At 39.3% G+C, this 72,089-nt stretch overlaps 2 protein-coding genes, 1 long non-coding RNA gene and 1 pseudogene across 3 annotated transcripts; all 4 read right to left on the reverse strand.

Moving 5' to 3' along the window:
- Window positions 1-13,812: 13,812 nt before the first annotated feature.
- LOC121238436 (beta-glucosidase 13-like) lies at window positions 13,813-18,257 on the reverse strand. Its single transcript, XM_041135282.1, has 13 exons — window positions 18,099-18,257; window positions 17,874-17,943; window positions 16,885-16,943; window positions 16,581-16,656; window positions 16,305-16,382; window positions 16,065-16,152; window positions 15,599-15,854; window positions 15,320-15,435; window positions 14,726-14,949; window positions 14,548-14,579; window positions 14,335-14,437; window positions 14,110-14,218; window positions 13,813-13,981 (listed from the first exon to the last, which is right to left on the reverse strand). Exons 1-13 carry the CDS (start codon window positions 18,252-18,254, stop codon window positions 13,813-13,815), a joined length of 1,536 nt encoding a protein of 511 aa, XP_040991216.1. The 5' UTR covers window positions 18,255-18,257.
- A 7,499-nt stretch (window positions 18,258-25,756) lies between these two features.
- LOC121238239 lies at window positions 25,757-26,659 on the reverse strand. Its single transcript, XM_041135068.1, has one exon. The coding sequence runs from the start codon at window positions 26,657-26,659 to the stop codon at window positions 25,757-25,759; it is 903 nt and encodes a 300-aa protein (XP_040991002.1).
- Window positions 26,660-63,762: 37,103 nt separating this feature from the next.
- The window catches only part of LOC121238240, an 11,351-nt pseudogene continuing 3,024 nt past the window's right edge, over window positions 63,763-72,089 (reverse strand).
- On the reverse strand, window positions 65,074-66,960 carry LOC121238438. The gene is made up of 3 exons (XR_005935126.1): window positions 66,635-66,960; window positions 66,196-66,257; window positions 65,074-65,321 (listed from the first exon to the last, which is right to left on the reverse strand). It is a non-coding gene; the product is annotated as an uncharacterized LOC121238438 (long non-coding RNA).

A 72,089-nucleotide genomic window follows, 5' to 3' on the forward strand; every position in this document is an offset into this window, starting at 1 on the left:
ACAATATATAAATGTGAAAAAATTCTTCTTATAAACCATTATTCACTACCCCACACCCTATAAAAACACCTTCACACCCTATGAAAAAAAAAAAGCTATAGATGTGAGGTGTGAAAGTGAATAGTAACTAATGTAAAGAATTCCTCTTAAATGTGGCAGCTCTTAGCTTTGTAGAAGTAATAAAATGCTAATAGGAGCCTTTGAAGTTTACCTAAAATATAATATATGCACCAACATTTAAAAGAAGAAAAGCTAAATGACACATTCACATGAACGGCTTGTCCATAATGTGATTCCAGAAAACAATTATATATATATATATATATATATAAACTTTTACTTGCAAGAAGTAAAAGACAACTTCTAACATACTCAAAAGTATAAGATCAAGAAAAAATAACCAATAGAAAGGAGGAGGAGCAAGCCATGTCTGTTCACTTGCCCCATGGCAACCATGCCAGTGTCGCCCATACCACTCCCGCACTCCATATGTATAACTAACTGGATTGGGTGTTTGTGGTTGTGTCTCACTCCAACCACAACCAAACACAGACGTTTTGTGGCGCCCCCAATCCCCCTTATATAAATACACAGGGATCGAGACGCCAGGATGGTGACAACAAGGTCACACATCCCAACGAAGTGCCAGTGTGTATACATGCAACAGTGTACAAATAAAATAATGCAGCGGATAGTCAAATAAGTACCAGAATTTAAATACAAATATTTAACACAATTTATCTTTAAAAAAAATAAATATACAGTCATCCCAAATATAATACAAAAGGTAAATACATAAATTGATAAAAACACATAACTCACTAAACAGGAGCAATCCCAGATCACTCCTCCAACGGAGCCAAGCTAAGGCTCGTCATCATCATCTGCATCAAAATCTGCGATACCATAAAATGGTACCACAGGTAAGTATAAACCAAACAACTCTCGGGATAAAAATACATTAATGCAACCAACAATATAGCAAAATACATTTAGCCATAAAATATCATTTTTTCCCAGAAAAATGATTATTTCCAACACACGCCAAAAATCCCATTTTGGCCCAAAATAACCGTAAAACATTTTCTCATAAAATGATTCACACAAACAATCCATTTATCGGACACTGTAGGCGGGAATCGCAGGCGGGACTCTACCACCGTCCCTGCTTACCACCATCCCTACCTCGTGCACCGTAGGCGGGAATCACAGGCGGGACACAACCACCATCCCTGCTTACCACCATCCCTATCGCGTGCACCGTAGGCGGGAATCACAGGCGGGACTCTACCACCATCCCTGCTTACCACCATCCCTACAGTTCCTTTACACACAATGAATACTTAACAGAGCACTGTAGGCGGGAATCACAGGCGGGACTCTACCACCATCCCTGCTTACCACCATCCCTACAGTTCCTTTTCCTTTTACTCATATGAAAATCCAATTTCCAATAAACACATGAAAATGTATGCAATCATGCGAAAACCCAGTTTTCTTTACAAACATGATCATGCATGCAGTATGCGATGTACGTGAACAAGTCATAAGCAACAACCACAATTCACAATGCAAACAAACACACAACTCCGTCCACAATCCATCCGACCCCCGAAACTCCTCGGACTCAGTCCGGCAATACAAACCAATTCACAGATAATATGTGTTAGTGCAAAAATATATTTAAATCACGAAAGTTCTTTAAGGAAAATACTTACAGTGGATTACAATAATTTTCGGAGGATCTCGAAGTTGCAAGTGGTGATTTCTGAGCAACACCACAGTGTAAAATACACTGTGGCCGTGGGTCACAGATACCCACTTTTCAACGAGGACAAACGAAGTCCCAAAAATGGTAGGGTAGGGCCAAGAGAGGTCGGTGAAGCCAATGGTGGCGGTGGTTTGCCGTGGGTGGCGGCGAAATGGGCGGTAGAAGACCAAAATGCCCAAATCGGAAATGTAGTTGGTGGAGCTTCACCGGTGACGGATCGGAGGTGGGGTTGGGTCCAATGGGTTGCCAAGAGGTCAGGGATGAAGTGGTAGGAAGATGGTGGCCAATGGCGGTGCGACGGCGGCGCAACGGCGGAAAGAGTGCCGCGGCTTCGAAGGGCTACTGGTGGTTAACGGCGGCACGGATGGAGGTGAGGTTGGTGGGGTGAGGTCGCCGGCGGCTGGGGAAGCTAGCGGCTGGGCGGTGAGGGCCACCGCCGGCTCACGGCGGCGCTGGCGTGAAGGTGGCCAGTGGCTTCGTGGGGGCGTGTGGGCTACCGGCGGCGAGGTAGGGGCTGAGATTTGGGAGGTGAGGTCGCCGGAGGGAGGGGGAGCTGGTCGGCTGGGCGGTGTCGACCACCGCCGGCGGACGGCGGCGCTGGGAGGGGACGATGGAAACGGGCGGAGGAGAGGAGAGAGAGAGAGATCGCGCGGGAGAGGAGAGAAAATAAAGAAGAAAAAGAAAAGAAAGAAAAGAAAAAGGAAGGAAAGAAAAATGGAGGGAAAAGAAATGAGGTCCAATCCTCATAACTTGGGTCACAAAAATGATCCAACGGAGATGATTTTAAAACCACAAGTTAAATAAAATAATTTAAACGTAATGGTAAAGTCAACTTGAAATAATTAAATCCCACGGTAATTAATTTAAATATTAAAAGCAATTTAAATGCATAACAATAAATAAATATTTGGAAAGCACATAAAAATAATTTTCACCAAATTAAAATCATAGAAATAAACTTACTAAAAATCCAACCAATTTTAAAATAAGAGGATAAATTTTTGAACAATCAAAAATAATCCTTTAGTAAAAATACACTGAAATACGGGGTGTTACACGTTTGTCTTAAGCGTCACCAGATGTCAAAGTATTTGGTTCTAGGTCAACCCAACTCACAAAATGATTTTTTTTTCCCTTCAACATACTAGCTTTGACTGGAGTTTCTCCATGAACAAGGTAAAGGAGAACACAGACATTGTAACGCCCCAATGGAAGGCCCAAACCACATGGCCTATACTCCAAAAGGACTAGTCAATGATACAATTGGAGCTCCACTAGAACCTTATAAAGAGCAAGAACTTCTCCTTCCCAAGCAATGTGGGATCCCATACACCACCTACCCTTATCCATATCATATGGGATATCACAATCTACCCCCCTTAAATTCCCGACGTCCTCGTCGGGCCTGTCCATTGTAGGTGGCACGGCTCAAGTCCCACATTTCTGGTTGGGATAGGCTCTGATACCATTTGTAACGCCCCAATGGAAGGCCCAAACCACATGGCCTATACTCCAAAAGGACTAGTCAATGATACAATTGGAGCTCCACTAGAACCTTATAAAGAGCAAGAACTTCTCCTTCCCAAGCAATGTGGGATCCCATACACCACCTACCCTTATCCATATCATATGGGATATCACAACTCCTCCGTAGTAATGAGGTGAGGAGCGAACCGTCCAAGCTCCATAAACTTTCTTGCATATTGCTCCACAGTCATGCCACCTTGGACCAAATTATTGAACTCTCGAGCCTTTTGCCTTCTCACTGAAGCAGGAAAGAACCGGTCATCGAACTCTTTCTTGAAACGCTGCCAAGACACAGCAGCCAAGGAACCCAACTCCATTTCTAATAATGTCCGCTTGGTCTCCCACCAATTTGCCGCTTCACCTTGCAGCATATAACTTCCATATAATACCATCTGAGCCTCCGTGCATCCACAAACTTCAAATGTTCTTTCCAAATCTTGAATCCACCTCCTAGCTCGCATTGGGTCCTCCTCCCCAATGAAGGCAGGGGTCCTATGCGTTAGGAAGCGCTCATAGGGACACCCCACTTGGGCTCCTCTACTTGAATCTCCCTGCGGCGGTCGGAAATTCTGTTGAAGAAATTCTGTCATTCTATTTAATGCTCTTGCCATAGCATAATTTCCATCACCTCTAGGTAACTCATCTTCAGGCACCTCAGCTTGCCTTCTTGGCCTCACCATAATCCTGTCATAGAACATTCTCCAACCCCGCTTAAATCCAGATAATTTATACTCAACCAAAAATAAACAATAATTAAAGCGATAAATAAAATAATTTAAATAATAACAATAAACATAAAATGACATAGCAACAACTCATAATATAAAATAATTAACTTAACTTACATAACTTTTAAATTTTTTTTTTTTTTAAATAATAATAAAAATAATTTTCTGGTACTATCCTAAAGGACATGTGGTTTTACCCAGAGCCGAACTGCTCTGATACCACCTGTGGCGCCCCCAATCCCCCTTATAAAAAAATACACAGGGATCGAGACGCTAGGATGGTGACAACACGGTCACACATCCCAACGAAGTGCCAGTGTGTGTACATGCAACAGTGTTCAAATAAAATAACGCAGCGGATAGTCAACTAAGTACCAGAATTTAATTACAATCAAACATCAGTAAAGATTTAAATAGCAGTTATACAGTCTTCCATAAAATAATTTACAATAGTTTTAAAAGCTACAAACGAGTGATCCCAGATCACTCCTCAGGCGGAGCCGTCTCCTCAGGCTCGCCCTCCTCCTCCTCATCAGCATCAAAATCTGCGACACCACAAAATGGTCTCGCAGGTAAGTATAACCCAAACAACAACGTAATACAAAATGCATTAAATGCAACTAACATGCATGCACATGAAAACATGCATTTGTTTTCCACAAAACATCATTTTTCCGAAAATGATAAATTTCCAACACACACCAAAATCTCATTTTAGTCCAAATTATCCGTAAAACATTTTTCCAGAAAATGATTTACCCAAAAATCAACTCGCACTATTTTCCCAGAAAATAGTGCATTAATACCAAATGCACCATGCATTATTTCCATATGCACCATGGTCTCCCCTATGTACCATCCGCAAGTCCTAGCTTCGCAGCGGTGCTCAGTTCCGCGCCCAGCGCGTACATGGCCAAGCACCCACACTACGCAACGAGCGATGCCCAGTTCCGCGCCCAGCGCGTACATGGCCAGACATCCTCTAGTCCCTGCCAGCAGAAGGACCACGGAGTCGGCACGAGACCGTCTCGTCCGAACCCATTGTCGCCCGGCGACAATCCAGGGGACGTTACTCAGTATATTCCGCTCCCGAGTAACCAGAGGAGCTCCACCGAGTTAATGCCCCATCTCGGCTTTGGGTCGTGATACACACGCACCAAAAATATTAACACATAAAATCATAGCTTTCAAATCACATGAACATGAATGCAATACACGAAAACCCAGTTTTCTTTTACAAACATGATCATGCATGAAATAATGAAATGCACATGTACCAACACAATGTCCAAACCAACAATTACCAATCCAATCAAATCCAACCAAACAACTCCAATCACAAATCCATCCGACCCCCGAACTCCTCGGACTCAATCCGGCATGCCAAAAACACAGTGAAATGGGTTAGTGCAAAAATACATTTAAATTACGAAAGTTCTTTGGAGAAATACTTACAGTGCAATATAATAATTTTTCGAGGATCACGAAGTTGAAAAAGGCGACGTTTGAGCAACACCACAGTGTAAAATACACTGTGGCCGTGGGTCACAAATACCAACTTTTCAACGAGGACAAACGAAGACCCAAGATTGATAGGGTAGGGCCTAGGGAGGTCGGTGAAGCTAGTGGTGGTGGTGGTTTGCCGTGGGTGGCGGCGCAAGGGGTGGTTTTAGGCCAAAAAAGTGCAAATCGGAGATGGACTTGGTGGGGCTTCACCGGTGACGGATCGGAGCTGGGGTTGGGTCCAATGGGTTGCCAAGAGGCCGGGGATGAAGTGGTAGGAAGATGGTGGCCAATGGCGGTGCGACGGCGGCACAATGGAGGAAAGTGTGCCGCGGCGTCGTGGGTTTCGTGGGCTTCGTGGAGGCTAACGGCGGCACGAGCGGCGGTGATACTGGTGGGGTAGGAAGGACGGCCGGCGGCTGGGGAACGCAAAGGACCGGGCGGTGTCGACCACCGCCGACGGACGGCGGCGCTGGGAGTGGATGATGGAAACGGGCGGAGGAGAGGAGAGAGAGAGATCGCGCGGGAGAGGATAAATCCGAAGGAAAAATAAGAAGAAAAAGAAAAAAGGAGGAAAAGAAAAGGAGAGGAAAGAAAAAAAGGGAAAAAGAAATGAGGTCCAATCCTCATAACTTGGGTCACAAAAATGATCCAACGGAAACGATTTTGAAACCACAAGTTAAATAAAATAATTTAAACGTAATGGTAAAGTCAAATTGAAATAATTAAATCCCACGGTAATTAATTCAAATATTAAAAGTAATTTTAATGCATAATAATAAATAAATATTAAGAAAGCATATAAAAATAATTTTCACCAAATAAAAATCATAGAAATAAACTCACTAAAAATCCAACCAATTTAAAATAAGAGAAATTATTTTAATTACATAAAAATAATTCCTTCAGTAAAAATACACTAAAATACGGGGTGTTACAGGAGTTGCGGGTCGAGCGCTTCCTGGAGGGTTTGCGCCATGAGGTACGTAAACAAGTGGCCTGCCTTCGGATTAAGGACTTTCAAGAGTTAGTGGATTTAGCCAGCATTGCAGAGCGGGAAAACAGTTTTGGAGCAGGTTCCCCTCCGGGTCAGAAAAGGCGGAGTTACCTTGGTGAAGGGAGTAGTTCTGGGTCGCCTCATAAGTTCGTGCAAAGGACTAGTGCCCGTCCGCAGACGACCACCGGTGTTCGTGCTGGAGGTCGAGCTCCAGTTTGTAACAGGTGCAATAGAGCCCATGAGGGTGAGTGTGGCCAGAGAGGAATTCAGTGTTTTAGATGTGGCCAGCCGGGTCACTTTGCTCGGGAGTGTCCTGGTCAAGTTCAAGGAGGGCAAGAAGCGCGAGGAGCGCGAGGAGGTCGACGAGGTGGAAGGGGCAACCAGAGACAGTTGGTACAAGCTCGGGTTTATGCAGTGACCCCTGGTGATGTGGATTACGGAGCTCCAGAGACCCACGATGCTGGGGTTATTACTGGTATGCATTTAATCATTTTAATTTGATTTATTTGTTATGGTTGGATTATTTGGGATTGTCTGGTGGATGTGTTTGCTTCAGGTAGAGTTCGCCTATATGATTTCTATGCATGTACTTTGTTTGATTCTGGGGCGTCTCGATCTTTTGTGTCTGCCACTTTTGCACGGATGTGTAATCTGATCACGGAGCCTTTATCGCAAACTCTAGTAGTGGCACTTCCAAATGGTGAGATGGTGTGGTGCTCTAAAGTTGCTTTGGGCTGTCCTTTGGATTTTGGAGGGAGGACACTGGATGCAGATTTGATTGTATTCAAGTTGCTGGGATTTGATATAATTTTGGGAATGGACTGGCTATATCGATATTCAGCAAATATTGATTGTAGAAGTCGGGTAATTGGTTTTCAACTCTCGGATGATGATTATGTGGAATTCGCGGGAAGTAAGTTGAAGGCAAAACCAACAATTATATCAGCAATTCAAGCTAGGAGAGATATAGCTCGTGGAGCAGATGCTTTTTTGGTCCAAGTTGAGTCTACGTCATCTGAGAAGAAGTCGTTAGTAGATATTCCAGTTGTGGGCGAGTTTCCTGATGTGTTTGTAGATGATTTGCCCGGATTGCCTCCCGTTCGCGATATGGAATTTGTTATTGATTTGGAACCTGGTGCGGCTCCTGTGCATAAAGCACCTTATCGCATGGCACCGGCTGAATTAAAAGAGTTGAAGACTCAATTGCAAGAACTGGTCGACAAGGGATTTATTCAGCCTAGTACTTCACTGTGGGGAGCGCCCGTGTTGTTTGTCAAGAAGAAAGATGGTACTCTCCGAATGTGTATAGATTATCGGGAGCTTAACAAAGTGACTATTAAGAACAAGTATCCTCTACCAAGAATTGATGATTTGTTTGACCAACTTCAGGGAGCGGCTATCTTTTCGAAGATTGATTTGAGGTCAGGGTACTATCAGTTGAGAATAAGAGATAAGGACGTGCCCAAGACTGCTTTCAGGACGAGGTATGGGCATTATGAATTTAAGGTGATGTCTTTTGGGTTAGCTAATGCCCCTGCTGCTTTTATGGATTTAATGAATAGGGTGTTTCGGCCTTTCTTGGATTCTTTTGTGGTGGTGTTTCTCGACGACATTTTGATTTATTCTCGAGATTTGGAAGAGCATGCTTGTCACCTTCGCCTGGCACTTGGGAAATTAAGAGAACATCAATTGTACGCTAAGTTGAGCAAGTGTGAATTCTGGTTAGAAGAAGTTAAGTTTCTTGGACATGTGATTTCTCAAGAAGGGGTGGCTGTAGATCCTAGTAAAGTAGAAGCTGTTTTGTCGTGGCCTCGCCCTTCGACAGTTCGTGAGATACGAAGTTTCTTGGGACTTGCCGGTTACTATCGAAGATTTGTGGAAGGTTTTTCTCGGCTATCAGGACCTCTCACTGCCTTGACTAGGAAGAATACTGAGTTTGTATGGTCTGACAAATGTGAGAGAAGTTTTCAAGAGTTGAAGAGAAGATTGACAACGGCACCTATTTTGGCACTTCCGGAGCCACACAAGCCATTTGTGATTTTCAGTGATGCATCCAAATTCGGGTTGGGATGCGTTCTTATGCAAGAGGGACGGGTTGTTGCTTATGCATCTCGTCAGCTGAAGATTCATGAAAGGAATTATCCCACGCATGATTTGGAGTTGGCGGCAATAGTTTTTGCGCTTAAGATCTGGCGGCATTATCTGTATGGCGAAGCCTGTGAAGTTTATACTGATCACAAGAGTTTAAAGCATCTGTTTACTCAGAAGAATCTAAACATGAGGCAGAGACGGTGGTTAGAGCTAATTAGCGACTATCAGTGTGAAATCAAGTATCATCCAGGAAAGGCAAATTTAGTCGCTGATGCCTTGAGTAGGAAGTCACAACAAGTGGATGAAGCGGAATCTTCAGATGTGGACTCTCTCCTTTGTGGAATGAGGAGACTTCTTATCGAGAGTTCACAGCAAGAAGAATTATTATCTTCAGTCTTGGATGTCCGAGTAGTGGATTTTGATGAATTAAAGACTCTTCAAAGAAAGGACCCTAATCTGTTGGCTATCAGGAAAAGAGTCAGAAAGTCTAGAGGACCCTTGCATTACAGCTTGGATAAGGATGGCATTCTTAGGTTTCGGAATCGTAGAGTGATTCCTCGAGACTCTGAATTTAAAGAGCGAATTTTAGCAGAAGCTCATGCAGCTCCTTATTCGGTTCATCCAGGAAGCACAAAGATGTATAAGGATTTAAAGAAGAATTTCTGGTGGGAAGGAATGAAGTCGGACATCGCCCAGTTTATTGAGAAATGTGACACATGCCGACAGGTGAAGGCTGAACATCAGAGACCTGCTGGTAGACTCCAACCTCTCCCTATTCCGGAATGGAAGTGGGATGATATTTCTATGGATTTTGTGGTAGGGTTGCCGAGGACTCCTAGTGGGAAGAACTCCATTTGGGTGATTGTGGATCGGTTGACCAAGAGTGCCCATTTCTTGCCTGTTAATAATACTGACTCGTTGGGTAAGTTGACTCGGTTTTATGTCAAGGAGATAGTGCGTTTGCATGGAATACCCAAGAGTATTGTGTCAGATCGGGACCCGCGATTCACGTCCCATTTCTGGAAGAGTTTGCAGGCGGCATTAGGCACTAAATTGAAGTTTAGTTCGGCGTATCACCCCCAAACAGACGGCCAATCAGAGCGTACTATTCAGACTCTGGAGGATATGTTGCGGTCTTGTGTCATGGAATTCCAGGGAAGTTGGGAGAATCACTTACCACTTATTGAGTTCTCTTATAATAACAGTTTTCATTCCTCCATTCAGATGGCCCCGTATGAAGCCTTATATGGACGGAAGTGCAGATCGCCTTTATGTTGGGATGAAGTTGGCGAGAACAAATTGCTTGGGCCTGAGTTAATTCAAGAAATGAAGGATCAAGTTCAGTTTATCAGGAAGAAGATGGCTGAAGCGCAAAGTCGCCAGAAAAGTTACGCAGATACAAGAAGAAGAGACTTATCCTTTGAAGAAGGAGATTGGGTTTATCTTAAAGTCTCTCCTATGAAAGGCGTTAAGCGCTTTGGTAAGAAAGGAAAGCTTAGTCCAAGATACATTGGCCCTTTTCAGATCGTAGAGAAGGTTGGGCTTGTTGCTTATAGAGTTGCCTTGCCAGATTATTTTGGAGATGTTCATGACGTGTTTCATGTGTCCTCATTGAAGAGGAGTTTTGGACAGCAAGAGCCACGTTTTGTGGATCCCGAACGCATTCAACTGCGGCCCAACCTTACTTATGAAGTTGCCCCGACCCAGATCGTAGATTGGAAAGAGCAAGAGTTAAGGTCCAAGGTAATACCTATGGTGAAAGTGGCATGGGGTGATCCGTTGGCTCAAGATTTCTCTTGGGAGAGAGAGGCCGACATGAGGGAGCAATATCCATACTTGTTTGATTGATTTTGACGGTATGTTCTAAGTATTCTCTTGGTTGAATCTTGATCTTGTCTTGGTGCAATATTTGACCTTGCCAATTTCGTGGACGAAATTTTTTTTTTAAGGGGGGAGGATGTAACACCCCGTATTTTAGTGTATTTTTACTGAAGGAATTATTTTTATGTAATTAAAATAATTTCTCTTATTTTAAATTGGTTGGATTTTTAGTGAGTTTATTTCTATGATTTTTATTTGGTGAAAATTATTTTTATATGCTTTCTTAATATTTATTTATTATTATGCATTTAAATTGCTTTTAATATTTAAATTAATTACCGTGGGATTTAATTATTTCAATTTGACTTTACCATTACGTTTAAATTATTTTATTTAACTTGTGGTTTCAAAATCGTTTCCGTTGGATCATTTTTGTGACCCAAGTTATGAGGATTGGACCTCATTTCTTTTTCCCTCTTTTTCTTTCCTCTCCTTTTCTTTTCCTCTTTTTTTCTTTTTCTTCTTATTTTTCCTTCGGATTTATCCTCTCCCGCGCGATCTCTCTCTCTCCTCTCCTTCGCCCGTTTCCATCATCCACTCCCAGCGCCGCCGTCCGTCGGCGGTGGTCGACACCGCCCGGTCCTTTGCGTTCCCCAGCCGCCGGCCGTCCTACCCCACTAGTATCACCGCCGCTCGTGCCGCCGTTAGCCTCCACGAAACCCACGACTCCGCGGCACACTTTCCTCCATTGCGCCGCCGTCGCACCGCCATTGGCCACCATCTTCCTACCATTTCATCCCCGGCCTCTTGGCAACCCATTGGACCCAACCCCAGCTCCGATCCGTCACCGGTGAAGCCCCACCAAGTCCATCTCCGATTTGCACTTTTTTGGCCTAAAACCACCCCTTGCGCCGCCACCCACGACAAACCACCACCACCACTAGCTTCACCGACCTCCCTAGGCCCTACCCTATCAATCTTGGGTCTTCGTTTGTCCTCGTTGAAAAGTTGGTATTTGTGACCCAAGGCCACAGTGTATTTTACACTGTGGTGTTGCTCAAACGTCGCCTTTTTCAACTTCGTGATCCTCGGAAAATTATTATATTGCACTGTAAGTATTTCTCCAAAGAACTTTCGTAATTTAAATGTATTTTTGCACTAACCCATTTCACTGTGTTTTTGGCATGCCGGACTGAGTTCGAGGAGTTCGGGGGTCGGATGGATTTGTGATTGGAGTTGTTTGGTTGGATTTGATTGGATTGGTAATTGTTGGTTTGGACATTGTGTTGGTACATGTGCATTTCATTATTTCATGCATGATCATGTTTGTAAAAGAAAACTGAGTTTTCGTGTATTGCATTCATGTTCATGCTATTTGAAAAGCTATGATTTTATGTGTTAATATTTTTGGTGCGTGTGTATCACGACCCCAAGCCGAGATGGGGCATTAACTCGGTGGAGCTCCTCTGGTTACTCGGGAGCGGAATATACTGAGTAACGTCCCCTGGATTGTCGCCGGGCGACAATGGGTTCGGACGAGATGGTCTCGTGCCGACTCCGTGGTCCTTCTGCTGGCGGGGACTAGAGGATGTCTGGCCACGTACGTGCTGGGCGCGGAACTGGGCATCGCTCGTTGCGTAGTGTGGGTGCTTGGCCATGTATGCGCTGGGCGCGGAACTGAGCACCGCTGCGAAGCCAGGACGTGCGGATGGTCCATAGGGGAGACCATGGTGCATATGGAAATAATGCATGGTGCATTTGGTATTAATGCACTATTTTCTGGGAAAATAGTGCGAGTTGATTTTTGGGTAAATCATTTTCTGGGAAAATGTTTTACGGATAATTTGGACCAAAATGAGATTTTGGTGTGTGTTGGAAATTTATCATTTTCGGAAAAATGATGTTTTGTGGAAAAAAAATGCATGTTTTCATGTCCATGCATGTTAGTTGCATTTAATGCATTTTGTATTACGTTGTTGTTTGGGTTATACTTACCTGCGAGACCATTTTGTGGTGTCGCAGATTTTGATGCTGATGAGGAGGAGGAGGGCGAGCCTGAGGAGACGGCTCCGCCTGAGGAGTGATCTGGGATCACTCGTTTGTAGCTTTTAAAACTATTGTAAATTATTTTATGGATGACTGTATAACTGCTATTTAAATCTTTACTGATGTTTGATTGTAATTAAATTCTGGTACTTAGTTGACTATCCGCTGCGTTATTTTATTTGAACACTGTTGCATGTACACACACTGGCACTTCGTTGGGATGTGTGACCGTGTTGTCACCATCCTGGCGTCTCGATCCCTGTATATTTTTTTATAAGGGGGATTGGAGGCGCCACAGACATTGGTGTTTGACCTCCATATCCCCTCCCGCTATTTTTTTTTTTTTGTTCTTTTTTTTTTTTTTTTTGTAAATGACAAGACTCCTTTCCGAAATTTAGTCACTAAAATAAATTTGTACACAACTTGTTGGGTCAACAACAAAATGAATGCACACAATCTCCTAGTTTCAACAACTAATAGAGAAAAAAAAAGAAGGTAATGGTAGAGTTCACACAACCATGAAAATGAGACAGGAAGCTCTGATACCAATTGATGAAACATTTAAAATAAGACCATGTTTTTCTATTATCATAGCATGCTTAAACTGAATAGAAGAAAATATACATCCTCCATGGTTAGTAGATGAGCTAGCCATCACTTTTGTGTATCCCAAAATAATCTGGTATTTGTATGTTGAGGAGACTTAGGCCCTGTTTGTTTTCATAGATGAGATGAGATGAGATTAAATAAGTTGAGATTAAAGTTAAAAGTTGAATAAAATATTGTTAGAATATATTTTTTTAATATTATTTTTATTTTGAGATTTGAAAAAGATGAATTGTTTATTTTATTTTTTGTGAAAATTTGAAGAAGTTGTAATGATTAGATAATATGAAATTAGATAGGTTGTGAAAAGTTGTGAAAACAAACGAGACCTTACTCTCTTCTCTCTATGATACAAATGGCAAAATAGAGTCTAATGAGCCAACTCCATTTATATATATATGGGATGGGAGTAAGGGCTTCCTCAAATGCTCACTAAATAGCCCAGCCTATTATGGGCTCACATTTTGACTATGCTAGTGCACACATAAAAATACAATAGCTTTTCCTTTTAATTTGAAACAAACTTGTTATACAAATCCTTGTTACGTACGTAGCATTCCCCTTACGAAATATTTAAGATGTAAACTTTGATATTATTTAGAAGAATGTACGTATAATAGAGAAAACAATCTTGGGATCATTGTTTGGAGACGGCTACTGATCCAACGTTTGCAGGCGCGCATGCACTTCAACTCGAGCTAGCAGTTTGCATGGTCATGTGTTTATTTCTTGAGGAAATGCTTGAACCAATGGGCGGACAGTTTAGGATGTCTTTTCAACCCATCCTTGTAGTCTATATAGTAAATGCCAAATCTAAGAGTGTAACCTGAAGTCCATTCAAAATTGTCCAACAATGACCACGCAAAGTATCCCTTGACATTAACGCCATCCCTATTAAACCAAAATCAGCATCATTTATAAGTTGGTAAACTAATCAGCTATTAATAATTGGAATTCATAGAGCTCAAAAAGAAAAAAAAAACTAAAATTCTTTAAAGAAACGTTTAAGCACTAATTACTTGATAGCTGCATCAAGATATGCAAGATGGCGATAGTGATAGTCAATTCTATGGCTGTCCCGGAGGGCTTCCTCGAGCGATAAAGAGGCATTATTAAACTCATCAATCCCTGTGATATTATATATAATATAAAGCAGGGAGGATCATTTATGTTGATGGTATCATGATCTTAGTTATGGGCTGATAATTGAAAACTAATAATAAGCTTGGAATTTAATTAATTACCATTCTCGGTGATGTAAGTGAGTGGATTATGGTATTTTGTCTTTGTGTAGAGCAAAAAATCTTGTATTCCACTCGGATAGACATATAGCCAGTCAGAAGCAGCCTGCAAATTATGTGTATAATTCAATAAAAATGGAGTTCTTTGTGCATGTACAGATAAGATAATCGACTACTTATTATATATATATATATATATAATTAATTGTCACGCACCCTTGGGCCAATAGGAATCCCATTTCGCTCGGCTGCCACAGCAAAATTAAAAGTCATGATTATGCAGATCGATCCAGTTATATATATTAATATTATTGCTAGAATATTAATAATTGGGAAATTAATTATAATCATAATCTCGTCATGTGTCCATGAATTCGTAGTAATTTGTACTTACTTGAGAGATTAACACGTATATCTATCAAGTAGCTTGAAATTCCAGCATTAGGGACTTCAGGTACTGCATGGGCTGCATAATTAGTGGTATAATAGTTTATTCCAATGAAATCAAACGACCCCTTCACCGCCATGGATTGCTCTTTTGAGAAATTGGGTAATCGGTTCCCAACCAGAGATCGCATGATATGTGGATAGTCACCATTTGTTAATGGGTCCATGAACCTGCAATATCCATCCAAAGCATAATTTATTAAATACTATTTGATTGTAAGAAAAATGTTCTTTAGATCTTTATTTATTTTTTATTTTTTTTCATTCTTAATCACATCCGCTAACTAATACGACATATTTATTATAAGAGGTTTGTTCATTTAAGTCATGTGATTGGTATATAAGGTTTCTTCAAATATGCCAACTCAACATGGTTTGATTGATTACGATAATTTAAGATGAATATAAGTTGCTCAAAACTAATTATAGATACGGGAGTTGCACGATAATATATATGTAGTACTCTACGTGGGAAAAAAAAAAAAAATACAATAAATGAAAGAAATCAAGCACTACTACTACTACTACTATATATACTTACCATCCAAACATGAAATCAAGTGCTCGCAGTGCAGAGTGACGATCATACGTCGAATTGGAGTATGGAACTAGCCAGTTTGAGACGAGCGTTATTCCTATGGTACCTTCCTGTATTGCCTGCGCATGCTCAGTTTGAGAGTGCATTTTACTTGTACAAAAGATACAATGTATTTTTTTTTTCTAAGTTTTATATGTATGGACAATATTTGATATCCAATATGTATCCGTACTTGAGAGATACCCATGTGTACGTTATAGATTAATCATTCGTGTGTGGAACCTGATATTTTTGCTTGTACACTTTAACTGCGGCTGCATGTGCAAGAAGCTGGTGGTGTGTCACAATATATGGCTCGGTCGCAGAATTTCCACCTGTACAGTTTAGATTTTGCCAATCCGAACATCGATCCGGCGCTAAAACCCCAAGTGCATATCCACCGACGCTGTAACTCAGTGGCTCATTCAGTGTAATCCAGTGCTTCACCCGGTCACCAAATTCCTTGAAGCAAAGTTCAGCATAGTCCCCGAAATCATCCCTTTGTATAATTATCATAAAAATTAGAAGTTCTAATTAGTTAGATAATCACCTGTTAAAACATATATATATATTAAATAATAAAATTTATCTCTATCCATCACTTTAAACTTTTAAGACAAGTACTTGTATTTTTACATAATATCAAAATAAAGGTCCTGAGTTTAAACCCTACCTCTACACAATAAATTATTACAGAATTAGTACTTACACAATCTGAGGACTTAAGAAACCACCATACTCATCTTCTAAGGCTTGGGGTAGATCCCAATGGAAGAGTGTCACAAATGGCTTTAGACCTGCATAATTCAGTACTTATGGTAAACGACGTACAGTGTGAATTTTGAGCACTACATGATAAGATTATTTATTTGATTTTTGAACATGGCCGGGTTCATAAGAATCTGATGATAAATGATATGATGGAACTCCAAGAGTACTAGATCATGACCTTTTTCCAGCAGCTCATTGATGAGGTTATTGTAGTAGTTAATTCCTTCTCTGTTCACACCCCCACATAATTTCCCATCTGCCACTCATGAAGAAATTAAGAATAGACCAAAAAAGAAAAAGAACAGACGTATGATATTTCCAAACCTAGCTCGTAGTTAAAATACTTGAATATTGTCCAGTTTTTACGTCAATCTAGTTCTTCTTTCCCTTATTTTATGAAATTTTATGGCAGAAAGTACAAATTAATTGAGGCAAATAATTATAAGAATCATACTTGGCAAAAGTCGGGACCATGAGATTGAGAATCTGTATGCATCTAAACCCATATCCTTCATAATCCCAACATCTTCCTGCATGTGTCACAAAACTCAGATCGAAGATATTACAAAATTTATACGATGAAGATTTTCCCTTGAAGTAATTAACCCCTCGCTAGTTTTGCTCAATAACAGTACTAAAATTCAACTTGCTGCATGCAGTGGACTTAAAGAGTATTTATATTAGATATTAATTACATAGTGAGTACTAATGGTATAATAAATGATCTTTAATTGTTTCTTATATTGGAAGTACCATACCTTGTAGTGATGATATTGATCAACAGCTACATCTCCATTACTGTGATCCGCTATCTTATCTGCAATTTCATGGTCCAATATTTAATTTGTAAAATAGAATGTCATAAAGTGGGGTACTGTTTGCTCTAACAATTGAGGCCAAAGGACGTCATTTATTTAATTAACTAATTAAATACGTAGCGAACTTAATTGCCGGCTAGAGCATAGAGAGCTTTGTGTTTAGTCGATCGGAAGGTTTTGGATCAAAGATTTAGTTACTGATGAAAGAAAACGAGCAATAATAAGGGTCTTGTACACTGCTTCAACACAACTAGCAATAAAAATATGAGAAGTACTGTTAATTAGGTTTACAAAGAGATCTACTTAACAAATTAATGAGGGCATATGTAATATATTACATCTACTCACTACAAGAAAAATAAGCATTTGTGATGAAATATTTACGACGAAAACAGACTACTTTTGGTAGAAAATAGTCATTTTTGTAAAAAATAATTTGCCACAAATAAACAATTTTCTTCTAGCTCACTACAAGAAAACTGTTTATTTGTGACCAGTTAATTCCAGTGAAATGACTATTTACAATTAAAATTGATTGTAAATAGTTTTTTTATTGCAATAAATTGGTCATAAAAGCCTATTTTTCTTATAGTGGCACTAGTACATAGTGTGTAATCATTTTTGCAATATGATGTACCATATATAATAAGTCATGTCAGTTTATGATTTTATTTTTATGAAAGGTTGTGCAACAAACATTTCTCTTAAAGTACTGGGGCATACACGTGTGAGCTTTACTCAAGTTTTATATCGTTTATATAATTGTATCATGTATATATACACAAACAGGTAGTATAACGTGTAGATGTATAGATGCAAAACCATTAAGTTGTGTACCAAAAGAACATATCAAACAGAAATTAACTTATAACTACATTGATTGGTAATTACTGATCAATTTCATTTTATTTGAGCAAGAGAGACCAGACCTGGATATCTATGGGTGAAAGTGTCCCATGTTGATGGTCCTTTACCACCTTCTTTTGCTGCACCTTCGTACTGACGTTAATTATAAGAATGTATACATTAATTATATTCGTCCAGATTTTACATCCGTAACTTCTTGTTTCTGGAACAACTTTACAATATTATCCCATGACATTAGAGGAACGAAAATATAGGAAAAAAGGTACAAAAATCTGGGGATACTTAACCTGATAAGACGCTGACGCCGTGCCAAAAATGAATCCTCTCGGAAAAGTGCTCCGGTTTAGCGAAGCTGTGTCGTAGGTAGGTGGAATAGCAATGCTACTACCACTACTTGTCAATGGGAAAAGAATAACTAAGAGACCTAAAAGGAGATTACCCATAAGTACTGCTTCGATCTGTTATCCTCGATCGACGGTGGTACTACTGTTAACTGCGCTTTATATATATATATAGAACTTAATCAAATATGCATCCATCATAACATCACTTCCAATGAATTTACGACGTTCTAAATGAAACTTTTGTTCGTTACTTATCCGTCTATATCTGTATTTTATGTTAGATGCTTTAATCCTAACTACATACGGAGAATGTCAAGAAGAAAAGGCAAATGATCTACCTACCCTATAGTAGTATATTGTTATGTCACCATCACATCAAAACATGCAATAAATCAGTCTTGATATTATGTATGATATGTGTGTGTGAGAGAGAGAGAGAGAGACAGAGACAGAGAGAGAGAAAGCTTTACATTATATGTGGGTGAATATAATTTCTCCGGCCATATGTGTTGTAAATCAACACACGCAGTATCGGTCCATCGGAATATATATATAGTAACGTATTTTTAATGGTGAAAACAAGAACGTGATCAAGTATAAGAGACAAGCTGGGTTTATGTTGATAATTATATAAAAAAAAATTATAATAAGATGAAGCCTTTCTTCCTGGCTTAATCTTTGGGAGCCATTTGTCGGCATGCATGCCGCTTATTCCTTAAAAAAGGTCGTAACTTGGGTAAATGACATGTTTTGGTTGTCAGATCCCGATCACAGGTCAGTCCGCTTGAGTATGTCCGCCGCGCAATGCCGGCCTTAATTAACTTAGTTTGATATAGTACTTTAAACTTTAAGCTCTGATTAGGAAATAGCCTTTAATATTTGATTATTAGGGACGACTGCTATTTTGTAGGCCGGTTATAAGTCATCATGTTTGTTGATGATGTGTTTCGCACATCGGTTAGTAGGCTCAACCCTTGTCAGTGACAAGGGATCGTGTCACGCACACTATTGAGGATAGATCGCCTTACTGTGGTCCCTGCCTGTTTGTGTTTGGCTTTCGACGGCGTGGCCCGTTGCCCTATCATTACGCACGTGTGCAGAGTGGTATTAGGAATGTCGGCATCCCGTCACCCTATATTCGCTTTTCTTAAGCCCAGGCCCTAGGCTTCTTCTCACCCGAGCCTTGGGCTTCTTCTCGCCCTGGCCCAAGGCCTGATCTTATTCTTCACGCAGCACGTGTGTCGACTTTGCTATTAAACTTCTTCGGCTTCGGCATAAACTCGGCCCAGCTTGCAGGAGATATGAGCATCTCGTGGAGCCTAGCCCGACAGGGGATTTTACATCCTCCCCAATGTTGCAACGAGTTTGATCCGGTAGGCGGTAGGGATCCTTTTCCGTTATGTTTCTTGGTTTTGATGGAATATGTTTAAATGAAAGAAGATAAAGCCTTATTACAAAATAAGATGAAATGCTACAAATAAAAGAATAAGTATTTTCGACCTTTTAAACTCCATGGTCTTTCAAATTATTTTTTATTTTAGTCATTTAACACATAATTAATAATTAATATTTTAGTCATTTTATATTTTAAGGGCAGATTTGAAAAATGAGATGAGAATTTTGTCTTTTATTTGAAAGTTTAAAATATTATATTTTAATATTATTATTGTTTTGAAATTTAAAAAAATTAAATTTTTTATTATATTTTGTATGGGGATTTGAAAAAGATGTAATGATGAGATGAGAATTTTGTCTCATCCCACCCAAACCTGCCAATTGAAAGAAGACAAGATTTTATGAATTAAAATGGTGAAGTGTAATTGACATTTAAAATTCCATAAACTTTAGAATTATTTAAATTTATAGTCCCGAGTTATTTTGGATATTTTGTGTATCGAAGAGTCATTTAAACAAAAATCAGATTAGAAATTAAAAAAAAAAAAAAAACTCGTGAGGAATTAAAATTGCTTACATAATACAATTAATTAATACAAACTCGGATGGTCGGCACGTATGAATTAGCCGACATGTGAATTAATGGAAAGTTATGACAATAGATCAATGGATCAAGGGATTTTAAAGAATTTCAGTAAAAGAATATAATATATATATATATATATATATATAAATTATAATCTAATTCGATCGGACAATTAAAGAGAATCTCTAGATAGATTCGAGAAATACGTTTTAGATAGAGAATTTCTCACATGAATAGTCTATCCGCGTCCACTCAAACAATTTTGCATGAACATACAAACTCCTGAGAAGACCACTTTCCCAAAGAGTAGTCGCTGATGGAATGACCAATCAAATTAAGGACTTGTTTGAAAAAAAATTTCATCTCAAAATTCTCATCATCTCATCTCATTTTCAAATATCACTCAAATATAAATACTTTCAAATTAATCATTATAATATTTTCGAACTAATCATTACAACTTTCTCATACTTTCAAATAAAAAATAAAAAACAATTTAACTTTTTCAAATTCTCAAACAAAAATAATATTTTAATAATATTTTAACTTTATAATATTTTTTATTCAACTTTTTTTCTCTCATTTCCTAAAAAAACTACTACCATTCACAAATTTTATCTCACTACTATTCACAAATTATCTTACTACTATTCACAAAATTTTCATATTATCTCACTACCCAAGCTTGCCCTTAAAATTCTAAGGTGTATATAAACCTTCATTTATTTTTTTTTTTATAATAAAAGAAACGAGGTCACCTGTCCAAGAGTGACCTCCTCCCACAAATATATTAAAAGAAACCCTCACTTGTGACGGAGGAAAACCTTAACAACCAACCAATCCAAATCATAAAGAAAACTTGACCCAGCAAACAACCAAAAAACACCAATACCTCATCTAAACACTACATATCAAACTCGTAAAGCCGGTAAACCCGCCTTATTTACACGAAATATTCCTTTTAGATGAGTTGGCAACTCGACCGAATCCATCCAAAGACAAGAGATTCCATCGGCACCTAACTTAGCTAGTCCATCAGCCATCGCGTTCCCTTCTCCAAAAATATGCTGAACCGTGTACCTTATTAAGCATAACGTTAACATTATCTCCTCCCAGAAGTCTTCCAAGTATCAAATACCACATTTGCTTTCCCTCAGCCAGTTTACTAAAATGTTTGAATCCATTGCCAGCTCCACAAATTGTAGTCCCAGATCCCTACAATGCTGAAGCCCATGGAGTAAAGAAATTAATTCAGCATTATTATTGGACCCTTCTGGAATTTCTGCAGCATATTCCAGAATGAGAGCCCCATTTTCATCCTGTATGGCACCTCCTACACCTGATCTTCCCGGATTTCCCAAACTGCATCCATCTGTATTTAGTTTGCACCATCCATCTCTTGGTTTCTGCCATCCAACCAACCTAGGTTCCTTCATTTTCTTGTGCTTAATAGGTACTTCAAGATCTGCCAACACTGCATCAACCGCATTCCACTTTACTGCTACCTTTAGTTTTAAACCCATCCAAGAAATCCAGTAAATTATTTGCCGCCAAAGGGACTCTTTTGGACCAACAACCCCCTCCATCTTTTTTTTGCATCTCCATAACCAAATCTGCCAAGTAACAATCGAAGGGATTAGTCCCAACAGCATTTCGCGAGAAGAAGATTTTTTTGCTCTGTTGAACTACAAACAAATTCTCTGTTTCCATGAAAAGGAGGAAACGAAACACATGCCCAACTAATTAGAAACCTTCCGCCAGATGTGCTGCGCCAAATCACCTCTTGATAGAACGTGATCCATGTCTTCATAGGCTCCAGACTCGCAGTATACACATTTTGACACAATTGGAACACCCACCTTACGCAATTTGTCATCAACTGGGACACCCTCATGTTTGGCTTGCCACATGGTCATAGAGATATTTTTTGGGAGGCTCGAATTCCAAATCCAATTAAAGAATGAAAACACTTGTCCCCTTCTTCTAGTCTTCTCCCAAGCATTTTTCACAAAAAAATTGCCATCCGGGTTCCCCATCCATATCAGTTTATCCAGACCTTGTCTACTATTACCCAACTGCATCAGCACTTCCAAGGCCTTTTCCCTCCCAGTAAACTTATGAGTAGCTCCTCGTTCCAACCCAATTCCGATTTACATTCCTTTAGAGATAATAGCGGTATCGTGATATTTGTGCAAGAATCTCCCAGAGGCTCTAAAGGTGACCACTAATCTCACCACAAAAACACATCCACATTCATAACCTGCCATCTTGAGTGATGTAAAACCTCCGGAATGCTTCTCATCACCATACGCCAAAACCCCGAACCCCTCATTGGATTAATGAAGGAAATATGGCTCCCTTTTATGTACTTCGCTCGAAAAAGGAAGCCCATAATGACTTATCAGTGAGGACTTTTCATGCAAATTTCATATTTAAAGCTTTTTGTACTTCACCTAAATTTCTCAAACCAACTCCCCCTCTTTCAATGGTTTACATATTTTACCCCAAGCCACCCTTTTTTTTTTTTCTCCTTTCCATTTTCCATGCCCTAGAAAAAGGAGCTAAAAGCCCGATTCAAGGCTTTAATTGTCACCTTGGGAATAGGAATCACAGACAACATATGAACTGGAAAACTTGAGAGCACATGCCTTAACAAAATGAGTCTTGCCCCTTTTGATAACAACCGTGCCTTCCACCCTTCAATTGTTCTCTTAATTTTTTCCAACAACTCCTCCAAATGTCTATTTAGTAGTCTACCAGTAACAATGGGGACTCCCAAATATTTGAAAGGAAACGTACCTTGCACAAACCCCGTAGCTCGTAAGATGGGTCCGTCTTCTTGTTCTTGTGAGACGCTCCGAAAAATAAATTGCCGATTTGTGTTTATTTACCGCTTGCCCCGACCAAGCCTCATACTTGTTCAAACAGTCCATAATTATTTTTACATCCTTTTTCGCCACATTTGCAAATATAACCATGTCATCTGCATACAGGAGATGCGATATCATCGACACTCCCTTGGATGTGAGAACCTCCCAATTATCCCAGCTTGAAATTTCACTTTCAAAAGTCTTGAAAGAGTCTCCTCCACTAAGATAAACAAGTATGGGGATAAAGGGTCTCCTTGCCGTAACCCCCTTCCACCCTTATAAAACCCCTTCACCGTTCCATTCATAACCACAGAATACCATACCATCGTTACACATTATTTTACTAGGTCCCGAAACTGAGAGGAAAAACCAAAAGCATCCAACACATGAAGAAGGAACTCCCAATCAATGCTATCATAAGCTTTCACAAAATCCACCTTAATCATTACATTGCCTCCTTTGACCTTTTTATTCAAGCTCTGTATCATTTCCTGGGTTAGACTGACATTCTCCACAATACTTCTACCAGGTATAAAGGCACCTTGCTCTTGAGAAATTATTCGGGACAAAATAGGCGCCAATCTTCTCACTATCAATTTAGAGCATACTTTATAGATCACAGAGCAAAGGCTAATTGGCCTGAATTTCTCAAAGCTTGTAGGATTCGGTACCTTCGGCATCAGAATTACATATGAAGAAGAGTAGAACCTAGGTAATTCGCTACCTCTAAAAAAATCCCACACTGCTTCCACCACATCCTTCTCCACTAACCCCAACAACTTTGATAAAAACCCGAAGTGAAGCCATCCGGACCTGGTGAACTATCTATCGAAATAGAAAACACTGACTCCTTGATATCTTGGATTGAAGGGAGCGCACACAGTCTTCTGTTTTCATCCTCAGAGATTTCTTTTTTTAGCCACAAAGACAACTCCGGACAAGGCTACTATTTCTAGCTCCCATAAAAGCAGAGAAATAACTAACCGCTTCTTCATGTACTGCTTCCGAAGAACTAATTCGGCTCTTATCTTCCAGATTCATATCTCGAATCCAGTTACTGCCTTTGTTTTTCAGACTTCGAAAAAATTGAGCTTTAACATCCCCTACCTCAGCCCACCGTTGCTTCACAATTTGAGACAGCCTCATTTCCTCTCTACGCATCCACTCCGCCAGCTCAAGTTTAGCTGCCAATAAGGCCATCTCATCCTCCTCGGAGCCCCCCACCTGAAGTCAGCAATCCAACTTGACTATCTCCTTTTCCAACCGATCAATATGTGTGTGCGTCTAACCAAAGACATTGACATTCCATCGTTTAAGAGCCACCCTCAACTTTTTTAGTTTGCCTACCAACTTCCATAACCCATTCCCCATCGCCTCTTCCTCCCATACCATTTTGACACAGTTTAAGAAATCATCATGTCTCGTCCACATTTCCTAGAATCTGAATGGAGATGGGCCATATCGTGCCGACGGTTTCTCAAGCCACATTACCATTGGAGCGTGATCCAACGAAGAAAGTGAGAGGTATTCCATGCAAGAGGACAGATAATTAACAGCGCATGAATTATTCATCAAAATCCTGTCCAACCTAGCCCAGGATCTAGTTAAACTAGCATGACCATTACACCAAGAAAAAGGACCCCCATGAACGACATCTCCTGCAACCCACTGAGATTAATAAAATGATTAAACTCCTCCATTGCCGCTGCCGACCTCGGACGGCCCCCTCTTATTTCTGCATCTGTACGTATAACATTAAAATCCCCCGCCACCACCCAATCATCAGAGGTACTTGGAAGGTCACACAAGTCTTGCCAAAGCTGACTTCTCTCTTGCCTCAAACACTTGGCGTACACCAATGAGAGCCGCACCCTCCTATTATTGTCCTCAATGGCTACCGTGATATGTTGATTAGATTTTGCAATCACTTGACAGCCCATCCCCTGGCTCCATAACAACCATATTTTGCCTCCTTCCGCACTGTTTGAAACACCATCTGCAAAATGAAAATCCCCAACCAGCTTCCTCAGTGCTTCCTCCGTTTGAAAATGCTCTGCCAAAGCTACTACTTTCAGTTTAAATTTCCTCAACAGTTTACCCAGCCTCTGTTTCGAGGTGTACAAACCTTGTATATTCCAATAGATGAAACTACATGTTATAAATTAAACCAAACGGGTCTGCTAGGAACCCTTTTAGAACTTCTGATTCTTTCACTTTTCCTCTACTGCTCACTCCTCTCTGGATCCGAATAAAAATCTTTTTCTTTACTCCTATGCAACATACTCTCCACTTTCTCACCTTCTGATAACGAACCCAGAACCTCGCCTTCAACCTCAATTCCATTCCCCACATCAGGATCAACTCCACCATTCTCGACTTGAACCATTCCCTCATTCGACCAGTGAGCCTCATCCGGAGAAACAAAGTGATTGTCATTTTCTAGATCATTTACAAGCTCTCGCTCCTGCAAAAATCTTGCCTCATCCATGGAATCAAAAATTCCTACCAACTTTTCCACCATAACCACCTCCCTCAGACTTCCATCCAAATCCTCACTAGCTTTGAACAATTCAGCAACCTCCGTACCCTGAACTAGTGCCTCACGATCCTCAACCAGATGGACCTCCTTTGTATCTTGAGAATGCATCTCTGTTTCCAACTGAGCGACTGGGACTTCGCTGTCGGGCTGGGGCATTTGTTTCAATGCCCGCAGCAAGAGAATTCTCCCCTCCCGTCTCTAACACCAACTTCTAGCCCTGAAGCTCCACCTCCTCTGGTTCCTCTACGATCATCAGGCTTCCAACTTGTATGGAAGAACTCAACTCCTTCCCTTTGACCATTTCCGAACCCGTCACCAAAGGAATCTGCCCCGTTTCTCCTTCTGTTTGGCCCTTCTCCTTGTAAATCCTTCTTCTATTATCCCTATTCCCCTCCAGATTCTTGTTTTTTCCATCCTGAGCGCCAGCCTTACGACACTTTGCTATATTGTGCCCCTGCGTTTTACAGAGCCTGCAATACGCTGGTAAATTTTCATATATAACCTTCTGCAATCGACTACCCATTTGGTGAGGCACCCCAATCCATAGCGATTCAATAGGATCTTTAGCGGCATTCATTTCAACGCAAACTCTTGCCGCATCCGTCCGGGTAGCACATCTGGTACAATTATCGCTGCGCACATATTTCCCAATTGGCATTGTGATATTTTCCAGGAACGATTCATGAAACAAGTTCGGAGGCAAACTAGGGAGTGAAATCCATACAGGTACCACTGGAGATTCCAGTTCCTCTGTGTACTCCGTCGACCAATGGAACGCACGGTAGGGGACTCCCTTCACTTCACAAGACTCCCTGGATATTGCCATCTTAAAATCCCCCTCATTAGCAAACCTTACAAACACCGACCTAGGCGCCGCCATCAACGAGACCACAGGCTGAACAACGAGCCCCCATCTTCTTCTAATATAGGACCGAATATCATCTAGAGAAGGACGATTCCTGAAGAATTTTAAAACCAGAGAAAAAATGAACGGCTCAGCCGACTTTGTAATCTCCTCCTTGGAAAAACTGATGTAAATTTCACCATCCAAAATTTTAGGAGGTCTCAACAGGATCGCAACTATCGGAATAGGCTGTGGAGCATACGCCACCATATCCGCAAAAGAACGGCGGGTAGGGAGCGCCGAGGAGCTCGCTTGGCCCCAGCGGCACGCATTTGGTAATCCTAAGCCCTAGCAGAGCATGGGGATAAAAACGTCTTTACCGGATCCTACCAGTTGTTTGTATATAAACCTTAGAATATCACATCATATGATAAATGTTAACACAACAAAATCTCAAACAATAAAAATCCCAAAAGAGAATCTTATACATTGAATAGAGAGCTGATATGTGTAGTATAATTAGGGTGTGCAAGTCTCGCATGCTCCCATTGAAAAAAGTGATCGAGTAAATTTGAGATCGATAAGAAAAAAGTTATTTTTTTAATGGTACTAGATCCTATTCTTTCTCAAAAATAATACGGAAGGTGTAACACCCCGTATTTTAGTGTATTGTTATTGAAGGATTATTTTAATAATTCAAAAATTTATTCTCTTGTTTTAAAATTATCGGATATTTTAAATGGTTTATTTTATGATCTTTAAATTGTGAAAATTAAATTGTTATGTTTTCTTAATATTTATTTATTGTTGTACATTTAAATTGTTCTTCTTTTTAAATTAATTGATTGTGAGATTTAATTATTTTATTTTCATTGTATCATTACGTTTAATTTATTTTAATGGATTTGTTATTTTAAAATCATTTTCGTTGGATCATTTTCTGTGACACAAGATGTGAGGATTGGACCTCATTCCTTTCTCTTCATTTTTCTTTTTCCCTTTTTCTTTTCTTTCCTTTCTTTTTTTCTTTTTCTTTCCCCCAGCTCCGCCCCCCCCCCCCCGCGCGACAGGCTTCCCCTTCCCCTTCCCCGTGTGTCCGTCGCCTCACCCAACCCACCGCCGTGCGCGACACCGCCCATCCCGTTCGTTCCCCCACCGGCCGGCGACCCTTCCCCGTAAATCCCAGCCTCCCTCGCGCTGCCGATAGCCCCCACGCACCACACCAAGCCGCGGCGCTCTCTTCACTCTAGCGCCGCCGTCGCGCCACCACCGGCCACCATTTCTTCACCACTTCATCCTCGACCTCCTAGCAACCCAATGGACCCAACCCCAGCTCCGATCCGTCACCGGTGAAGCACATCCAACCCCATTTCCGATTTGGGTATTTTTGGCCTAAAACCACCATTTGCGCCGCCACCCACGGCAAACCACCACCACCACCGGCTTCACCGACCTCTCTAGGCCCTACCCTATCAATTTCGGGTCTTAGTTTGCTCCCATTCAAAAGTGGGTATTTGAGACCACGGCCACAGTGTATTTTACACTGTTACGTTCCTGTGCCGCCACCTTTTGCAGCTCCATGATCCTTCGGAAATTATTATATAGCACTGTATGTATTTTTCCAAAGAACTATTGTGATTTAAATATATTTTTACACTAACTCATATTATTATGAACTGGTTAGACATGCCAGACTGAGTCCGAGGAGTTCGGGGGTCGGATGGATTGTGGATAGAGTTGTGTGTTTGGTTGGTATTGTGAATTGTTGGTTGTTGGTTTTGGTATTGTTCATGTACATGGCATATTGCACGCATGATCATGTTTGTAAAGGAAACTGGATTTTCGTGTACATGCATTCATGTTCATGTGTTTCATGAAAACTGGGTTTTCATGTGTTAAAGGATTTTGGGTGCGTGTGTATCACGACCCCAAGCCGAGATGGGGTATTATCTCAGTGGAGCTCCTCTGGTCACTCGGGAGCGGAATATACTGAGTGACGTCCCCTGGATTGTCGCTGGGAGACGATGGGATCGGACGAGATGGTCTCGTGCTGACTCCGTGGCCCCTCTACTGGTGGGGGCTAGAGGATGCTTGGCCACGTACGCGCTGGGCGCGGAACTGGGCATCGCTCGTTGCATAGTGGGTGCTTGGCCATGAACGTGCTGGGCGCGGAACTGAGCATCGCTACGAAGCCAGGACGTGCGGATGATCCCTAGGAGAGATCATGGTGCATTGGTTAATGGAAAAATGGGCTGTTTTCTGGAAAAATAGCGTGTGTTGATTAAAAGGATTTTATGTGATTCATTTTCTGGGAAAATGAGGTTTTATTGATTTGGGTCATTTTCTGGAAAAATGACGGAGTATTCTTTTTGGGCCAAAATGGAATTTTGGCCTGTGTTGGAAAATATCTATTTTCAGGAAAAATAGTATTTTTGAGAATAATGCATATTTCATCATATGCATGCATGTTGGTCGCATTAATGTATTTTTATCTTGTAGTTGTTTGGTTTATACTTACCTGCGGTACCATTTTGTGGTAACGCAGATTTCGATGTAGATGATGCTGAGAGTGAGCCTGAGGATTCGGCTCCGCCCGAGGAGTGATCTGGGATCACTCGTTTTGGTTTGAGACTTGTAAAATATTTATTTTGGATGACTGTATAATTTTTAAACATTTTTACTAGACTATTTAAATTGTATTAACAATTCTGGTACTTATTTATTTTAATTATCCGCTGCGTTGTTTTTGTATACTGTTGCATGTACACACACTTGGCACTAACGTTGGGATGTGTGACCCTATTGTCATCATCTCGGTATCTCGATTCCCTTGTCTCCTTGCATGGGGGTCGTGGGCGCCACAGAAGGCTTATAGATTCTAAGACTGTACGTATCTAGAATTACTCCTTGATATATGACCAGATTTTTTTCTTAACAAACACAAGATCATTGAACCATAAAAAATATAGGAAAATATATAAAAACCTTAGATTAATTAAACTAATTCAAGCCTTTTAGGATCGAAGCTCCGTTATTATATTTATATGTACAATCCCTCAAATCTAAACTACAATTCTCAATTGAATGATTCGAATTTGCCACTTGAGGACTTGTTATCATGTATGATAACCATTCGAATAAATAAAAACAAGAAAAATTTTCAGGTCTAAACTCAGCATATCACATATTGTGAAATGCCAAGGCATTAAAAAAATTTGAACCATTCAATAAGCAAAGTAGTTAGGATTTTAAGAAACTCCAGATGCATGGTTGGGGTCGGAACTTGGAAGTTAGTGTAAAATGCCAAAAGTATTTCGACCATTCATTAGTAAATTTCATAATACTTAAAATATGAAACTTTAAACCGAAAATAAAAGACGGAGACCGTACTCCGTAGAGCAATTTATTATTCTGCAAGCGTTGCCACCAGTACAGAAAGGAAATTACATTATTAAAAAAGTACAAATTCATGGAGAAGAAATACTCAATTTAACGATCTGAGACCACCCAATTTAATGGGCATGCAATTAGTGATGCGAGAATCTTCATGTCTCTTTCTTGAGGAAATTCTTGAACCAATGAACTGAAAGTTTAGCTTTTCTTCGCAACCCGTTGTCATGACAAATCGAACTGTATGACCAGATCGAGATCCATTCATAGTCGATATAGTAGATGCCAAATCGAACTGTATAACCAGACATCCATTCATAGCTGTCCAAGAAGGCCCAAGCAAAGTATGCCTTAACATTCACGCCCTCCTCCCTATTCCAAGGAAAAAAAATCGAAAAAAAGGTCAAAGATAAATAGTCGATTCTTTGTGTATGAGAGAGAGGGAGAGTACGTGTATGTGTGTTGTATGAAGCACTTACTCGATAGCCTTGTGAACTTGAGTAAGATGCCTATAATATATAATAGTCAATTCTTTTGACGTCCCAAAGCGGCAAGGTGCAAGGTGACATTATTGGCCTCATAAATTCCTGATAAGAGATTATAGTTTAACAAAATTAAATAAAAAAGTGGGCATCCGGTAATTATCACCTTTTGGATAATTGCTCATCGACTTTATCTAAAAATAATTAAAAAAAAGTTGAGAAAATTACCATTCTTGGTGATGTAAATTAGTGGATCACTGTAATTGGTTTTTGTGTAGACAAGAAGATCGTAAATTCCTTGAGGATAAACATGGAGCCAACTCGAGGCAGCCTGAGATTTATAGGAAATGAACTGATCACTACATAATAATTTGGCAAGAGTATTGTTTTCGTTTGATCACATAATGTGTTGGCAAAGACATGGAGATAAATTGAGATATTTTGCAATAAATTAGCAACTGCTTAATTAACTAGTTTGGTACTGATGACAGTGGAAAACAAATATTAATTTACTTATAATTAATATACCACCGGACCAATGAGGATCCCATTGCGAAAACCTGCCACGCACAGCCAAAAAAACTGTAAGAAACGTAAATCAATATGGATACAAACAGAGAAGGCCAATAATGGTAATCTACTTCAACGTACTTTTTCTCGGATGAAATGGTAATCTACTTCAACGTACTTTGTTCTAGCATGAAAGACCGGATTGTAGGGGTGGGCTCCGACTCCGACGGAGTCGGAGTTGTCATTTCCGACCTCCGACTCCGACAAAAGTCGGAGCTGAATTTCCCCTCCAACTCCGACTCCGAACGTAGTCGGAGTCCGACTCCGATCTCCGATCTGAACTCCGACTGAAGTTCGGAGGGAGTTCCGAACGGAGGTCGGAGCTCCGACTCCGAACAAAATTTCCGAACTCAATTTCGGAAATTTTGTTCTTTTTTTATTATTATTTAAATTTTATTGTTCAATTTCGTTTCAGATAGTGAGCAACATATATATTTTTTTTAAAAGTGAACGATCTACAAATATTTGGTTTATTCAAAAGTTTTCAATAATTTAAATATTCGTTCTGATTTTGTTACTGAATTTTGATTATATCTTTAATTTGTTTTATGTCCGCCTGAAATTTAGCATTAAAAGTGCTCATGACTCATGAGTTGAAAATTACATAAATTTAAAATTTTATAAAAAAGAATGATGGTACGAATTTCTATAATTCGATTAATTTCAGTTGGATAATAAATTCTAAACGTTTGAGAGAGGATGGATAAGTACTAATAGAAATTATAGAATAAAGAGTACTTATCTCACGTCTTTACTCGGGATATAACTACATAAATATAACTATATAAATAGTTTAAAAAGTAAATAACATGTATGATGTAGCCATAAGTTATAACAGTCTCATTTATAACGTAATAACAATATGACTCAATCTTGAAATATAACTACATAAAAATTAAACACGGATTTCACTCAAATACTTTTTGTTCCATTGGTCATGCCTGAAATGAAGATAGAAAGTAGCAATCAATAGATGAAAAAAAATTGATAATAAAAAATTGAATATGGTAAAAGAATAATTTGATTCTTACCAAGAAAGGAGGTTCTCTCAACTCCATCCCAACTCTCAAGTAGCGTCCGTTCCAGACTCTCAATCATCGGTAATTATGTTAGGGTTCACAATTAGATCTATAAAATCATAAAAAGTAGAAGTTAGAAACATTAAAAATAATTAAATCATCATTTAAAAGCATATAAACTTACCCGATTCAAGCCTATAGCTCTCGGCATCAACTCCAACGGTATCTAGTCCAATAGGCGTTTCACTTATCCAATTCTGTGTGCAAACGAGGGCCTCCACGGTTGACGGTGACAATGAACTCCGATAAGCATCCAACACGCGACCTCCAGTGCTAAATGCCGACTCTGAGGCAACCGTAGTGACAGGAATGGCTAGCACATCTCGGGCCACACGGGAAATGACTGGATACTTGGTGGAATTAACTTTCCACCAAGTTAATAACTGAAATACATCACTAGGTGCCTCGACAGCTTTCATACAATATCGTTCAACCTCAGATATACAATGCATAATATTCCTTGTTGACATGAGTTGATGATACTGCTGTATAATACGATTGCCTCTAACCCCTACAGATGGGTCAGTATCACCTGAGGAAACTGTCAATCCTGTCGGCCTCGAATGTGAGGAGCTACCAACTGCGGATGAATGCTGAGCACTAGTACTGTAGTGATGATATAAGTCATCAACATCACTTTTTAGCAATTTAATAAACTCTGCAGCCTTCACTGCCCGGAGGACAGAATTTACCCAAAATTCTAGAACGGCCAACTTAACTCGGGGGTCAAGGATCACAGCCACAAATAGCAATCTATTTATCTTCTCAATATTCCCCCAATATTTATCATATTTGATCTTTATCCTCGTAGCCATAGCAGATAACAATCCAGCAGAGTCAGTACAACTATTTTTCAACTGGAAGTGAAGCTCCGAGAGCTCGCTGAAAAATGAGTTCGCAGTCGTATATTTGGATCCAGATAGCCGCATGGTTATCTCATAAAAAGTTCTTAAAAATTCAACAAAATAACACACACTGGTCCAATCATGTGCGTCCGGCGCACCGAGCCCCTGTCCTGCTGGCTCCAACAAAGCATACCTCAGGCCCCCATCCTCGACCTCCATCCGCTCGAATGCTTTTTGGTACTTCTGTGCCACATCCAACATCATGTATGTAGAATTCCATCGAGTCGGAACGTCCAAGCACAGCATACTAGAACATTCAATCTTCAGATCTTCTGCTACTGCCTTAAACTTGGCAAGCCTTTGAGGGGAACCCCTCACATATCGTACAATGTTGCGGACTCGAGTTATGGAATCATGAACCTCTTTTAATCCCTCAACAACTATGAGATTAATGATATGAGCACAGCATCGAACGTGAATAAACTCGTGGGCCCGAATGACATCATCTCTCACCGTCGTGTTCCGCTTAAACCAATCAATTGCTGTTTCATTCGCACTGGCATTGTCAACTGTAATACACAGCACTTTTCAAATTCCCCAGTCCTTTAAACAATCATCCATCTTCGCCCCAATGGATGCACCTTTATGATCCACAATTTCTTTAAAACCAATAATTTTTTTATGCAAAATCCACTCACTGTCAATGTAGTGTGCTGTGATACACATATAGCAGACGTTCTGTATGGAAGTCCATGTGTCAGTTGTAAAAGACACTCTCTGGCCAGTGGTAATAAACATCTTCCTCATCTCCTTGTCCTTCGCATGCCTCTTCATACAATCTCGCATCACTGTATACCGTGATGGAATGGGAAATCGTGGCTCAACAAAATTTAGAAACTTTCGAAAGCCTATTTTCTCGACTGTGGTAAATGGCATCTCATCAGTAATTATCATCTCTGCAAGCATGTCCTTCAACATCTTCTCACTGTATTGAGGGATGACCAATTTCTTAGTCTGTGTACCATCAGTGGCTGTAGAAGTTTGGTAACTGAAGTTGGTCTGATCAGTGGCTTGCAATCCCTTCGCTATCTTATATCGTTGACAACCATTTAGATGTGCTATTAACACACTGGTACCTTGCTTCTTCGAATGACATCCACAAAGTGATCCACAGTAATGGCATCTTGCTACTGGGTTCGCAATTTCACCAGGAATTTTGGTGAAATGCTCCCATGTCCACGACCTCTTTTTAGAAGGTCGTGGTGGTTGATCTTGCTCAATGGGCATCTCCTCCTCTTCATTGATCATATCCTCATTCTCTATATCAACTGGGAGTGGGAGTCGACTACTCGCACAAGATGTAGCTGCTCTAGATGTAGCTGTTCTAGATGTAGCTACCCTAGATGTGGCTCTAGGGGGCAAGTACCCACCGGTGTAGGAGTTGTAGCATTGGCATCCGCCACATCCCCTTGTGGACGGTCATCTCCACTATGTCTAGGATCCATATCACAATCAATGAAGCTAAAAAATTAAATTAGAAGCAAAAAATTAGTTTAAAAATAAACTAGTCTATTGTATTATACAATAGGACATGTATTATTGTATCATAATATATTATTGTATCGATGTATTATTACATCGAGGTTCGGTTGACGTGCGCTCGACTCAGCGGAACCCATCCAGAGAGGTTCGCTCGACGTGCGCTCGACGTGATGCTCGAGCAGAACCCATCCAGAAATGTTCGCTCAATGTGCGCTCGACGTGGCGCTCGAGCAGAATCCATCCAGAGAGGTCCGCTCGACGTGCGCTCGACCTGGCGCTCGAGCAGAATCCATCCAGAGAGGTTCGCTCGACTTCCGCTCGACATATCGCTCGAGCTAATGTTCAATACAACGTGCGCTCGACACCTCGCTCGAGCGCAAGTCTGCAATACAATGTAAAATTCAGGGTTTTGAGCGCCGTGTTGGGACTATATTGAATATTCAATACAACCAATTCACAAGAATCACAACTGCTGGCTCCAATTCATAAGAGACGTGCTTGAATTAAATTTAGGGCTCATAAATTTAGGGCTCACCGTAGGTGGAAGCTGAACAGAGGAGCAACGAAGAACGGCGGCACGCTGGCACTGGGAAGGAAGACGCGAGAGAGAAGGGATGGTTCAGTCACTGGGACGGGAGACGCGAGAGAGAAGGGAGAAGGAAGAAGAAGAACTGAAGAAGGAAGAAGAAGAACTGAAAAACTGAAGAAGAAGGGGGGTGGAACGTATGAAAGAAGTCTTCCTTAGGAAGACATATGAAACGACGCCATTCCATATTAAGTGAAACGGTGTCGTTCAATAATTTTTTTTTAAACCCAGCTGTAAAACGACGTCGTTTTACAGCTGGGTTTAAAAGAAAATTCGGAGTCGGAGTCGGAGCTACAAGGAGCTCCGACTCTGACTCCGAATGACTATTCGGAGCTACTCCGAATTCCGACTCCGAATTCTGACAACTCCGACTCCGTCGGAGTCGGCGTCGGAGCGGAGGTCGGACGGAGTCGGAATTCTCGGAATTTTGCACACCCCTACCGGATTGGATGCCAAAGCAATGACTCCAATATTATCGCACCAAATTGTCGGAGTAGATGGAAGTTGAATGCCAAGCTCTTTTAGTAGCATTCTTAGCCAGTATAGGTCAGCAGTGGCAATGGCTATGCTGCAGTACTCGGCTTCAGTGCTACTTTTGGAGACTATTGGTTGTTTCTTTGCTGTCCAAGTAACAAGATTGGGTCCAAGAAAGATGCCATAACCAGTTGTACTTCGTCAGTCATCCGGATTACCCGCCCAATCGAAATCACAATAAGCATTTAGATTAATATCACCAGAGGAAAAATAAAGATCATAATCAATTGTACCTTTGAGATATCGGAGCACACGTTTTGCAGCAATCCAATGAGGCTCACGGGGGCTGTGCATGAACTGGCATAGTTGATTTACAGCATATGCAATATTAGGACGTGATATTGTGCAATATTGAAGGGCGCCAAGGACATGGCGATATTCTGTTGGATCCATTAAGAGAGGACCATCTTCAGATGAAAGTTTTGCAGCGGATGCGGTCGGACAATTAAGAGGTTTAGCACCGGCCATTTTGGTGCTTTCAAGTAAGTCCGTGATGTATCGGGTTTGACGGAGGTGTAGGCCATGTTTGTCACGGGTGGCCTGGACACCTAGGAAGAAACTTAGCTCTCCCAGATCTTTAACAAGAAATGATTCTTTAAGGGACAAAATAAAGGAGTCAATGGCAGGCTTGCTTGAACCAGTTACAAGTATATCATCTACATAAATGAGCATATACAATTTTACAGAATCATTGGTATAAATAAAAAGTGAATAATCAGCATTAGATTCAATGAAACCATATTCCAAAAGGGATTGGGAGAGACGCCGAAACCAGGCACGTGGTGCTTGTTTTAGGCCGTATAGTGACTTGTGTAACCTGCAAACGTGATCTGGGTAATTCTCAACAATGAAACCTTTAGGTTGCTCTATAAAAACCTCTTCATCTAACAACCCATATAAGAAGGCATTTGAAATATCTATTTGACGAATATTCCAATTAAAAGACACTACTAAGGCAAGAATCAATCGGACTGTGGTATGTTTCACCACTGGGGAAGTTTCCCCATAATCAATCACATATTGTTGATCAAATCCTTTCGCAAAGAGACGCGCTTTATAGCGTTCAATGCTGCCATCAGAGAGGCGTTTAACCTTGAAAACCCATTTATTTCTAACAATATGCTTACCAGATGGGCGAGGACAGAGGGACCACGTTCCATTTACCATTAAAGTATCAAACTCACAACCTATGGCAGCACGCCACTCGGGAGAAGTCACTGCTTGTGCGTAGGTGGAAGGCTCATGCTCGGTGACAACCGTTGATAGTACCTTTAGTGGGTATCGGGTAGAGTACACGGTGAAGTCTGGAAATTGTTTGGGTTTGGAATGCCCAGTCATGGAGCAAGTCGTTACTCGGGATGGTGGATTTGCTCTGTTTTCGTTTCGGACGGAGGCAGGCTGTGAGGGTTCTGTATCGTCGAGTTGAGGCTGGGTGGGAGCTGAGGTTTCGGTTTGGAGATTTAGAGAAAGGGGCTGAGGTTGAGAGTGAGGGTTTGTTTCGTTAGATTGGGGGTGAGATGGTTCGGCAAGCTCTGAGGAGGCTGGGTCGTTGAGTTGAGGCTGGGTTGGAGCTGCGTTTTCGGTTTGGAGATTTGGAGAAAGGGGCTGAGATTGAGAGTGAGATTGGGGGGGAATGGTTCGGTCCCAGACAATGAAATGGATGGGTATGGAATTGAAGTTTCTGGAAGAAACATACCTGAGGAGACTTTACTCGGCAAGGCACTTGAAGAAAGGACTCCGCGTTTGGCTGGAAAGTTCTCTTCATGAAAAACCACATTTCGGGATATGTAAACACGTCCAGACAAATAGTCAAGGCACCGATACCCTCTTTGTTGGCTGGCATAGCCAATGAAAATGCACTATTTACTTCGAAAAGAGAGTTTGTGTGTTTCATATGGCCTGAGTAAGGGAAAGCATGCATATCCGAATATTTTTAAATGAGAAAATTTTGGAATTTTTTTATGAAGCATGAAGAATGGAGTCAAGTTGTTTAACACTTTTGTTGGCAGTCGGTTTGTGAGATAAACAGATGTGAGAAAAGCATCAGCCCAATATGTATTTGGTAGGTGAGATCGAGCTAGAAGAGTCAACCCGGTCTCAACGATATGGCGATGTTTTCGCTCAGCGATCCCATTTTGTTGAGATGTGTGAGGACATGTTAAGCGATGGAAAATACCATTTTCTTGTAAAAAAGTTTTAAAAGAGGTGGAAAGAAATTCCCCACCGTTATCAGTTTGGGGTTGTTGAATTTTACAAGAGAAAACATTTTCCACAAGTGCTTTAAATTTGGTAAAAATTGCAAACACCTCATGTTTAGATTTAATGGGATACAACCAAGTAAAGAGGGAAAAATCATCAATAAAAAGAACATACTATTTCACTCCACCCATCGAATACATAGGAGATGTCCAAACATCTGAATGAATAAGTGCTAAAGGCCGAGATGATTGACGAGTGGAATCACTAAAGGATAATTATTTGGATTTCCCTAAAGGACACGAAGAACAAAACCCAATTTTATTAGAATTTGAGACATCTAAATATTTTGCACGAAACAAATGATTTAAAACAGCTTGAGACGGGTGGCCTAATCGATCATGCCACATGTCGAGAGTGGTGGACACGTCGAGATTAGCCACAAAACATGAAATTTTATTTGAAGGAGATTTATTGTCTGCTATGGGATAGAGTACATTTTCAACTTGCCCTTGGAGTAGAAGTCGTCCCGTGTTGTTCTCCTTCACAGAAAAATCACTTCCAGTGAGAATAAAATAACAATCATTATCTAAACAAAAACGATTGATGGAAATTAAGTTTGAAGATGCATTTGGACAGTGAAGAACATTGGAGAGATTGAAATTTGAATTTACAGTTTTGAGAGATGAGGTACCCATATTTTTAATCACCAAACCTGAACCATTTCCAACCGTGATAGTGTCTCCTCCCTCATAGGGCTGCGAAGTGGTGAGATTTACTGTGTTACTGGTAATGTGGGCGTTGGCCCCACTATCGGCATACCACACCTGTTGAGCATAGGAGTTGTTGCCTTCAGCAGCCATAGCAGCTAGATCTTTTGGTGGTAGTCAACCTTGGTAGGTGAAGTCAAATCTATGATAACAGTCGAAGGCTTTATGGCCCTTTTTTTCACATGTGACGTCCCGACTCCCAAGTACAAGAAAAGGGGAATCGTGACGTCAGGATGACGACAGCACGGTCACGCATCCAAACGAAATGTACTAAGTGTATGCAACATGCAAAAGTGCACAATAAAAGTCGCAGCGGATATTATAAATAAGTCAACTAAGTACCAGAATTTTAAATATAAATATTCAAACAAATTATCCTTAAAAAGTTATACAGTCATCCCAAAATATATTACAAGACAAATACATAAATAATTAATAAAGCGAAACTCGATAAACAAGAGTAATCCCAGATCACTCCGCCAACGGAGCCAAGCTTAAGGCTCGTCATCCACATCTGCATCAAAATCTGCGATACCATAAAATGGTACCACAGGTAAGTATAAACCAAACAACTCTCGAGATAAAAACATATTAATGTAACCAACATGCATTCATATGACAAAATACATTTAGCCATAAAATACCATTTTTCTAAAAAAAAAAGATTATTTCCAACACATGCCAAAATCCCATTTTGGCCAAAAAATATAGTCTGTCATTTTTTTAGAAAATGATTCGCACAAAACAAACCATTTATCGGACACTGGAGGCGGGACTCTACCACCGTCCCTGTTTACCACCATCCCTACCGCATGCACCGTAGGCGGGAATCACAGGCGGAACTCTACCACCATCCTTACTTACCACCATCCCTACAGTTCCTTTCCACACAATGAATATTTATCACACACAATGAATATTTATCAGAGCACTGTAGGCGGGAATCACAGGCGGGACTATACCACCATCCCTGCTTACCACCATCCCTACTACGTGCACCGTAGGCGGGAATCACATGCGGGACACAACTACCATCCCTGCTTACCACGATCCCTACAATCTCTTTTTCCTTTTTCTCAAACCAGTCAATCCAGTCGTTTCAAACACACTCAGAATCATTTCACATGAAAATCCAATTTTCAAACAAACACATGAAAAACCAGTTTTCAATAAACACATGAACACGAATGTATATACACGAAAACCCAGTTTCATTTACAAACATGATCATGCGTGCAATATGCCATGTACATGAACAATTCCATAACAATAACCAACAATGCAAACCAAACACACAACAACTCCGTCCACAATCCATCCACCCCGGAACTCCTCAAACTCAGTCCGGCATAACCAACCAGTTCACAGATAAAATGAGTTAGTGAAAAAATACATTTAAATCACGAAATTTCTTTGGGAAAATACTTACAGTACTATATAATAATTTCTGAAGGATCACGGAGCTGCAAGAAGTGGCAACACAGCTGCAGAACAGTGCAAAATGCACTGTGGCCGTGGGTCTCAAATACCTATTTTTGAACGGAGACAAACAAAGATCCGAAATTGATAGGGTAGGGCTTAGAGAGGTCGATGAAGCTAGTGGTGGTAGTGGTTTGCCGTGGGTGGCGGCGTAGAGGGCGATTTTAGGCTAAAAATGTCGAAATCAGAGATGGAGATAGATAGGCTTCACCGGTGGTAGATCGGAGCCAAGGATGGGTGCTTTGGGTTGCTAGGAGGTCGAGGATGAAGTGGTGAAGAGTTGGTGGCCGGAGGTGGCGTGACGGTGGCGCTGAAGTTCAAGATGCGCCGTGGCTGTGAGCGGTTCGTGGAGGCTACCGGTGGCGCGAGGGAGGCTGAGGTTGGAAGGGTGTGATCGCAGGCCGGTGGGGAAGCGAACGGCAGGGGCGGTGCGGCACACGGCGGTGCGCGGCGGCTGGGCTGGGAGAAGAGAGAAACGAGCGGGGAGAGATGGGAGAAAGGCCGCGCGGGAAGAGAGAGAGAGGAGAGAAAAGAGAGAGAAAAAGAAAAAGAAAAAGAAAAGAAAAGGGAAAAAGAAAAATAGAAGGAAAGAAATGAGGTTCAATCCCCACATCTTGGGTCACAAAAATGATCCAACAAAAATGATTTCAAAACAGCATCTCAATTAAAATAATTTAAACGTAATGATAAAATGAAAATAAAATATTTAAAAATCCAACAATCAATTAATTTAAAAGAAGAACAATTTAAATGCATCACAATAATAAATATTAAGAAAACATCTCAAATTAATTTTCACAATTTAAAGATCATAAAATAAACCATCTAAAAATATCCGATAAATTTAAAACAAGAGAATAAAATTTTGAAGTATTAAAAATAATTATTCAATAAAAATGCACTAAAATACAGGGTGTTACATCATAGATTTGACAAACGGGACTATTATCATTAATAGGTGCAGCAGTGGGCTTGTGATTGGAAGAGCCCACATGGTGTGGTGGTCGACTTGAGGGACGAACCTGAGTTGATAAGCTGGGCCCTACAGGTTTCTTGAAGGTTCCAACTTTCGGATGAGAAGCTGCAAAAGCTAGGTGAGTTTAAGTAGAAACAGACGAAGGAGGCGCCTCCATTAGCGTCTCAAAGTTGAGTAGCTCGGTCTGAAAATCATCAATGGGAAGATCCTGATCCCTTGTTGCAAAAGTGTAGGCAATTACAAACGGCATGAAATGTGGTTTGAGTCCACTCAAGAGGTAGGTGATCAAATCTTGTTCTTCAACTGGTTTGCCGGCAGCGGCGAGTTGATCGGAAAGGAGTTTTGCTTCTTCAATGTATGAGAGGCAAGATTTATTGCCTTGGGAAATTGTTTGGAGTTGCCGTTTGAGGAAGGCAATTCTAGAGCGTGAGGTTGAAGAAAACTGAGCTTGTAGGGAATCCCAGACCTGTTTCGAGGTCTCCAAATTGAGAACGGTGGAAACTAATTTTTCCACAATAGAGGCATATAGCCAACTGAGGACGCTGTTGTCTTGTTTAGACCAGTGTATGTACTCTGGATTTGGAGTGTTATCTGGGAGAGTCATGGTTGGAGCAGGGTTGGTTCCATCAACGAGACCGACCATGTCATGACTCTTCAGGAATACAAGAAATTGGATTCGCCAAGTGAGATAGTTGGGGCCATCTAACTTCGGAAACTGCAGAATATTTTGGGAAGAGGCCATTCCAGTTGTGTGCGGAAGCTGTTTTGGGTAGGATCTTTGTTGTTTGGGCCTTGGCCGTAAAGGCCTGATACCATGTAAGAAACGTAAATCAATATGGATACAAACAGAGAAGGCCAACTTGCCTTTCTCATTCTCTTAATTCAGTTTAAATAATACAAGAGTCGGTGTGTCGGTTACAGCTTTACAAAACAAAAGAAGGGAACTAGCAGATTTACAGGAGGAAATTATGGTAACGTTTACAAGAGAGGATCAAGGAGTTAAAGGAGTAAAATCAGAAATGATATCACGTTGGTCCAGTTGACTTTTAATTCATGGAAGGCTCATCAATGTGCTCTGTAATTTCGGGATTCTCTGTAATTTTGGGATTTCCAGTTGTTGTTGCTGTTTTGAGAAGCTCATGAAGATGTGCTGTATTTTCGGGATGTCCAGTTGGTCTAACAAAAACAAACAAAAAAAAAAAGATGTAGTTAATATTAGGTACATGATGATGAGACAAACATATATATATATATCGATCAATGCTTTTCGAGTCCTAAATTTGTACGTACCTATTTGATTGGCAAGAGCATCTGTCAAGTAGCTTTTATTCATATACTTATATTCAGGTGCGCGCATCAGATGCATAATAGCAATTAGCCAGTATAGGAGTTTAATCCGATAAAGTCGTATGATCCCTTTACCAGCTTCGATTGCTTTGGGGTGAACATGGGTAATCGGTTTCCATGTACATGAGTACTATGCATGCTAAGGGGATACCGACCCTTTGTCAAGGGGTCTATGAACCTGTAACAAAATATAAAACCATCCACAAATTGAGATCAGGTCTGATCATATGAATCACGATGTAATGGTCCTAAAATTGAAAAACAAAAACAGCGGTGAACATGAAGCAAAACTAATTAAAGAAAAACATACCATCCAAACATGCATATGAAATCAATGGCACGGTACGCGGCAGCCTGGTCTTTCTTCGAATTAGGATCATATGGCACCATCCAATGGCACACTACTGTTATCCCTACAACACCCTTTTGATTTGCCTGAACGTAGTGAACGTGATAATTGGTTAATAAAGCCATTGTCAAAATAGAGAACATGGGACAAAATTATGAGTCTATTGCTCTATGTTTCAGCATAATACGTACAAGATTTATATACAATTGTGCCAACAGCTGGATCCCATAAATCATGGGTTTAACAAGGAAAATATCTTCAGCAATAAGTCTGTACAGTTGACTATAATATATAAGGAAATAAAAACTAAAAATGCAAATCATATCAAATCGTAATGCTCCCCTGCAAGTTGGAGCAAGAAGGTTGGTAGTGCCCAACTTGCTAAGGAGTCAATGGAAATGCTCATGACCCAAGGCCTTTGTGAAGATATGATCAGCTAGTTGATGTGTAGTGGAGACATGGGATGTGGAAATGATGTGAGCGCATAATTTTTCACGAGCAAGATGACAATCAATTTTGATGTGCTTTGTGTGTTCGTGAAAATTAAGATTATGAGTAATGTGTAGTGTAGTTTGGTTGTCACAGGAAGCTTCATAGGTTGAGAATGAGGAACAACAAGATCATGGAGAAGCATCTTTAACCATAGAAGCTCACAAGTGGTAATAGTCGTGGCATGATATTCTGCTTCCGTGGAGGAATGAGAGACAGAGGCTTGCTTGTTAGGGACCCCGGTCTTGTCCCTAACACTAAGGTCTACTAGCTTGCCTTGGTGAAGATGACGATCGAGTGACCTTGCCAACTTGCTTGGCCTTTCACGAAATGATGGTGTTTGAGTGATGAAATGATAATGTACTTGGGTAGGCTAAGTGTTTAGGCTAAGGCAAATCAATGTAAGTGGCTAGATTTGTTCTTGAGTGAAGTGCTAAGATGATGGAGGCTAGGGTTGAATGGATGAAATGAGATTATGGTTCGGGTTGGAAGCAACTATGGTTGCCGTGGACTATGGTGGAAGTAGGGTAGGCGTGGTCTTGGAAGATTGGCTTAGGATTAGAGGTGTGTGATGCAATGGGAATGGCCTAAGGTTTACCCTTGATGTTTGGGCCACTTGGATGGTGATTTGGGTAGGTATGGTGTAGTGTAGCTAGGGTTTTGTGGGGTGGCTAAGATGGATTTCGAGATTAGCCAGAGATGGCTTAGAGTTTGAGCTTAGGATGATGCTAGGGTTTTGGGAATGAGATGGAAGAGTGAAGCTAGGGTTTGGTTGGCTTAGGAATGGATATGGTAAGTTTGAAAGATGGGAGGAATCTTTGAGTGAAGAGGAAAATTTGAATTTGAATTAAGATGACAAGTCAATAGTTGACTTAGAGTGATTGTAGGAAGAGTGATTTAAAGAATTGAAGAGGATTTGCAATTCCTTAAATTATGGAATTGGATTTGGGATTTGAATTTGAAATTGAATTAGAGGAAGTCAAGACTCCTAAAAGGAAAGAACCACCTTAGGGAGCCTTGAGAGATTTTAGGACTTGGATGAGTGATTGGAGGGATGAAGTGATTCTAGGGGAGTTCCAAGAATTATGGAATTGGATTGGATTGAGTCAAATTTCCTTGAATTAAGGAAGTTGTCAAAAAGGACTCTTGATGGATCGCTAGGTCAAGGGTTAAGATGATGGAGTTGGCTAGGGTTTGTGTTTAGGGTTTTGGAGTTGGGGTAAGGATGTGGTCGGCTAGGGTTGGCCGAACAAGGTTAGGGAGTGATTGTTGGAAGTTGTTCCTAAAATCTAGGAACTCAATTTGGAAAGGACTTGGCCGAGTATGGTGAAATGTTTGGGTCAACTAAGGTTCTTAAATTATAGGAACACTAGTTTGGCAAGTGGAGTGGGCGGCTAGGTCAAGTCCAAATAAGGCAAGTAGTAGCCGAATTGGACTTTGCACCAAGGGGGGAAGTGTGTTTCGGCTAGGGCAAGTTTTGATGAGGCAAACCAATTATGGAAAGTGACAAACTTATGGAAAGAATGACAAACAAGGTGGTGGTCGAGATTGGTGGCTTGGATGAATTGGAAGAGAAAAAATTGTGAAGAACAAATGAAGAACACTTTGAAGAACACTCAAGAGCAAAAGCAATAATACTTAACTACTTGAATGAACCAAAGAACAAACAAGATAATTCAAAACTTGATTCACGAATTGCATAAAAATTGAATAAACCTCATATATTGATAAACACAACTTGGATTCACGAATTGCACCAAGTTGCAAGAACAAGATAGATGGATTGAACCACACCTATTCACGAATTACAAGGTGTGATCCTCTCTTTGGGATTCACAAATTGCACCCAAAAAGCCCAAGTGCTCTAGCACCGAAAGATGATGTCAAGAACAAAATAGTCTACCCACTAGGGAATTTGCCAAAAGATGTGAATGCAAAGACTAAGGGTCCTATTTATAAGAATTACAAGTTGGAAACCCCCAATAGGTCCCTTGGAAAATAAATAATTAAATAAAAAATAACATAGTTGGCATGGGCCAAGTTGACCCATGGCATGCATGAGCCCATGGGTGGGCTAGGCTGGCTGACAGGGCCCTGGGCTGGTCTGGGCGCTGGAGCGCTGGGGCCCTTGCGTGCTGGGGGAGCGCGCACTAGGCGTGCGCGCGGGGCGCTGGCAAGGCGTGACCGAATGGGGCGCGGGTGAGGCGTGCGTGCGCGGGGCGCGAGGCGTGCGTGCTGGGCGCCCTGGGCTGCGCGTGCTGTGCACGCTGGCCATGCTGAATAGGTTGGTTTGGTCACCAACCTCCTTGGGCATCCTGGGCATGTCAAGGCAGGCCCCATGGCATGCCCATGGGCCTGTTTTGGGGCTGTCCAACCTTGTCTTGACTTGGCTAGTGGCTTGACCATGGGCCACAAGACATAGGTTCCTACCATTGCTTTTTACTGTGCTATGCGATGGTGCTATCACCCAGTTTAACAAAATAGCTAGTGGTAGAACAGCGAGTGAGAGGACAAATGGCCCAATCAGAGTTAGAATAGGTATAAATCTAAAGATCACATTTGGCAGTAGAAAAATACCGGAACCTGGAGAGGACTTAATATAACAAAGGATTCAAACGGCCGCATCATAGTGTAGTTGGCGTGGTTGATGCATGAATTAACTTAGGATGTTGACTAAGTAGACAATGTCGGACCTGGTGATGGTGAGATAGATTAACCTACCTACGAGACAACAATAGCAGCTTGGATCAAGTAGTCGGGCACCCTTAGTGTCAGTGAGCTTGAGATTCCGTTCCATGGGAAATGTAGCAGGTCGTGCTCCAAGATGGCCACTGTCAGTGAGGATTTCTAAGGCATATTTTCTCTGATTGAGAAAAATACCATCAGGTGAGCATGCAATCTCAATGCCTAAAAAATATTTCAAGGGGCCGAGGTCTTTAAGATGGAAATGGTGAGCAAGAAAATCTTTGAGCTTGCAAATAGAGGTGGCATCATTACCTGTTAGGAGAATGTCATCAACATAAACAAGAATTACAATGAATGAGGAACCACTGAAAAGTGTAAATAAAGAGTGATAAGCCTGAGATTGGCGAAATCCAGTTTGGAGAATAACTTAAGAAAATTTAGAAAACCAATTCCGTGAAGCCTATTTGAGTCCATAGAGAGATTTATTCAATCGACAAACACGTGTCTCCCCTTGTTTATTCAATCCACTGATTACTTTTGTTCTTCCACAAACAGCAAGTACACAACAGTTGGTAAACAGCCTATGGTGGATTCCCGACCACCTATGGTGGCCATCGAAAGCAAAACCAAAATTTCCTATTCTTTACAAAAAATCTAACAAAACTGATATATCATATAGTGATTTCATATATAATTACTATAATGTATAGTATTAGTATATGCTAATTATAATATCACATAATATATTATCATATATATATAATAATTGTATATAATAATATCATATAGTATATTAGTATCTACTATATGATATAGTATTATAATATCATATATCATATAATATCATATAATATATACTATATTATAATATATCATATATCACTATAATGTAGTACTATATATATTATAGTACTATATAGTACATGTTATAACTCTTTTGTGTAATGCACTTCACAAATATAAGGCGATATGTCATGAGCATTATAATAAGTTCGAGAATAAGGAAAATGCACGCCAACTTCCTTTTCAAAATGTCCGACCTTTCGATTGGGAAAAACTTTATGACATGTTTGAGAATCCATCATATAAGGTAAATTACATGGTTTTTTTTACGTGTCCTATTATAATTTTCGTTTCTTAATATTTAAAACTTCTATGTAGGAGCAGAGTTCTATAAACAAAACAAATAAATCGAAGTTGAAGACTCATCATTATGCAGGCTCAAGATCTTTCCATCGTTTCTCTAAAAAATTGATAATGCTATTTTTTTTATTGTATATAGTTTGTTATTTAGAGGTATTCTAATGACTTTATATCTCAACAAATGCCTCTTGTAACAAGAGTCAGATACTAATTATGATCTGATAAAATTATATACTGCATAACATATTGATCGTAATGGAGAGTAGACTCATCCCAATACTCATAAAAATTATGCAATTATTATAATCTCTTTTAATTAAACATATTTGAATATTTGTGACGATATTAATTTTTTCTCTTGTGTGTAGGATAAAATGATTGCTTTACGTGTTGAATCTGCATTAGATAGAAATTTCTCAACAAGTGATGTTAAAATTTTTATACAAGTTCTGGATCAACGTTCAAGATATTTGAAGGGTTTGAGTTGTTGTGTAAAGCCTTCTAACTCTTCCCTGTCATCCAAATTTGCCTCTAACACCTCTATATCGTTAGAGAAAGCGAATTCTAAAATCGAAAAATTGACTACAAGACAATATAAGTTAGAGACTCAATTGGCGAAACAATCAGACATGAAGATGTGCATGAAACAACAAGAACAACAATAAGAAGAGTTCAAGAGAGATGTGCAATTCCAAATGTAGATACTTTTATAGCAATTCAGGCCTCCAAGCAACTAATTTACATTATACGTATAGATTTTTGGATCTATTTATCTACGAAGAACGCTAGTACTACTATTTTATTTATTTAGTCCGCACTTATTAAACTACTTTTATGGTTATTAAACAAATTGTAATATATTTTTTTAAAATATTCTATATGTTTATTTGGTTTTTTATTATTGGGTAAAATAAAATAGTTACTGTTCGAATGGCCAATAACTGTTCAAACATTGATAATTAAGAACATTCGAATGTAATTGGTATTAAACGTTTGAACAGTACTTCAATCCATTCGAAAGAATCATTGAACGTGAAATAAATGTTCGAACGTCATCTCATAACAAATTGTTCGATCCTATCATGGTCCGATCGAATGTTTTACTCAATACGTTCAAATATATTTTACTGTTTGACAATCAAATTGTTTGTTCAAACATTTTCTCATGCCTATTTGGTCGAATGGACTGCTATCGATCGACCACTCATGAAGGAATTGAGATATATAATAAGTAAGATCATCATTAATATGGGAATGACTTTTTAGTCCCTACTTACCATTGGCATCCTTAATATTGACATCATGTGCATAACATTGAACTGTGAGCCCATAAGCTAAATTTGTCTCGATTCTTGGTTTGTTTTTCTTTTGTGACATGAGGCCGATAGGTCACTAATTTATTAATTTGTAAATTATTTAGAAGTTTGAGAGATTAAAAATTAATGGTCATGTGCATTATCATGTGTGTAACATTTAATATAATTACTATCTCTCGACGGAAGTCATGATCAGTGTGACGCCCCGACTCCCACGTACAAAAAACAAGGGAATCGTGACGTCAGGATGGTGACAACACGGTCACGTATCCCAACAAAATGTGCTCAAGTGTGTGTGCAACATGCAAAGGTGCACAATAAAAGTCGCAGCGGATAATATAAATAAGTCAACTAAGTACCAGAATTTAAATACAAATATTCAACACAATTTATCTTTAAAAAAATATACAGTCATCCCAAATATAATACAAAAGGTGAATACATAAATTGATAAAAACATAACTCACTAAACAGGAGCAATCCCAGATCACTCCTCCACCGGAGCCAAACTAAGGCTCGTCATCCTCATCTGCATCAAAATCTGCGATACCATAAAATGGTACCACAGGTAAGTATAAACCAAACAACTCTCGGGATAAAAATACATTAATGCCACCAACAATATAGCAAAATACATTTAGTCATAAAATATCATTTTTTCCCAGAAAAATGATTATTTCCAACACACGCCAAAAATCCCATTTTGGCCCAAAATAACCGTAAAACATTTTCTCATAAAATGATTCACACAAACAATCCATTTATCAGACACTGTAGGCGGGAATCGTAGGCGGGACTCTACCACCGTCCCTACTTACCACCATCCCTACCGCGTGCACCGTAGGCGGGAATCACAGGCGGGACACAACCACCATCCCTACTTACCACCATCCCTATCGCGTGCACCTAGGCGGGAATCACAGGCGGGACTCTACCACCATCCCTGCTTACCACCATCCCTACAGTTCCTTTACACACAATGAATACTTAACAGAGCACTGTAGGCGGGAATCACAGGCGGGACACAACCACCATCCCTGCTTACCACCATCCCTACAGTCTCTTTTCCTTTTTACTCATATGAAAATCCAATTTCCAATAAACACATGAACATGTATGCAATCATGCGAAAACCCAGTTTTCTTTACAAACATGATCATGCATGCAATATGCGATGTACGTGAACAAGTCATAACCAACAACCAACAACCACAATTCATAATGCAAACAAACACACAACTCCGTCCACAATCCATCCGACCCCCGAAACTCCTCGGACTCAGTCCGGCAAAACAAACCAATTCACAGATAATATGTGTTAGTGCAAAAATATATTTAAATCACGAAAGTTCTTTAAGGAAAATACTTACAGTGCAATATAATAATTTCCGGAGGATCTCGAAGTTGCAAGTGGTGATTTCTGAGCAACACCACAGTGTAAAATACACTGCGGCCGTGGGTCACAGATACCCACTTTTCAACGAGGACAAACGAAGACCCAAAAATGGTAGGGTAGGGCCAAGAGAGGTCGGTGAAGCCAATGGTGGCGGTGGTTTGCCTTGGGTGGCGGCGGAATGGGCGGTAGAAGACCAAAATGCCCAAATCGGAAATGTAGTTGGTGGAGCTTCACCGGTGACGGATCGGAGGTGGGGTTGGGTCCAATGGGTTGCCAAGAGGTCGGGGATGAAGTGGTAGGAAAATGGTGGCCAATGGCAGTGCGACGGCGGCGCAACGGCGGAAAGAGTGCCGCGGCTTCGAAGAGCTACTGGTGGTTAACGGCGGCACGGATGGAGGTGAGGTTGGTGGGGTGAGGTCGCCGGCGGCTGGGGAAGCTAGCGGGCTGGGCGGTGAGGACCACCGCCGGCTCACGGCGGCGCTGGCGTGAAGGTGGCCCGCGGCTTCGTGGGGGCGTGTGGGCTACCGGCGGCGAGGTAGGGGCTGAAATTTGGGAGGTGAGGTCGCCGGAGGGAGGGGGAGCTGGTCGGCTGGGCGGTGTCGACCACCGCCGACGGACGGCGGCGCTGGGAGGGGACGATGGAAACGGGCGGAGGAGAGGAGAGAGAGAGATCGCGCGGGAGAGGAGAGAAATTAAAGAAGAAAAAGAAAAGAAAGAAAAGAAAAAGGAAGGAAAGAAAAATGGAGGGAAAAGAAATGAGGTCCAATCCTCATAACTTGGGTCACAAAAATGATCCAACGGAGATGATTTTAAAACCACAAGTTAAATAAAATAATTTAAACGTAATGGTAAAGTCAACTTGAAATAATTAAATCCCACGGTAATTAATTTAAATATTAAAAGCAATTTAAATGCCTAACAATAAATAAATATTTGGAAAGCACATAAAAATAATTTTCACCAATTTAAAATCATAGAAATAAACTTACTAGAAATCCAACCAATTTTAAAATAAGAGGATAAATTTTTGAACAATCAAAAATAATCCTTCAGTAAAAATACACTGAAATACGGGGTGTTACAATCAGTCCTGGCGCGCCCATGATCATCACGAACTTTTAAGTTGCGCAACTAATTTGAGCAAATCTGTTCGCAGCCTGATCATCAAGGTCCGAAGTTTAATCCAAACTAAAATATTGGTATACACAGAGACCTAGATCTGGAGAAAATACATGCAAATAAGATATTAATGCCCAGATGCTTATTAATCTAGCTAGTAGAAATGGAAAGATCTTGATCATGAAATTTTTAAGAACATTAACTAAGAAAATGATAATAGGACAAATTTGTAACGCCCTGTCCCCGAGGGTCCGGAGAGTTAACTCATGTTGCTAAAAAAATCATTTCTCCATCCACATAGTACATAATCAAATTTTTCTCTATCTCACAAACTACTCATTAATTCACATCAAATACTCCAGTATAATTAATCCAAGACAATACAAAGTCTTAATAAAAACATCAACCTCCCAACAATTCATATCATCAGAACGCAACAAACTTACTGAATAACAAAATCCTCAATACTCATGCAAACCTCCTACGCTTAAACCACTATTCTTAACTCCTCTTACCTATGCTCCATATTCTTGCTCCTCAACTGGAAATATTCAAATCATCTGAAAATATTGGAGATAAGAGGGGGTGAGTTATCAACAATTCAATAAGCAGAGAACATATACTAGCGTGTAAGCATGAGCCTTTTCAGAAAGTTCAGCATGCAGAAACAAAATATTATATTTTTATATGCAAATCTCGGAAACATGTTATCAGAAAATCAGAGCGACTTTTCAGACTTTTTAGACTCAAAGATTAACTGTTCATATTTAAAGACACTTTCCATATTGAAAGACCATTTTCATATTGAAAGACCATTTTCATATTCAACATCCAACTGTTCATATTCAAAGATCCGTTTCATAATCAAAGACCTTCTTGGCATTCAAAAACTATTTTGATATTCGAAAACCAATTGTACATATTAAATATCATTTTCACATTCAAAATCGCTTTGGCATAACATAACTGACCACTTCATCTTATCGTATCATGCTATATTGTATCATATCATATACCATATTTAACTCCCGTGGTAGGGTTGTGCTATCCCCGGTGGCCAAACCAGGCAGTATCATATGGTGAACTTCCCATTTTTCAATCTCGGAGTCCCGAGTGTGCACACAGGAAAGGACACGTAAAAAGACCACTTTGTTTCCAAAGTGGGTGCACTCATATCATATCATATCATGGTGGAACCAACCATATCACGTGAACCAGTATCATCATATCAGAACTATATTCAGAATCAGATTCAGAATAGATAAGTATGCCAAAGGTTTATTATATCCATATCATATCAAACACGTGCGAAACATATTCATATCCTTTCCATTTGATCAAAAACATATCCAAATCATTTCATATCACATGTATATAAAAATATCTAAATGATATCATATTCGCTCTTTTGCATATTTAAGAAACATGTCAAATATTGCTCATGTCTGCACAATGCATGTCAGAAAAATATTTTCTCTTTTCCATACAAATTTCATGAGTGATGCAAATAAACGATTGAGGTTGGTTTTTCTCAAGTTTTCATTTCCTCACAAAATATGCAAAGTTTTCAAAATGTCAACCTCAGTCTCAATAATTCGTATAAAACCTTGCATAGGAACCCCGCTTACCTGGAATTCTTAGCTTTTCTAGAATTTTCCTAAAAAATATCAAGTCGACTATAAATCGTCACCTATAAAATAATCACGTAATTTCCGTAAGTTTCCAATCAATCACATATTTCGATATTTAAGCCTAAACTTCTAAATAACCTATTTTAAGTCCTCAAAACTTAAAACCTTCATAATTCCAAACTATATCACCACTTTCTAAAATCATCAATATCCACCGTAACCAACGTCAAACTCAAAACACCAATATTCAAACCCGAAAACGCCAATAAATCTCACATCATAAACCAATCACACAAACAACTCCATAATCCAATCCAACCGACCCCCTTACTCCTCGGACATAGTCTGGCACAACCAACCAATTCACAGTAAATATGAATTAGCACAAAATACATTTAAATCTCAAAAGTTCTTTGAGAAAATACTTACAATGCTATATATAATTTTTGAAAGATCACGGAGGTGCTAGAAATGGCGGCACAGTAACGTAACAGTGCAAAATACACTGTGGCCGTGGGTCTCAAAAATCCACTTTTGAACGGAGACAAACCAAGAACCAAAATTGATAGGGTAGGGCTTAGGGATGTCGGTGAAGTTAGTGGTGGAGGTGGTTTGCTGTGGGAGGCGGTGTAGGAGGCTGTTTTAGGCCAAAAAGCTCAAAACTGAAATGTTGATGGATGTGCTTCACCGGTGGCGGATCGGAGCTAAGGATGGGTGTTTTGGGTTGCTAGGAGGTCGAGGATGATGTGGTGAAGAAATGGTGGCCGGAGGTGGCGCGGTGGCGGTGCAAGGAATGCCGCGCTTTGAGGAGCTCGTGGTGGCTAACGGCGGCGCGAGCGAGGCTGCAACTGAAGGGAAGTGGTCGCCGGGGGGAGGGGAAGACGATGGGCTAGGCGGTGCCAGCCACGGCGGCGCTGGAGCGAAGAGAACGCCGCGACTTCAAGCCGTGCGTGGAGGAGAATGGGGGCAAGTGAGGAGCTGAAAACCGGAGGGGGAGGTCGCCGGTGGGTGTGGAAGGTCGTGGGCTAGGCGATGACGCCGGACGGTGGCGCACGGCGGCGGGCTGGGTTGAGGAGAAGCTACGCACGGGAGAGAGAGGGAGGCTGGCGTCGCGCGGGGGAAAGCAGTGGAGAAGAAAAAAATGAGGAGAAAAGAAAAAGAGGAAAAGAAAAAGTGAAGGAAAGAAATGAGGTCCAATCCTCACATCTTGAGTCACAAAAATGATCCAACGGAAACAATTTCAAAACAGCAAGTAAAATAAAATAATTCAAACGTAGTGATTAAAATGAAAATAAATAATTAAATCCAGCAACAAGTTAATTTAATATGAAAAGAAATTTAAATGCATAACAATAATTAATATTAAGGAAACATGTCAAATTTAATTTTCACAAATTAAAAATCATAAAAATAAACCCACTAAATTCTGAAAATTTAAAACAAGGGAATCAATTTTTAAATTAATAACAAATAATCATTCAATTAAAAATACACTAAAAATACGAGGTGTTACATCCTCTCCCCCTTAAAAAAATTTCGTTCTCGAAATTTGTGAGGTCAAACATTAACGCCAAAGCAGGATACAAGATACGACCCAGAGCACGCTCGAGACAAGCCTACCATCAAAACTCCCAAATAGGCATGAGCAATGCTCTCTCAAGTCTGCTCCCATAGGCAATTCCATCATATTCGCATTAGTCTCCCAATGGAATCTCACGTCTAGTTCTCCTAGGACAGCCACGTAATCCGAAATCTCCACTTCCACAAAACTGATACTACAACACTCAGAAATTTTCGATGATTATTATCCTCACACAATAAACTGCTAACCTCAATCAACTCTTATGCCTTATCTTCCAAACTTTCATTGTATTCTACAAGTTGGTAACTTATTAGCCACTTCCAAAGTTATCCATCAGTAAGCATTTCCGTCATCCAAACCTATTCCCTCAAAATCAACAAGAATCACATCCTAAATCTGCACCACCAAAAGTTTAATCTCTAATTACAAGTATCGTCTCAAATTTTCCAATCACCAATAATCCCTTAAGATCAACACAAGGTTTGAATCCCTAGTTATATCACAACATAACACCATTGAGTACAAAGTAGCTCACCACCTACTAACCAGAAAACACTCTCACCACAATTGGTAGAAAAATCTCTTTCCCAAAACCAGGAGTTATCTTTCATATTCCTCAAATAACTCTGCTGCCTTAATCAAAATCAATATTCTACAAATACATCTATTATCATAGACAGAAAACCCATATCAATCAACCTCAACATCCCAAATTACAAACAAGTAACATCACTCCAAAATACGCCCATCTCATCTAAGATAAGGAAGGCTCGATTCCAACTCGGCCAAACAATAAGAGCGCCTAAAGACTTCTACCTGACAACCTAAACCCAAAACCTCGCCACCTACATTCAAAATAACATCTAATCTAGCGATGACTAAACTCACTACGAACCATCATTAACTTCACCAAAACATTATCAAAATCTTCTCGGTAACTCGCCCACCTACTTCTACTCCTATGAGTTAGTATTAGCACGCCTAGTTCCTACAATAGCACATCACTATTAAACCTCAAGGCAAGCCATACTGCTCAAATCTTCAATCCACCAATCCATTGCAAAGCACCCAAGGGTCCTAATGCTTTATTAACTCACATACTTGATCATATCATCCACCACTGATGCCAAAGCTTCAACTTCCAAGATCTTATCCTACACCATACATGATGACCCATCAATCTCTGTTTAAGTTAAATAACAATGTCCTTAATTCAACCAACTGGATACTCAATCTCCAAAAGAAAGTATAATCTCCAAGCCAAAATCTCTTGAATTTAATATTATTGTATTTACTCCTCTTCAACACCTACTCAAAACACTTCTTCCAAGCCAAAATGAGACTAGGACCTGTATTCTCCAAAATGCATACACACTCACCACTACTACGCATCGATCTCATGCACCCTTAGTCAAAACCAAAAAGCCTTCAAACATGCAAGTGATCCATCGCTACTATTTCCATCATCTATTATCTTTAAAATTGATATAGATTAAATCCTTAACCTGTCACTGTAACCTCGAGCTAAAATCAATTATTTTTCTGAACTAGATCACTACCTTCCATCTCCAAAGAAATTCTCTCTTGAAAGAATCTCATATAAAAAACTCAACTCTGATCAACCATATTTTAATATGGTTACAAACTAATCAATCTCCAGAATAAATCAAGCTAGCATACCAAGTCAACAAAACTAAGAACTCAAATCCTATTATAATTCAGCCATTCAACTCTGCAATTTTAACACATTAAACCAGATGAGAATCATTTCCCGAAATCCTCAAGATCAATGACCCTAAATATAAAACATTCACCTTATAAAGCTTGTAAATTCTAAAGTCTCGAATGTTATCAAACTGCTTATCGAAGTCAGCAAGATCAAAGACTTCTAATCTAAGTAATCCTTCAAATGCTTGTTGAACCTCTCACCTTAAATCCAATAAACTTATTTCCTAAAAACTATAGGGCCTCAACATTAGATGAACTTCGCATAAGTCTAACCTTGAAGTTCGTTGAACTTACAACCTTCTATTCTAAAGCCTCATGTCCTATTTCCATAAAATCTAAAACCTCAATTATCCTATTCCCCAAAGAGATCACCTAGACCATGCCGTTCCCTTCATGCCTCGATATTATAAAACAACCCAAGTCGATAAAAGTTCAAACCTACTACACTAAATATTTATACCAAACAATGACATTCTCAATCGTACCATCTTCCTGTCATAACTTAACCTTTAACCCATTTTTCAACTTCAAACTAAACAAACAAAATAAAATAAAATATAAAATAAAATAAACTTTTTTTTTTTGATAAGTTATAAAATAAAATAAACTTAATAAATAAAATAACATAACATAATTTCAATTCAAATCAAATCAAATCAAATAAACTTAAATAAATTCAACTTAAATAATAATAATAATAATTTCAAGTTAAACTTTTAAACTTTTCTAGAACTGCGCATATAGTTTTACCCATTCTTAGCCATGTCTTTAACCAACTCATATAGTCCTTCCTACCATCGATAATTGTAAACCCGACATCGCTCTAAACTCCCGTACATCTTTAGAATCTAAACCCTAAATCTTATAAAGATTATCTCTTATAGTCCACAAAGTAAACTTGTCAGATCTAAAATTCCTAAACCTCAAAATCTCAAAACTCAATCATAAAGTCTGTAAAATTTAAAACCTTAAATTTCCACAAAATCAGCTCTTATTCTTTACAAATCTACACCTCAAATCTGAAATTTCTTCCTCAACCCACGGATATCCAAAACTCGAATGTTTTTAGTCTGCAGAACCTCAAACCTGAAATATCTCCATTGTAACACCTCGTATTTTAGTGTATTTTTACTGAAGGAATTATTTTTATGTAATTAAAATTTATTCTCTTATTTTAAATTGGTTGGATTTTGAATGAGTTTATTTCTATGATTTTTATTTGGTGGAAATTATTTTTATATGCTTTCTTAATATTTATTTATTGTTATGCATTTAAATTGCTTTTAATATTTAAATTAATTACTGTGGAATTTAATTATTTCAATTTGACTTTACCATTACGTTTAAATTATTTTATTTAACTTGTGGTTTTAAAATCGTTTCCGTTGGATCATTTTTGTGACCCAAGTTATGAGGATTGGACCTCATTTCTTTTCCCTCTATTTTTCTTTTCCTTTTCTTTTTCTTTTCTTCTTTTCTTTTTTTTCTTTTCTTTTTTTTTCTCCTGCTGGCTTCATTCTCCCGCGCGATCTCTCTCTCTCCTCCCCTCTCCTCCGCCCGTTTCCCTTGTCCACCAGCTGCGCCGCCGTCCGCCGGCGGTGGTCGACACCGCCCGGCTCCACCGCTTCCCCAGCCGCCGGCCGTCCTACCCCACCAATATCACCGCCGTTCGTGCCGCCGTTAGCCTCCACGAAGCCCACGAAACCCACGACGCCGCGGCACATTTTCCTCCATTGCGCCGCCGTCGCGCCACCTCCGGCCACCATCTTCCTACCACTTCATCCCCGGCCTCTTGGCAACCCATTGGACCCAACCCCAGCTCCGATCCGTCACCGGTGAAGCCCCACCAAGTCCATCTCCGATTTGCACTTTTCGGGCCTAAAACCGCCCCTTGCGCCGCCACCCACGGCAAACCACCACCACCACTAGCTTCACCGACCTCCCTAGGCCCTACCCTATCAATCTTGGGTCTTCGTTTGTCCTCGTTGGAAAGTTGGTAATTGTGACCCACGGCCACAGTGTATTTTACACTGTGGTGTTGCTCAAACGTCGCTTTTTTTCAACTTCGCGATCCTCGAAAAATTATTATATTGCATTGTAAGTATTTCTCCAAAGAACTTTCGTAATTTAAATGTATTTTTGCACTAACCCATTTCACTGTGTTTTTGGCATGCCGGACTGAGTCCGAGGAGTTCGGGGGTCGGATGGATTTGTGATTGGAGTTGTTTGGTTGATTTGGTTGATTGGATATTTGTTGTTGATGGGTTGTTTGGATGTTGTGTTGGTACATGTGCATTTCATCATTTCATGCATGATCATGTTTGTAAAAGAAAACTGGGTTTTCGTGTATTGCATTCATGTTCATGTGCTTTGAAAAGCTATGATTTTATGTGTTAATATTTTTGGTGCGTGTGTATCACGACCCCAAGCCGAGATGGGGCATTAACTCGGTGGAGCTCCTCTGGTTACTCGGGAGCGGAATATACTGAGTAACGTCCCCTGGGTTGTCGCCGGGCGACAATGGGATCGGACGAGATGGTCTCGTGCCGACTCCGTGGTCCTTCTGCTGGCGGGGACTAGAGGATGTCTGGCCACGTACGCGCTGGGCGCGGAACTGGGCATCGCTCGTTGCGTAGTGTGAGTGCTTGGCCACGTACGCGCTGGGCGCGGAACTGAGCACTGCTGCGAAGCCAGGACGTGCGGATGGTCCATAGGGGAGACCATGGTGCATATGGAAATAATGCATGGTGCATTTGGGATTAATGCACTATTTTCTGGGAAAATAGTGCGAGTTGATTTTTGGGTAAATCATTTTCTGGGAAAATGATTTACGGATAATTTGGACCAAAATGGGATTTTGGTGTGTGTTGGAAATTTATCATTTTCGGGAAAATGATGTTTTGTGGAAAATGCATGTTTTCATGTGCATGCATGTTAGTTGCATTTAATACATTTTGTATTATATTGTTGTTTGGGTTATACTTACCTGCGAGACCATTTTGTGGTGTCGCAGATTTTGATGCTGAGGAGGAGGAGGGCGAGCCGGAGGAGACGGCTCCGCCTGAGGAGTGATCTAGGATCACTCGTTTGTACATTTAGAACTAATGTAAAATATTTTCAGGGATGACTGTATAACTGCTATTTAAATCTTTACTGATGTTTGATTGTAATTAAATTCTGGTACTTAGTTGACTATCCGCTGCGTTATTTTATTTGAACACTGTTGCATTTACACACACTGGCACTTCGTTGGGATGTGTGACCGTGTTGTCACCATCCTGGCGTCTCGATCCCTGTGTATTTTTATAAGGGGGATTGGGGGCGCCACACCCATGATCATGTCTTAGTTTTCAAATCTCTATATATCAAATATGAAATTACTTCCTACACCGAATCGATATCCAAAACCTCAATCCATAAAGTCTGCAGAATCTCAAACCTGGCTCTGATACCAACTGTAACGCCCCGTCCCCGAGGGTCCGGAGAGTTAACTCATGTCGCTAAAAAACTCATTTCTCCATCCACATAGTACATAATCAAATTTTTCTCTATCTCACAAACTACTCATTAATTCACATCAAATACTCCAGTATAATTAATCCAAGACAATACAAAGTCTTAATAAAAAATCAACCTCCCAACAATTCATATCATCAAAACGCAACAAACTTACTGAATAACAAAATCCTCAATACTCATACAAACCTCCTACCCTTAAACCACTATTCTTAACTCCTCTTACCTATGCTCCATATTCTTGCTCCTCAACTGGAAATATTCAAATCATCTGAAAATATTAGAGATAAGAGGGGGTGAGTTATCAACAACTCAGTAAGCAGAGAATATATACTAGCGTGCAAGCATGAGCCTTTTTAGAAAGTTCGATATGCAGAAACAAAATATTATACTTTTATATGCAAATCTCATAAACATGTTATAAGAAAATCAGAGCGACTTTTCAAACTTTTTAGACTCAAAAATTTACTGTTCATATTTAAAGATACTTTCCATATTCAAAGACCATTTTCATATTCAACATCCAACCGTTCATATTCAAAGATCCGTTTCATAATCAAAGACCTTTTTGGCATTCAAAAACTATTTTCATATTCGAAAATCAATTGTGCATATTAAATATCCTTTTCATATTCAAAATCCCTTTGGCATAACATAACTGAACCTCTTCATTTTATCGTATCATGTCATATCGTATCATATCATATACCATATTTAACCCCCGTGGTAGGGTTGTGCTATCCCCAGTGGCCAAACCAAACAGTATCATATGGTGAACTTCCCTTTTTTCAATCTCGGAGCCCCGAGTGTGCACACAGGAAAGGACACGTAAAAAGACCACTTTGTTTCCAAAGTGGGTGCACTCATATCATATCATATCATGGTGGTACCAACCATATCACGTGAACCAGTATCATCATATGAGAACCATATTCAGAATCAGATTCAGAACAGATAAGTATGCCAAAGGTTTATCATATCCATATCCTTTCCATTTGATCAAAAACATATCCAAATCATTTTATATCACATGTATAAAAAAATATCTCAATGATATCATATTTGCTCTTTTGCATATTTCAAAAACATGTTAAATATTGCTCATATCTACACAATGCATGTCAGAAAAATATTTTCTCTTTTCTGTATAGATTTCATGAGTGATGCAAATAAACAACCGATGTTGGTTTTTCTCAAGTTTTCATTTCCTCATAAAATATGCAAAGTTTTCAAAAGGTCAACCTCAGTCTCAATAATTCGTATAAAACCTAGCATAGGAACCCCGCTTACCTGGAATTCTTAGCTTTTCCAGAATTTTCCTCAAAAATGTCAAGTCGACTATAAATCGTCACCTATAAAATAATCACGTAAGTTCCGTAAGTTTCCAATCAATCACATATTTCGATATTTAAGCCTAAACTTCTAAATAACCTATTTTAACTCCTCAAAACTTAAAACCTTCATAATTCCAAAATATATCACCACTTTCTAAAATTATCAATATCCACCGTAACCAACGTCAAACTCAAAACACCAATATTCAAACCCGAAACCGCCAATAAATCTCACATCATAAACCAATCACACAAACAACTTCATAATCCAATCCAACCGACCCCCTTACTCCTCGGACATAATCCGGCACAACCAACCAATTCACAGTAAATATGAGTTAGCGCAAAATACATTTAAATCTCAAAAGTTATTTGAGAAAATACTTACAATGCTATATATAATTTTTGAAATATCACGGAGGTGCTAGAAATGGCGGCATAGTAACGTAACAGTGCAAAATACACTGTGGCCGTGGGTCTCAAAAACTCACTTTTGAACGGAGACAAACTAAGACCCAAAATTGATAGGGTAGGGCTTAGGGATGTCGGTGAAGTTAGTGGTGGAGGTGGTTTGCCGTGGGTGGCGGTGTAGAAGGCGGTTTTAGGCCAAAAAGCTCAAAACGGAAATGTTGATGGATGTGCTTCACCGATGGCGGATCGGAGCTGAGGATGGGTGCTTTGGGTTGCTAGGAGGTCGAGGATGATGTGGTGAAGAAATGGTGTCCGAAGATGGCACATCGGCCGCGCAACGGCGCAAGGAATGCCGCGGCTTTGAGGAGCTCGTGGTGGCTAACAGCGGCGCGAGGGAGGCTGCAATTGAAGGGAAGTGGTCGCCGGGGGCAGGGGAAGACGATGGGCTAGGCGGTGCCGGCCACGGCCGCGCAACGGCGGTGCTGGAGTGAAGAGAACACAGCGGCTTCAAGCAGTGTATGGAGGAGAATGGCGGCAAGTGAGGAGCTAAAAACAGGAGGGGGAGGTCGCCGGTGGGTGTGGAAGGTCGTGGGCTGGGCGGTGACGCAGGACGATGGCGCATGGCGGCGGGGTGGGTGGAGGAGAAGCTACGCACGGGAGAGAGAGGGAGGCTGGTGTCGCGCGGGGGAAAGCAGGGGAGAAGAAAAAAATGAGGAGAAAAGAAAAAGAGGAAAAGAAAAAGTGAAGGAAGGAAATGAGGTCCAATCTTCACATCTTAGATCACAAAAATGATCCAACGGAAACAATTTCAAAACATCAAGTAAAATAAATAATTCAAACATAGTGATTAAAATGAAAATAAATAATTAAATCCAACAACAAGTTAATTTAATATGAAAAGAAATTTAAATGCATAACAATAATTAATATTAAGGAAACATGTCAAATTTAATTTTCACAAATTAAAAATCATAAAAATAAACCGACTAAAATCTAAAAATTTAAAACAAGGGAATCAATTTTTAAATTAATAACAAATAATCCTTCAATTAAAAATATACTAAAAATACGGAGTGTTACAAAATTACCGATCGATTCATGCCGGGTCTTGACTGCCATGTGCCAGGTTCTAAATTATCTTCATTGATCTGACAAACTCAAACTTAAATTATTTTAGATTATTATCATGTTATCTGGCCAACCGGATATTAAATAGGGCTCCTTAATTTGTCAAGTGTAAAATTAGTACTGAAAGATACTTTCAAATAAAAGGGAGAATGATCGACTATTCAGTCTATTTGTATTATCTTACTTGTATAGTTATAAATAGCATACGAGGAATAATTTATGGCATCAATTGATAAGATTCGCTTTTGCAAGTTGTCATTATATATAAAACTCTCGAAACATGCATGCAATTAATTAATATCACACGTGATTGGGATTCTTCATTTATTTATCATTCAATATGTAATTGGAACATCGGTAAATAAATAATTTTATGATAATACTAGTACTGAAAATATAGTTCTTTAGCCACATTAATTAATTTGTTTCATTAATTTTGTGCATCCATGGAAGTAAAAGATCATGATAATTATAAACTTATTGCGCCTACTGCTTCCCCTTGATATATATATATATATATATATATATATATATTACTCTTTTAGATTTTGGAAGTACTGTGATCTTCTTCCCCTGCCCGCTGCACCTTGATTTTTTAATAATTTCGCGGGCCAGTTTCTATCAAGTATTTCATTTATTCATATAGTTGATGCACACATGCCATATTAATAATTAGTGCCCCTTGAAAATGAAATACAGTAATATATATATTAATAATTAGTGCCCATTGAAGCGCACTTTTCCCACACGGTTTCAGTAGATTTTTTAGGCATCAACTGTTGGGGCATTCTCACTAGGCCAGCTTTAAACTTCGTGTCTTCTAGTGTAAAGGCCATATACATGTCCTCAGCAAGAATAAAGGTTCATCTCTTTGTGAAAGTATTTGGGCAAAATGAGCAAATTTTACGGTGCGTTTGTATCCTCCTCTACTTCAATTCTTAGTATACTTGAAAAGATTTATTTATTGTGATGTATGGAATGCTATCCAATCTGATGGCGGCGGTGAATTTGCCAACACCCAACTCAAACGTATGTCATTTTCAATAATAAGGTATTCTCCATCAATATTCTTGTACCCACACACCTGAACAAAATGGTTCTGTTGAGCGATGATATCGCACCATTCATGAATTAGACATGACAATGCTTTATTTTCATAGCGACATAACCAAACACTTTCGGGTTGAAGCCTTTTTCACGTTAGCTTTTTTTTAATAAACCGGCTGCATGCGCCTTCTACATCCAAGATCTTAACTCTCCTTTTTCACTCCTTTATGGTTACAATCCTACCTACGCACGCATCCTTTCGAGTCTTGCGCTCTGAATGCTTGGGATGCAAAGCGTAATAAATTTCACCCTAAGACTTATGCAGGATTCAATCTTATATGTACAATTCCTAAAATCTAAACTACAATATTTCTCAAATCAATAATTAAAATTTGTCACTTGAGGACTTGTTATGTATATTGCATGGTAACCATTCGAACAAAGAAAAGCAAGAATGTTTTGAGGTCTAAACTCATCATATCACAGGTGAAATGCCTAGGCATTAACAAAATTTGAACCATTCAATAAGCAAACTAGTTAGGATTTTTAGAAACTCCACATGCATGGTCGAGATCAGAAGTCAATGTAAAAGCCCAAAAGTATTTTGATCATTCAGTGGTAAAATTTCATACTACTTAAAATATGAAAATCTGAACTTAAAATAAAAGACGGAAGGCAGTCGAGCAATTTATTGTTCTGCAAGCGTTTCCGCGAGTACAGAAAGGAAATTACATTATTCAAGAAGTACAATATTCATAGAGAATAAATGCTCAATTTATCGATCTGAGACCACCCAATTTGATAGGCAATTCATAATACGAAAATCTTCATTTCTATTTCTTGAGGAAATTCTTGAACCAATGTGCTGAAAGTTTAGGAAATCTTTTCAATCCATTGTCATAGTCGATAAAGTAGATGCCAAATCGAACCGTATAACCAGACATCCATTCATAGTTGTCCAAGAATGACCAAGCAAAGTATGCCCTAACTTTCACGCCCACCCTATAATTAATTTCAAGGAAAGAAACGAATTAATTAAAGGTCAAAGATAGATAGATTTTGAGAGAGAGAGAGAGAGAGAGAGAGATCTGTTTGAAGCACTAACCCGATAGCCTTATGAACATGCGCAAGATGTTTATAATAATAACTAATTCTAGCGGGGTCCTTGAGAGCTTCCTTGAGCGTTAATGAGGCATTATTGAACTCATCGATTCCTAGTAAAAGATTCTAGTTTTGCTTAATTAGATAAAATGGGACAACCGAAAATTATCACTTTATCAGAAGTCATCATCGACTTTATGCAACAATAATTGAAAACAGTTGAGAAAATTACCGTTCTCGGTGATGTAGATTTCTGGATTACCGTACTTGGTTTTTGTGTAAACAAGAACATCGTAAATTCCTCTAGGATAGACATGGAGCCAACTTGAAGCAGCCTAAGATGTATAGGAAATAAATTGATCACTAAATAAGAATTTGCCAAAGAGTACTTCAATTTCTTAGACATCATGTGTTGGTCAGGACGTGGATCAGATCGAAAGAGCTATTAAATTGATATATTTCGCAATAAAGGAATTGCATGCTTAATTATATAGTGCAACTGCTTATCATCTCTTGTTGGTACATATGACAGCGTTTATACGTAAGATAGAATATCATCAATCCAGAATATTATATAATAGTGGAAAATAAAGATTAATTTACTTAATATATATATATATATATTTATATATATACAAACACATACCTCTGGACCAATGAGGACCCCGTTGCGCGAAGCTGCCATGCACAGCCAAACAAAAAAAGATGTAGTTAATATTATATACATGATGAGACAAACATCTAGATCGATCAATGCTTTTCGAGTGTTAAATTTGTACGTACTTGTTTGACTAACAAGAGCATCTGTCAGTAGTTTATTCCGATAAAGTCATATTGTAACGCCCCGTCTCCGAGGGTCCGGAGAGTTAACTCATGTCACTCAAAAATAATTTTTCTTCTACATAGTACATACTCTAATTTTTCTCTATCGCACAAAATACTCACATATTTACATCACTTACTCCAGAATAACTATTCTAAGACAATACAAAGTCTTAATATAAACATCAATCTCCCAACAAATCACAACATCAGAACCCAACAAGCTTACTGAATGAAAACTTTCAATACCCATATAAATCTTCTATGCTTAAACCATCATTCTAACTCTTCTCACCCATGCTCCATATCCTTGATCCTCAACTGAAACATTCAAATCATCTGAAAAAGATGGCGGAGATAAGGGGTGAGTTATCAACAACTCAGTAAGCAGATAACATATACTAGTATGTAAACATGAGCCTTTTCAGAAAGTTCAGTATGCAGAAACAAAAACATTTTATTTTTATATGCAGATCTCATAAAAACGTGTTATCAGAAAATCAGAGCGACTTTTCAATCTTTTCATACTCAAAATCAACAATTCATATTTAGGAATTCATCTCATATTCAAAAACACTTTGGCATAACATAACTGAACATTTTCATCTTATCATATCATATCATATACCATGTTTAACCCCCGTGGTAGGGTTGTGCTATCCTCGGTGGCCAAACCAGGCAGTATTTTGTGGTGAACTTCCCCTTTTTCAATTTCGGAGCCCCGAGTGTGCACACAGGAAAGAACACGTAAAAAGACCACTTTGTTTCCAAAATGGGTGCACTCATATCATATCATGGTGGTACCAACCATATCACGTGAACAGTATCATCATATCAGAACCATATTCAGAACAGATAAGTATGCCAAAGTTTTATCATATCCATATCATATCAAAACACGTGCGAAACATATTCGTATCATTTCTATTTGATCAAAAACAGATCCAAATCATTTCATATCACATGCATAAAAATTTCAATGATATCATATTCGCTCTTTTGCATATTTCAGAAACATGTCAAATATTGCTCATGTCTACACATTTCATGTCAAAAACATTTTTTTTCTCTTTCATACGTATCTCATGAGGGAATGCAAAACATATACTAAGGTTGTTTTTCACTTTTTCTTTTTAAAACAACATGCACATTTTTACAAACCAACCTCAGTTCATTTCTTTTTATGCAAATCTAGCATAGGAACCCCGCTTACCTGGACGACTTAACTTTTCCAAAAATTTCCTCAAAAATGTCGAGTCGACTATAAATCGTCACCTATAAAAATAATCACGTAATTTCTGTAAGTTTCCAATAGATCACATATTTCGATATTTAAGCCTAAGCTTCTTAAATAACCTATTTTAAATTTCTCAAAACTTAAAACCTTCATAATCCTAAAATATATCATTACTTCCTAAAATCACCAATATCCACCACAACCCACGTCATACACAAAACACCAATATTTAAACCAGAACAGCCAACAAATCTCATAGTCTAAACCAATCATACTAAAAACTCCATCACCCAATCCAATGAACCCCGTTACTCCTCGGACTCAGTCCGGCAAAACCAATCAGCAATTAAATACAGTGTAATGTGCTAGTGCAAAAATACATTAAATTCACGAGAATTCTTTGGAAAATACTTACAGTGCTATATAATAATCTTTGGAGGATCACGGAGGCGCAAGAAGTGGAAAAACAACTACAGAATAGTGCAAAATACACTATGGCCGTGGGTCACAGATCCCCACTTTTCAACGGGTGCAAACGAAGACCTGAGATTGATAGGGTATGGCCTAGGGATGTCGGTGAAGCTAGTGGTGGTGATGGTTGGCCGTGGGTGGCGGCTCAAATGGTGGCTTAAGGCCAAAAATATCCGAAACGGAAATCGAGTTGGATGTGCTTCACCGGTGGCGGATCGGAGGTGGGGTTGGGTCCAATGGGTTGCTTGGAGGTCGAGGATGAAGTGGTGAAGAAATGGTGGCCAATGGTGGTGCGACGGCGGCGCAACGGCACAAGAGGTGCCGCGGCTTCAATGGGCTCGTGGTGGCTAACGGCGACGCGGCTGGGGCTGGAAATGGAGGGGTGGCTTCGTCGGCGGCTGGGAAAGACGGTGGGCCGGGCGGTGTCGGTCACCGTCGGCTCACGGCGGCGCTGGGAGGGGAAGAAGAATCGGACGGAGGGTGAGAGAAGGCTGGCGTGCGTGCGCGGGAAGGAAACAGGAGAGGAAGAAGAAAAGAAAGAAAAGAAAAGAAGAAAAGAAAAAGGAAGAAAAAGAAAAGAGAAAATGTAGGGAAAGAAATGAGGTCCAATCCTCACATCTTGGGTCATAAAAATGATCCAACAGAAACGATTTTAAAACTGCAAGTGAAATAAAATAATTCAAACGCAGTGATTAAATTGAAAATAAATAATTAAATCCAACAATAAGTTAATTTAATTTGAGAAGAAATTTAAACGTATAACAATAATTAATTTAAAGAAAGTACTTTAAAAAAAATAACTTTCATAAACTAAAAATCATAAAAATAGCCTAAATAAAAATCCAATAATTTTAAAACAAGAGAATAAATTCTGAATCAATAAAAATAATTCCTTCATTAAAATACACTAAAATACGGGGTGTTACATCCTCCCCCCTTAAAAAATTTTGTCCTCGAAATTTGTATGGTCAAACTTCACGTTAAAGCAAGATACAAGATACAACTCAAAACACACTCGAAAAGACCATACAATCAACAACTCCCAACAAGTATGAGTAATGTTCTCTCAGGTCTATTCCTATAGTTGATTCCATCATATTCGTATTAGTCCCCCAATGGCACATCACGTCCAGTATTCCTAGGGTGGCTATGATATCTAAAATCTCATTTGTTTCCACAAGAGCCTTAATACAACACCCAAAGAATCCCAATGATTAATAGCTCTATTCGATAATCTATACTAACCTCAATCGACTCCTACGGTATAATTTCCAAACCTTCATTGTATTCTACCCTTGGGAAACTAACGGCCACTTCCAAAGTGAATCATCAATAATATAATTGGTACAACTGAGTGATTAAACTCCAACTACAAGTATCGTCTCAAGAATTTAAGCCATTACTAATTCCTCAAAATAAACACAAAATTTGAACTCCTAATTACAACCAAAATATTATGCTCCTGCTACGCCCTCTAATAATTCGCCACATGCATAAAATTTATGTCCTCATAAAAACAACACCATCGAGCACAAGATGACTCCATAACTACTAACCAGAAAACTCTTACCACATTTTGGTAGAGCAATGCTTGATCTCCAAAAATATGAACTATTACACACTTTCCTCAAACTCACCAAGAATTCATTCCTGAATCTGCACCAACTATTATCCTTAAATCTGATATGGATCAAATCCCAAAACCTGCCACTAAAACCTCGAACTAATAACAATTATTTTCCCCAATTCAAACCAAATTTTCAATCCTCATAGCAATACACGAACTAAATCAATACCTTCAATAGCCAAAGAAATATTCTCCTTGAAACTTCTTATATCAATAACTCAACTCTGATCAACCCTATTTAATGATCACAGACTAATCAATATCCAAAAAAATAAGCTAGGACACTAAGCTTGCAGAATTAAAAACTTAAATCTTATTACAAATTAGTCATTCAAATCTGTAATTCTAAAACCTTAAACTATATTAGAATCATTTTCCGAAATCGGTAAGATCAATGAACTTATATCCAATAATAAGACAATCGACTCCCGAAACTTTCAAGATCTAAAATATTAAAAGATAACAAATCATTTCTTAAAGTCTGCAAACCTTAATCCTTTAGTGAAATTCTCGTAAATTTATCCTTAAAGTTTGTTGAACTTACAACCTCCTATTCTAAAGCCTTGTGTCATATCTCCACAAAATCTAAAACCACAATTATCCTACGCCCCAAAGAGATCACCCAGACATGCCGTTCCTTTCATGCCTCAAGATTTCAAAAGCAAACCAAGTCGATAAAAGTTCAAGCCTACTACACTAAATATTGATACCTAACAATGACATTTTCAGTCGTATCATCTTCCTGCCATAACTTAACCTTTAACCCATTTTTCAACTTTGAACAAAATAAAATAAAACAAAATAATATAAAATAAATAACATAATTTCAATTCAAATAAAATAAAATAAAATAAAATGAAATAAATTCAATTTAAATAAAAGTAATAATTTCAAATTAAACCCTTAAACTTTTCTGGTTCTGTACCTACTGGACATATGGTCTTACCCATTCTTAGCCATATATTTAACCAACTCATATAATCCTTCCTACCATCAAATATTGTAAACCCAACATCGGTCTAAACTCACGTACATCTTTAGAATCTAAACCACAAGAATCTAAAACTTAAATCTTATAAAGATTATCTCTTATAGTCCACAAAGTAAGCTTATTGGATCTAAACTCACGAAACCTCAAAATTTCATCACTCAATCATAAAGTCTGCAAAATTTAAAATCTTAAATATCTACAAAATCAGTTCTTTTTCTTTACAAATCTACACCTCAAATCTGAAGTTTCTTCCTAAACCACGGATATCCAAACTTAACTGTTTTTAGTCTGCAGAACCTCAAACCTGAAATATTCCCATAATCATGTCTCAGTTCTCAATTTCTCTATATATATCAAATATGAAATTACTTCCTACACCGAATCAATATCCAAAACCTTATATGTTATAGTATGTAGAACCTCAAAGTTATCATACAATTGAACTTATGTGCACCTTCAAAACTATAAACATTACATCTTATAAAAGATCTTTACCTATAGTCAACAAAGTATGCCTACCTGATCTAAAACTCCAAGTGTAAAGAAAGTCATTTATTAAAATCTAAAGCCTTAGTTCTCTTCAAAATCTTCTTTTTAAAACCCACACCATCTAAGACCTCAAACATCCTAGAATATATTCCAAAATGTTGCCGGATTCTAAAACTTTAAAAACAAATAAAATCATCTCTTATAATCTTCAAATTTCCATACCTCCAATCTGAGTTAACTTCCTAGCCCATAGATATTCAAAACCTCAGATTTCGTACGCCATCCAATATGAGTAAGCAAAAGCTCAAACCGAATATCTTTAAAATCATGTCCTAGTGCTTTCAAAATTTTAAAACCTTAAATATCATCAAACATCTTATTATAGTATGCAAACCTCAAACCTGGCTTTCGCTCAAACTTATGTAAACATTGAAATCTAGATCTCCAAGTCATGTCCTACAGCATTCAAAATACACCAATCAAATCTAAAACCTTAAATTCCTAAAACTTCAATCCATAAAGTCTGCAGAATCTCAAATCTGGAATTTCTCCATTATCATCTAGCTTGTAGTCCTCAAATTTCTATACCCCAAGTATGAAATTACTCCTTAAACCAACAGATATCCAAAACCTCATGTTATAGTCTGCAGAATCTCAAACCTGGCTCTGATACCAACTGTAACGCCCCTTCCCCGAGGGTCCGGAGAGTTAACTCATGTCACTTAAAAATCATTTCTCTTCTACATAGTACATACTCTAATTTTTCTCTATCGCACAAAATACTCATATATTTACATCACTTACTCCAGAATAACTATTCTAAGACAATACAAAGTCTTAATATAAACATCAATCTCCCAACAAATCACAACATCAGAACCCAACAAGCTTACTGAATGAAAACTTTCAATACCCATATAAATCTTCTATGCTTAAACCATCATTCTAACTCTTCTCACCCATGCTCTATATCCTAATCCTCAACTGAAACATTAAAATCATCTGAAAAAGATGGTAGAGATAAGGGGTGAGTTATCAACAACTCAGTAAGCAGAGAACATATACTAATATGTAAACATGAGCCTTTTCAGAAAGTTCAGTATGCAGAAACAAAAACATTTTATTTTTATATGCAGATCTCATAAAAACATGTTATCAGAAAATCAGAGCGACTTTTCAATCTTTTCATACTCAAAATCAACAATTCATATTTAAGAATCCATCTCATATTCAAAAACACTTTGGCATAACATAACTGAACATTTTCATATTATCATATCATATCATATACCATGTTTAACCCCCGTGGTAGGGTTGTGCTATCCCCGGTGGCCAAACCAGGCAGTATTTTGTGGTGAACTTCCCCTTTTTCAATTTCGGAGCCCCGAGTGTGCACACAGGAAAGAACACGTAAAAAGACCACTTTGTTTCTAAAATGGGTGCACTCATATCATATCATGGTGGTACCAACCATATCACGTGAACATTATCATCATATCAGAACCATATTCAGAACAGATAAATATGCCAAAGTTTTATCATATCCATATCATATCAAAACACGTGCGAAACATATTCGTATCATTTCTATTTGATCAAAAACAGATCCAAATCATTTCATATCACATGCATAAAAATTTCAATGATATCATATTCGCTCTTTTGCATATTTCAGAAACATGTCAAATATTGCTCATGTCTACACATTTCATGTCAAAAACATTTTTTTTCTCTTTCATACGTATCTCATGAGGGAATGCAAAACATATACTAAGGTTGTTTTTCACTTTTTCTTTTTAAAACAACATGCACATTTTTACAAACCAACCTCAGTTCATTTCTTTTTATGCAAATCTAGCATAGGAACCCCGCTTACCTGGACGACTTAACTTTTCCAAAAATTTCCTCAAAAATGTCGAGTCGACTATAAATCGTCACCTATAAAAATAATCACGTAATTTCTGTAAGTTTCCAATAGATCACATATTTCGATATTTAAGCCTAAGCTTCTTAAATAACCTATTTTAAATTTCTCAAAACTTAAAACCTTCATAATCCTAAAATATATCATTACTTCCTAAAATCACCAATATCCACCACAACCCACGTCATACACAAAACACCAATATTTAAACCAGAACAGCCAACAAATCTCATAGTCTAAACCAATCATACTAACAACTCCATCACCCAATCCAATGAACCCCGTTACTCCTCGGACTCAGTCCGGCAAAACCAATCAGCAATTAAATACAGTGTAATGTGCTAGTGCAAAAATACATTAAATTCACG

The sequence above is a fragment of the Juglans microcarpa x Juglans regia genome, chromosome 7D (genome assembly GCF_004785595.1).
Source record: "Juglans microcarpa x Juglans regia isolate MS1-56 chromosome 7D, Jm3101_v1.0, whole genome shotgun sequence".
Taxonomy (NCBI): Eukaryota; Viridiplantae; Streptophyta; class Magnoliopsida; order Fagales; family Juglandaceae; genus Juglans; species Juglans microcarpa x Juglans regia.

What these genes read in the sequence shown, in the direction of transcription:
- LOC121238239 (XM_041135068.1), bottom strand. Translation starts at nt 26,659, where the DNA reads ATGGTGGCGTATGCTCCACAGCCTATTCCGATAGTTGCGATCCTGTTG.
- LOC121238436 (XM_041135282.1), bottom strand. Translation starts at nt 18,254, where the DNA reads ATGGGTAATCTCCTTTTAGGTCTCTTAGTTATTCTTTTCCCATTGACA. An exon ending in CAATGAGCTGCTGGAAAAAG is followed by an intron (nt 16,153 to 16,304) that starts GTCATGATCTAG and finishes TGAATTATGCAG; the next exon opens with GTCTAAAGCCATTTGTGACA. An exon ending in TATACGTGTTAATCTCTCAA is followed by an intron (nt 14,580 to 14,725) that starts GTAAGTACAAAT and finishes TTGCTGTGGCAG; the next exon opens with CCGAGCGAAATGGGATTCCT.